We start from the raw sequence: 72,089 nt of genomic DNA on the forward strand, positions 1-72,089 counted from the left end.
GTCCATGATAATGGAGTTCAGGACTCCAAAGCGATGGACGATGTCAAGGAAGAACAACACGGCTTGCTCAAACTTGATTATAAAGATCAGTCGAGCCTCTACCTACTTTGTAAACTTGTCTATGGTGACAAGCAAGTGCGTATAGCCCCCGAGCGCCCTCTTGAGAGGTCCGACCAGATCGATCCCCCAGGCCATGAACGACCACATGATGGGGATTGTCTAGAGTGCTTGGGCTGACAGGTGGGTCTATCGAGCGTAGTATTGACACCCTTCGTAGGTGCACACAATATGTTCAGCGTCGGCTACCACGGTCAGCCAGTAGAAGCCTTGTCGGAATGCATTTCTGACCAGGGTTCTAGGCATGGTATGATGACCGTAGACCCCACTATGGATATCGCTCAGCAACCGCTTCCCTTATTCTATGGGGATGCAGCGCTGTAGGACCCTAGTGTGGCTTTGCCTGTAGAACTTGCCATCAATAATGACAAAGGACTTGGCGCGATGTGTGAGCCGCTGAGGCTCTATTTTGTCCATCAGTAGTGCCTCACGGAGGAGGTAGTCGAGGTAAGGTGCCCTCCAGTCAGCTAGAGGGTCAGGCTCTGTTGCTGGATCCTCATCAAGCTCCATGACTTCAGGGTTGGATTGAGCTGACGATTGGTTAGCCCCCGAGCCTAGGGCAGGCGGCCCATCACTAGCTTGTTTTGGCTCCTCATAGCAGATCGAGGGTTTGTACTGATCGATGGCGAAGATGCCTGTTGGCACTAGCTTGTGGCTAGACACCGCTTTTGCTAGTGCATCGGCCGCCTCATTGAGACGCCTCGGGATGTGATTGAGCTCGAGACCATCGAACTTGTCCTCCAGCTGGTAGATTTCTCAGCAATACGTAGCCATCTTGGTGCTGTGGTAGCTTGATTCCTTCATGACTTAGTCGATGACCAGCTGGGAGTAGCCCCGGATGGAAAGCCATTGAATACTCAACTCCATGGCGATGCGCAGGCCGTTGATGAACGCCTCATATTCGGCCACATTATTGGAGGAGGGGAAATGGATATGAACCATGTACCTCTTGCATACATTGAGGGGCAAAACAAAGACTAGCCCCGCACCGGTGCCTTTCTTCATCAGCGATTCATCGAAGTACATCATCTAGTACTTCTGGTCGACGACTGCTGGCGGCATTTGGACCTTGGTCCACTCTGCAACAAAATTAGACAACACTTGGGACTTGATGGCCGTCTGGGGGGCATATGATATGCCTTGACCCATTAGCTCGAGTGCCCACTTGGCAATTCTTCTTGTGGCATCACTATTTTAGATGACCTCGCCAAGAGGGAAGGACATCACGATCGTCACTGGATGTGACTCAAAGTAGTGACACAACTTCCTATTGGCGATGAGGATGGCATACATGAGCTTCTAGATTTGGGGGTAGTGGGTCTTGGAATCAGACAAGACCTCGCTAATGTAGTATACGGGATGCTACACTTTGAGGGCGTGTCCCTCTTCTCCTCGCTCTACCACCAGGGCGGCGCTAACCACTTGTGTGGTGGCTGTGATGTAGAGCAGAAGTGTTTCCCCATCGATCGGGGGGACTAGGATCGAGGCCTTCGTCAGAAGATGCTTAACCATGTCAAGTGCCTCCTGGACCTCAGGCGTCCATTCGAAATGGTCGACCTTCTTCAGGAGCCAATAGAGGGGGAGACCTTGTTTGCCAAGGCATGAGATAAAGCAGCTAAGCATGGTGAGGCACCCTATAACTCGTTGTACCCCCTTTATGTTCTGAATCGGGCCTATCCTCATGATGGCCGAGATCTTCTCTAGGTTGGCTTCAGTGCCACGCTCAGAAACGATAAAACCTAGCAGCATACCGCTTTGGACCCCAAAAACACACTTCTTGGGGTTGAGCTTGATACCATTTGCTTGGAGTTTCATGAAGGTTTGTTCTAGGCCGGCTATGACCTAGTCAGCCCATTTGGATTTGACCATGATGTTATCCACGTAGGCCTCAACGGTTCGCCCGATGAGGTCTCCAAAACACTTGAGCATGCAACACTGGTACGTAGCCCCCGCATTTTTTAGACCAAACTGTATTATGACATAGCAGAACGATCCAAATGGGGTGATGAAAGATCTCATGAGCTAGTCAAACTCTTTCATTGTGATTTGATGGTACCCAGAGTATGCATCAAGGAAGCAAAGGGTTTCGTACCCTGAGGTTGAGTCGACTACTTGTTCTATGCATGGCAAAGGAAATGGATCCTTTAGACATGCTTTGTTGAGACCCATGTAGTCAACACACATTCTCCATTTCTCACTCTTTTTTCATACAAGAATGGGATTGGCTAACCACTCATGGTGGTATACTTCCTTGATGAACCCGGCCACCAAAAGCTTCATAATCTTCTCATCGATCGCCCTGCGTTTCTCCTCGTCAAAGCGATGTAGGCACTGCTTCACTGGCTTGGTGCCTGGCCTAATCTTCAAGGCATCCTTGGCAACTTCTCTCAGAATGTCTGGCATGTCTGAGGGTTTCCATACAAAGATGTCTCTGTTGGCATGGAGGAAGTCAATGAGCGTGCTTTCCTGTTCGGAGGAAAGCGTGGTGCCAATACGCACCACTTTGCCCTTGGTGCCACTAGGGTCTACGAGGACCTCCTTGGCACCCTCTATAGGTTCAAAAGACCCAGCCGACCGCTTGGGGTTGGGTGCTTCTTCGGCAACCTCCTTCCTGATGGTCGCGAGCTCTTTAGAGGCAACAATTGCCATGGCGTGCTCTCAGCACTTGACCTCGCACTCATAGGCATGCTGGAAGGAGGTGCCGATGGTGATGACCCCATATGGACCCAACATCTTTAGCTTTAGATAGGTGTAGTTGGGGATGCCATGAACTTCACGTAGCATGGATGTCCTAGGATGGCATGGTAGGTTCCATGGAACTCGACCACCTCGAAGGTAAGGGTCTCTGTCCTATAATTGGATGAATCCCCGAAGGTGATGGGTAGATTGATTTGCCCAAGTGGCATGGCCTGCTTTCTAGGCACGATACCATGGAAAGGTGCCCTGGTTGGCCAGACGCACGCTCGATTGATGCCTATGGTGTCGAGCGTTTTAGCATACATGATGTTGAGGCCGCTACCTCCATCCATCAGTACCTTGGTGAGCCACTTTGTGTTGATGATCGAGTTAACCATGAGAAAGATATTGTCCTAGCTGTGGGATGCTTTTTAGGTGGTCAGTTTGATCAAAGGTTATGGCGGACTCTGACCATCGGAGGAAGGGAGGTGCGGCTGGCTCAGCCATATAGACCTCGCGGTGCGTAAGCTTCTGGCGACACTTGGAGTCATAGGCCACTAACCCTCCAAAGATCATGAGGCAGCCATCCAGTGTTGGAAAGCCGCTGTCCTTCCCCTCAGCATCATCTGTGACTAGCTTAGGGTACCCCCTATGCTCCCCCTTGTTGGAGCCTCCGGACAAGAACCGCTTCATGAGGCCACATTCCTTGTATAGATGCTTGATGGGGAAGGCATAGTTCGGGCATGGCCCTTTGAGCAGCTTCTCGAAGTGGTTTGGGGTACCCTCGATGGGCTTCTAACCCCCCTTGCGGTCGATGGTGGCCACGAGCGAGCCCTCATGCTGCTGCTTGTTCTTCTCGCTAGGACAGTTGGAGGCACCTTCGCTGGCATCCTCGTCCCGCTTTGCCTTGCCCTTGAGGCGGTCAAAGATCGCTCTGACTGCCTCCTTGCCCGAAGCATGGCTGGTGGCGATATCGAGAAGCTCCTTGGTGGTTCGTGGGCCCTTACATCCTAGCTTATGGACTAGGGACTCGCAGGTGGTCCCAAACAGGAAAGCTCCTATGACATCGATGTCGGCGTTGTTGGGCAACTCATTGCACTGCCTGGAGAAGCACCGAATGTACCCATGAAGGGTTTCTCCGATCTTCTATCGACAGTTTTTGAGATCCCATGGGTTCCTAGGACACATGTATGTGCCCTAGAAGTTTTCCACAAAGATCTCTTTTAGGTCCGCCTAACTTTGGATTCTATAGGACAAAAGGTGTTCCTACCATGTTTGCGTCGAATCGGTCAGGAATAATGGAAGGTTGCGGATAATGAAATCGTCATTATCTGCTTCAACGGCTTGGCAAGCAAGCCGATAATCCTTGAGCCATAGTCTAGGGTTCATTTCCCTAGAGTATTTTGGGATGTTGGTCGGTGGTCGGTATCGTGGTGGGAAGACGACGTTGAGGATATGTTGACTGAAGGCCTGAGGTCCCAACAAGTTGGGGCTTGGGCTTCAGTCCTCGCTGTTGTTGTAGCGTCCGCCACAATGAGGGTGGTAGCCACGGCTAGCCCCTCCGCCGCATCACCACGGGCACGCCTATGAGCATCGAGAGTGTCACATGCATCATGGTGGCGGTCAAGACGCTCATGCGCTAGGACCGCGGTGCACGGCCTATCGTCTTGTGGTGCCTAGTGGACTGACGTGTCCTTGTTGGGTCGTTCTGAGAGCATGCACTGGCTGGCGTCGAGCTCGCATCATTAGGACAACAAGCTCTCAACCTGCTGTGCCGCCGCACGCTTGAGTAGCGTGTGAATCTCATGATGGGCCCAACAATCCTCGGGTGTCGTGGGCCTCAGAAGCCCTCGAAGCAAGGCTGCCATAGTAGCAATGTTCTAGCTCGCCCAGGTAAAGTGTGGTAGGGCTTCATCATCCTCGATGATCCTCCGGTTCACATTGCGGGCCATGGCGCACGCACGCCAACCATCTCCATAGTGCTTGATCTCTCGCTCGAGCTCCACATGTTCCTAGAGCTCTTGGTGCTAGGTCGTCAGCTGCTCTACCCGCAGGCGAGGTGGGGCCCCTACATCCCACTCGACCTCATTGTTGAAGTTGTTCATTGGGGTAACCTCTCCCTCGTGGATGCTTTTGACATGTCCTACGGGGGTACCTGCCATGAAACATTCATGAGAGGGATGATGGCTCCCCCTTCTAGAGTTAGAGCTGGAGGGCGACTCCAATTCTCCTACGAGGAGGTCATGGAAAGATTCCATGATATATTCGGTCATCCCCACAAACTTGTCATTCACGGGGGATGGAGGAGTGTGTTGCGCCACAAGGTGGCCAATGGTCTCTGCGGTGATGCGAAGACCGGACAGGAGCGCTATTGGGGTGCTCCGGATGAGGTATTCCGGAGAGAGCGGATCTCCTCCAACAAGTTGTGCCATGACGTTGGTGAATGAGAAGGTGAGGTAGTATAGGTCCTCTTAGGATGGTCAGGGTCCTAGGAAGGCGCTGAGCTGGCGCTCTAACCTCCCATAGTCGAAGTCAAGGAGCTGGTTGCTCCCAGGGGCGCAGGCCTCCGGTGCGTGCAGCTGTAGCTCCTCAAGCGCCTCGGTGATCACATCAAGGCCAGTGGAGTGGAGAGGTTGGATGGTAGCAGGAGCCTGCACCAACTCTCCCTCTATTGTGACAATGAAGTCCCGGTCCCTGAAGCGCATGTGTGTGCCTGAGACCTAGCTGATGCTGTGACTGGCCATTCGAGACCTGAAGTGGACGTCGAGACGCGTAAAAGGCCCCTACCTGGCGCACTAACTATTGGTGTTTCGAGTTACCACCAATGAGTAAATTTTTAATATTGTGCGTCTAGCTTGGATAGTGTGCTTAGAGGACACAAGATTTATACTGGTTCGTGCAGAAAGTCCCTATGTCTAGTTCATTGCTGCTACTCATGTTACTAGCACTGCAAGTTTGTAGTAGGGGGTACATACGGGTGAGAGATAGAAAGGATCCCAAGTCTCTGGTGGAAAGAGTGAACGGGTGCTAAGAGCTCAATCGCTGCTCAGCCATGTGTTCGTGTCATGTTCTTATGTGTTTATCTCATGTTCTGATCGGTTCAGGGTGATTCGATCAGTCCTTGATGGGTCGATCCCCTCTATGGGACACCCTACTTTCCCTTTTATAGGCCAAGGGAAAGCATAGGTTACAGCAAAGGAAAAGAGAAGAACGAGAGGGAGAAGAAGTCCTTCAGGATCATCGGGTCCTTCTTCTCCTTCATACGGGTCCCGTCGACCCTGTAGAAGTCAACAGGGGTAGCTCCACGTCACGGCCCTATCCGTCACTAGCGCCACACGCAAGGCGTTGTCTACCGGTGTCATGGCGTTCCATTCCGTCTTGGCGGACGTCGTGATGAACTGACGCCCCTATCAGCGTTCGTACGATGGTTAGGCAGAACAGCACCGGCACGCCCGATGTTGTTCTTGATATGAACCCTCAGGTATGGCCCATCATGGCCACATATTACATCGGGGCATGCTAGTCTCTTCCTTGGTGTCAGAGTTTTGACCTAGGCCCATACGCCTGGACCTCAAGTGGTTGGTGGCGATATGGGACCCCATCGGGCGTGGCGGAGCCCTCCCCCAGAGGTCGGGCAAAGCGGAGCCCACCCTCGGAGGTCAAGCAGGGCAGAGCCTGGCCTGGGGTCGAGCGAGGCAGAGCCTACCCCTAGAGATCGGGCGAGGCAGAGCCCGTGGCCTCGGGGTCGGGCGAGGTGGAGCCCACGGCCTCGGGGTTAGGCGAGGCGGAGCCTACCCCCAAAGGTCGGGCGAGGCAGAGCCCGCGTACTTGGGGGTCGGTTAGAGCTATAGCCACGCTCTTGACTACGTGGATGAATCGATGTTGATGGTCATTAGCTCCTCCTCTTTGGGTATCCTAGTATTGGTCCCCGACAGTTTATCTAAAGCATCCCGCTTGATCATGTGGTATTTTTTTGTTGCCAACTCCCTCCCAAAAGAATTTCCCTCTACTAGTATGAAACCTTTGATGAGTCCTTTCATATAATGAATAAAAGCCCATTATGTACATAGGAATGTTAGTTAGGCCAAAATTGATCAGGATAGATTTACCCCCATATGATAAATGCCAAATTTCCATGTCTGTAATCTCTTCTCTATCTTCACAGCTCAGTCACTCAGTTCAGCCTTACTTAATCTTATCTATACCTAATACTAAAGAGGTAAAATTTCTGCCACCAAATTTTGTTTCGCCCAGCCCTGTCCACCCGCATCTATTTCTACATTGGTCCATCAGTTGCAAACAGAGATTATGAGGGATTAGGAGTGGGGAAGAGAATAGAAAGAAATACAGGATTCCAGATGTAAAAATACCAGACATAAACAAAAAGTGGGAGGGCCTTAATAGTTTTTGAAATAGATCAGGGTTCCTGATGCAAATGTCCAAATCTGGGTGTACTTCTTTTTTTTACTTGGGCTGAATCCTTGCAGTTAGGCTGGCTTCGTTGTGGGCTAGACCAAGCCCATGCAAGCCTTTTCCCTTTTCTTTTGTTTTTCTATTTTTTAAATAAAAAACAGAGATCTTGCAGAGTTCACAAAAATCATAGAAAAATCAAAAAATTCCAAACTAGTTTTGTTAGCTTCATAAAAATATGATCTATCCATATATGTTATGAATCTTGTTAGATTGTGCTTTGTCTATAGGTGTATTAAATCATCCTTGCATACGTTACGTGCATATAGATTCGGTGATGACTAAGAACGTGCCAGAGGCAAATCTAGAATATGCGGAGGTGGCCGGGGAGTACGAGGAGGATGTCCTCATTGTCGGTGTTCGTAAAGCCTTCACTAACTTTCAACTGTTTGGTTCCCGTCTAAGGCAAGTCTCGGTGCATAACCCCTACTTTTCAGCACTTATTATGTTTGTTTGTGCATTAAGTTTTGAGGAGAAAGATTTACACCATCTATGTAGTTTTGATAAGAAACAAAACTTATTTTTATTAAAATATGGATTAGTCAATGGTACAACTAATTATTTCTTGAACCAGAATCTTATGCAGATTATTGACTAATGAAATCTAAACAAATGTATTTATGTAATTCATGACAAGGGCTACCATTTGAAAATCAAGAGCCATCATAATCATTAGCGCACAGACCAATTCTGACACATAGACAAAAAGTTATGGAGGTTGATATGATGCTTCAAAAAAACTACAAAGATCGATATTGAGTCATAGAAATACATGTGTAGTATGAAAAAGCTACAAAGTTATGATATATTTATATCGAAATAATTATGTACTTTGCAACGGAAGGGAAAATATATTAAGGTGTATATTTTAATTCAATACAGGCTTAATAGGATATTGTTATTTATTGTTAGCATTAATTTGTATTATGGATGTGACGGTCATCATGAAATAAATTAAAAAAGCAAAAAAAAACATAAGTAGATATGTACCATTCACGTTATCATTTTGCATGAATGTTTAGTAGTTTTTTTTTCTCCCGTTACAATGCATGGGCATATTTGCTAGTGTCACTTATAGGCAAACCCAAGTACTTTATAGGAAACGTGCCCACTTGTAGTTGAAAAAATAGCGTATTACGATTCTCTCTTTAGTGGCGACAAGCTTCTGGCGTTCTTTATGACAAGAGGATAATACAAAAGCTAAAAGGCAAGTTTTATAGAATGACAATTAGACTGGCTATGTTGTATAGAGCAGAATGTTAGCCTACAATGATTCGTCATGTTCAACAACTGAGTGTTGCAGAAATGTGTATGTTGTGATAGATTTGTGGTCACACAAGAATGGACTGAGTTAGGAACTGTCGACGAAATATGGTCGACAGTCCATCTAGGGGTATGCCCATGATGGTAGATTGTCGGTAGACGGTGCGTGTAATCAGGAACTAGATGGTTACAGAGGCACAAGACATAAGATTTATATAGGTTCGGCCACCGTGTTGGCGTAATACCTACGTCCTGTGTCTCATTATTCTATATTGATTGAGGTGTCCTCTGAGGGGGACCCCTGCCTCTCCATATATAGTCTGGAGGAGGAGGGTTACAAGTAAAGTATCCTATTTGGTACTATTACAATATCTAGTACAACTTGTAATCTTACCATGCACGCCTCGATCTTATGGGCCGGGCCACCTCTGATGGTGCGGCCCATGTCTTGTCTTGAGGATACTGGGGGCCATACCCCACAGCTAGTCCCCAAGCTTGACAATAGGTGACGTAGTCACATGGTGCCAGGGTCAGAAAGTAGAAGACCAGCCGAGCAGGGAGCCAGTCCCCGGGCGTAGCCTCGAGATGAGAACAAGCACATTCACCGCAAGGTGAAGTATGCCCACTTAGTCCTCGAGCCTACTAGAAGATGAAGAATGAATCTTGTAGCAAGGTCAAAGAAGTCTAAAAGCTTGCCAACATCGTCTGACATGGGCGTATCAAGACTCCAGACGTGCTGCCCAAGATCAGCACCCTGATCCGAACAACATGGAGCAGCTTGATAGCACACCGACGAGACGTAGCAAGATCCGAGCAGCAAGGGAGTCCCCAGCGTAGGCGGCGATGTCCGAGCACTGAGGAGTGAGGAGTCCCCGGCATCACTGGCGATGACCGAGCACCGAGGAGCGAGGAGTCCCCGGTGTCGCTGGCGATGACCGAGCACCGAGGAGAGAGGAGTCCCCGACGTCGCTGGCGATGACCGAGCACCGAGGAGCGAGGAGTCCCCAGCGTCGCTGGCAATGACCGAGCACTGAGGAGCGAGGAGTCCCCGGAGTCACTGGCGATGTCCGAGCACCGAAGAGCGTGGAGTCCCCGGCGTCGCTGGCGATGACCAAGCACCGAGGAGTGAGGAGTCCCCGGCGTCGCTAGCGATGACCGAGCACCAAGGAGCGAGGAGTCCCCGGCGTCGCTGGCGTTGACCGAGCACCGAGGAGCGAGGAGTCTCCGACGTTGCTGGCGATGTCCGAGCACCGAGGAGCATGGAGTCCCCGGCGTCGCTAGCGATGACCGAGCACCGAGGAGCGAGCAGTCCCCGGCGTCGCTGGCGATGATCGAGCACCGAGGAGCGAGGAGTCCCCGGCGTCGCTGGCGATGATCGAGCACCGAGGAGCGAGGAGTCCTCGGCGTCGCTGGCGATGACCGAGCACCGAGGAGCGATGAGTCCCCGGTGTCGCTGGCGATGTCCGAGCACCGAGGAGCGTGGAGTCCCCGGCGTCGCTGGCGATGACCCAGCACCGAGGAGCGAGGAGTCCTCGGCGTCGCTGGCGATGACCGAGCACCGAGGATCGAGGAGTCCCTGGCGTCGCTGGCGATGTCCGAGCACCGAGGAGTCCCCGACGTAAGCTGGCGATGTTCGAGCACCGAGGAGTCCTCGGCGTAGGCGGCAAGGTCCGAGCACCAAGGAGTCCCCGGCGTAGGCGGCGAGGTCCGAGCACCGACGTAGCTGACGATGTCCGTGCAGTGAAGTGTGCTCACTTAGGCCTCGAGCACGAAGTATCCGTGCGCCGAGGAGTAACCGGCGTAGCTGGCGATGAAGCATGAGCAACGAACAGTCTGGTCAACTGGTCGGCGGCAAAGTGACTAGACTGTTCGTCGCTCATGCTTCATCGCCAGCTACACCGGTTACTCCTCGGCTCACGAATACTTCGTGCTCAAGGCCTAAGTGGGCACACTTCACTGCACGGACGTCGTCAGCTACGTCGGTGCTCGGACCTCGCCGCCTACGCCGGGGAATCCTTAGTGCTCGGACCTTGCCGCCTATGCTGAGGACTCCTCGGTGCTCGGACATCGCCAGCTTACGCTGGGGACTCCTCGATGCTCGGACATCGCCAGCGACGCTGGGGACTCCTCGATCCTCGGTGCTCGGTCATCGCCAGCGACGCCAGGGACTCCTCGCTCCTCGGTGCTTGGTCATCGCCAGCGACGCCGGGGACTCCACGCTCCTCAGTGCTTGGACATCGCCAACGACGTCGGGGACTCCTCGCTCCTCGGTGCTCGGTCATCGCCAGCGACGCCGGGGACTCCTCGCTCCTCGGTGCTCGGTCATCGCCAGCGACGTCGGGGACTCCTCGCTCCTCGGTGCTCGGTCATCGCCAGCGACGCCTGGGACTCCTCGCTCCTCGGTGCTCGGTCATCGTCAGCGACGCCGGGGACTCCACGCTCCTCGGTGCTCGGTCATCGCCAGCGATGCCGGGGACTCCTCGCTCCTCGGTGCTTGGTCATCGCCAGCGACGCCGGGGACTCCTCGCTCCTCAGTGCTCGGACATCGCCAGCGACGTCGAGGACTCCTCGCTCCTCGGTGCTCGGACATCGCCAGCGACGTCGAGGACTCCTCGGTGCTCAGACATCGCCGCCTACGCCGGGGACTCCCTTGCTGCTCGGATCTTGCTATGTCTCGTCGGTGTGCTATCAAGCTGCTCCATGCTGTTCGGATCAGGGTGCTGATCTTGGACAGCACGTCTGGGGTCTTAATACGCGCATGTCAGACGACGACGGCAAGCTTTCAGACTTCTTCGACCCTGCTACAAGATTCATTCTTCATCTTCCAACAGGCTCGGGGACTAAGTGGGCACACTTTACCTTGCGGTGAATGTGCTTGGTCTCATCTCGAGGCTACGCCCGGGGACTGGCTGCCTGCTCGGCTGGTCTTCTACTTTTTGACCCTAGCACCACGTGACTACGTCACCTACTGTCAGGCTCGGGGACTAGCTGTGGGAGTATGCCTCCCGGTATCCTCAAGACAAGACATGGGCCGCACCATCAGAGGTGGTCCGACCCATAAGATTGAGGCGTGTACGGCAAGATTACAAGTTGTACTAGATATTGTAATAGTACCAAATATGATACTTTACTTATAACCCTCCTTCTCTAGACTATATAAGAAGAGGCAGGGGTCCCCCTCAGAGGACACCTCAATCAATACAGAATAATAAGACACAGGACGTAGGTATTACGCTAACACGGTGGCCGAACCTGTATAAATCTTGTGTCTTGTGCCTCTGTAACCATTTGGTTCCTGATTACACGCACGTCTAGGGGTAACACCAATTGAAGAAAAGTTTATCCAACATCGATTGAGGTGGTTTTGCCATGTCCAAAGGAGACCATTAGAGACACCAGTGTATTGTGGAGTCCTAAGCCAAGCTAATAATGTGAAGAGAGGTAGAGGAATACTAAAATTGACATAGGAGAGGTAATAAAACGAGATTTGAAAGCTTATGATATATCTAGAGATCTATGTTTGAATATGAGTGTCAGCTATGCATGTGCTTGAACTATGACTTAAGGCTCTTCGTGGGTTTTAACTCTGGCTTATCCAATTTGTTACTTTTATTGTTGTTGTTGTAGTATTACAATCCTCTCGTTGCAACCCACAAGTATAGTTATTAAGAAAAAAAACTGAAGAATCTTGCCCCAATGCAAGAACAGATCGGGTGATGGACCCTGCTCAATGCAAGAACAGATGGGCAGGGCCGCAGGGACCCTGCCGAGCCGGCGGCATCCAGCCTACGCAGACGCGGATACTCCGCGCTTCCGTTCTCCGCCATCTCCGTCCCAATCGCCACCAAATGCCACCGCGCGCATCGCTCCTCCTCCTCCGCCGCCTCTCCACCCGCCCGCCTCACCACGATCACCCCAAAGTCGCCGCGCTGCTAGGGGTCCTCAACTCGGCGCCGCCGTCCTCCACGTCGCTCTCACACGCGCTCTCCCGCGCCTTCCCGTCACCCTCCGACGCCTTCCCTCTCCGCAGGCTGCCTCACCTCCTCCCGCAGCTCCCCTCCCCGCTTCTCTCCCTCCGCTTTCTCCTATGGCGCCTGACCTCGTCCTCCCCGCTACCCTCCCAGCACACTCTCTCCTCACTCGCCGCCTCGCTCCCCGACCTCTCATCCTCCGTGCCGCTCCTCCTCTCGTCCTCCCCACGGCCCCTCCCGCTCCCGCACTATTCCCTCCTCCTCAACATATCCGCTCACGCCGGTCTCTTCCCTGCCTCCCTCGCCGTCCTGCGCCATATGCGGTCCTTCGGCCTCGTGCCCGGCGCCGCCTGCTTCCACCACGCCCTTCGCGCGGCGGGCTCCACCGGCGATGTCTCGGCGGTGCTTGAGATCATGTCTGGGTCCGGCGTCTGTCCTACCGTGCCCGTGATCGTGGTCGCGGTGCATAAACTGGCGTCGGCTGGGGACTTCGAAGTCGCCTACCGGCTGATCGATAAAATGCCGGAGTTTGGGTGTGTGCCCAATGCTGTGGTTTACACGGCAGTGCTCGACGGGATGTGCAGTTCTGGGAACGTGGATGGTGCGTTGAGGCTGGTGGAGGCGATGGAGGGCAGTGAGTTTGGTGCAAACTGTGCACCCACCGTAGTGACCTATACGTGTTTGGTGAAATGCCTCTGTGGGAAGGGGAGGGCGGCCGAGGCTCTTGCTGTGCTGGATAGGATGGCAGAGAGAGGAGTGATGCCAAACCGTGTTTTTATGCGGACGCTGGTCGAAGGGTTTTGCACTGAGCAGAGGGTTGTCGAAGCGTATGATGTGGTGGAGCGTGTAGTTGGTGATGGTAGTGTTTCGAGTACACAGTGCTACAATGTTCTACTCATTTCCTTGTGGAAAGTTGGCATGGAAGAAGAAGCTGAAGGACTGGCACAGAGGATGATGATGAAAGGGGTGCAGCTGACCCCACTCGCTGGCAGTTCCATGGCGAGGGAGCTGTGCGGAAGGAAGAGGTCGTTGGATGCTTGCTACTGGCTGGAATTGATGGAGGAGAACGGGGTGTTGTGTGACTCTGATGTGTATGGTAGCTTGTTGCTTGGGCTGTGTGAGGAAGGCCACATTCATGAGGCATCAACATTGGGAAGGAAGGTTGTCGACAGGGGGATCCTCATAGAGTTATCTTGTGCTGACCGTTTAGTGGAGTTGCTGAATCAATATGGTGATGAGGAGCTTGCGTCACATATATTGGGATTGAGAAGGCGCCCTGAAGGGTTGTCATTTTAAGCAATTTGTGATGCTGCTCCATCCTTGTGGATGAAGAACATCTTGATTAGTCATGGGATGTGCCAAGAATAGTGTTTCACCGACTTGTTGCGAATTTGCTCGTGAACAGATTCAGCAAAATGGCTTACTGATACATATCATTATAGAATTTTTTTTCTAAAAAATATCAGTCTAGACCACTGTTGAATACAGCATGGAACAAAATCCAACCAAAGTCCCTCTCAACTACTTGCTTCTTTTGGATGACTTTGCTGAAGAACATGATGCAGATCCGGATGGCACTTGACATCATGTAAACTTCCATTTTCATTTCTGAGGTACATCACCTTGTGTCCGAGGCTGATGATATGCTCCGAGAAGTGCTGTGCCTGTCAGTCGAACATAGCCTGTTCGTTTCGGCTGGATTGCTCGTATCTGGCTTATAATCCATGGCTTGAACAATATTTTTCTCTCACACCAAACCAGCCAGCAGTACTTTCAGCCATGGCTTATAAGCCAATCCAGCCGAAACGAACAGGCTTTGTACACTGTCTACAAAAAGTCATTTACTACATTCCCATAAGCACCTAGCCTGGTGTGCATGACGTTTTCTAATTATCCTCAGGTTTTGTTGTCCCCTTTTCTGAAGGAATAGAAAAGAGATTAATTTCTCGATTTCATGTAATATTTTCATATCGTTGAGCGCAGCCTGCACTTAAATTTTGAGAACATTTAGGCCCTGTTCGGCTGGTCGAAAATTTGGCTTGTTCGGCTTCTTTTTCAGCCGAAACCGTGTTTTTCTCTCATAACATTTCAGCCAGACCAGTGTTTTTTCAGTCAATTTCAGTAAGTTTCAGACCAGCGAACGAGGCCTAGCTGGAAATTTGATTGTCCATAAAATCTGACGTTCTGCAATTTTTTGTGTGAAAGAAGTATCGCTAGGCGGGCCAGCTGATGCCGGCGGAAGCAAGGATGGAGCTGATTGAGTAGGCGCAGCCGCTTGTTGCGTTTGCAGGTGGCTGCGGCGCTTGAGGCAGTGAACATGGGCGGTGTATCAATCTGTGTGACCAGCACCGGCAGTGTGATTGCTTTCACATAACCGTAGTGCAGGCTGCAGATGCTAGCAATCTTCAATTTCAGGACCACTCTGACTTGCAACCGGAATATGACTTGTTGCTGTGATTTTGCTGACGGGAACACAATGGGCCATTAAAATCTGAAGAAAATTGTCGCCTCAAGGGAACTTCGCCAGCAGCAGAGATGAAAGTCACCTTCCCTTCCCTCTTGCCACTCCGAATCAAGCAGAAAACTGCAAAGTGAATCACGGCATGACAATGGCGTTTCCTCAGTTCCGCAGCTGCTGCGGACATTCTCTACGGAGGCTGACAGTGAATCTACTCTTGCTGCAGGTGGGATCAGAGAAGCTGACCCGTGGCGTCGCCATCACGGTTTACGGTTGGTTCAGGATTTAAATTCGAAGAGCTTCTCGGGCTAGGCCTTCATCGTTTTGATGATCACCACTCCCTTCCCCTTCCCCTTCCCCTTCCCCTTCCCCAAGTCGTAGCGGCCAGCTGCCAGCACCGTAGCAAGCAGGAGCTATATAATCAAAGGCAAACAACCAAACACGCAATCACATTACAGTACCTAGCCGTAGCATTGTAGCAACACGCGCACGCCGCAGCCCGCAGGCACTCGCCGCTGCCGCACGGATCACACAATGCCTCCCACCATGCTCGCGCCGGTGCCCACCAGGCCGCGCTCCAACCCCTTCCGCCGGCGCAGAGGACCTGCTCCGCTGCTCCTCGATCAGACTGCGGCGGCTGCGGCGAAGCGGCCCGCTGAGTCGTCCACCTCAGCCTCCTCCTGCTTCTACAGCGAGGTGATCTCCAACTCCTCCACATCCCTCGCCCCGTATCAGCACCCGGAGAAGAGGCATCGGCGCCAGGACGCGGACGCGGGCGAGGCGCGGCCAGCCGGCTCCGAGTGCTCGGAGGTGATCGGCGGCGCGAGGGTGCTCCCCGCCGAGGTCGAGGCCTCCGAGTCGTCGTGCCTTGGCTCCGTGCTCGAGTCCGACCTCGCCTGCCCGGAGCAGCTCGCCGACGACGCTGAGGCGACTGACTACTCCTCCGCGTGCGATGAGCTGACCCCGTCGGAGCCCGATGAGGAGGAGGTGCTCAGCGGTCCCAGCCGCTCCGCGCTCTACTCCCTTAGCCCCCTGATCAGCTCCCCATTGACCGAAGATGACAACGACAACGCGCCCTCCGCGACCTTCTCCCTCTTCCTCGACTTCGCCAAGCAGTTCGTCCCCTGCGTGCACCCAAAAGCGTGTGCCGTCACCAGTACCGCTCTCGATCTCCTGACGGTGAGCGGTTTCTAAGCGATTTTTTTCTTCAATTTGTTGGGAGGGGTTCGATTGCATTGATCAGCGCGGTGTTTCATCTGGTAAATTGATAATGTTTTGGTGGGAATGCTTGTGTCAGGGGAGGCGATTTGAGGACTTGGATGACGAGGAGAGCTACGAGCGGTTCCGGCGGCGCGAGCGGCGCGAGGCTGTTGCGCGCGACTACACTGAGGTGTACAGCTCCATACCCGACAGCTACGGCCCTCTCGTCGTGGAGCAACGTGTTGTCATGGTGAACTGGATCATTGAGGTCAGTGCATACTAATTCTGCCCGTCATTCTGATCAACAGTTTACCTCAGTTTATGCATCCGATGTGACCGAATTTATACGGTATTAAGGGCTGTACAAGCATATGCGAGTGAGTTCAGACTTGCATTGTGCCGGCGTTGCACCGGTAGCATACGAATCTAGCACCATAGCTGCATGATTGCAGTAAGAGCTGTTGTCTCATGTGAATACCTTCGTGCTGAGGCAGCAGATTAGTTAGTTCTCTTTCTTATTTTGCACTGGGGTAGTTATCTGCTACTGAACTTGTTGTTAACACTAGTTGACGAGTAGATTTCACAATAGCTATGTTATGCAGATGGATGTGAGGATGTCGTAGTGTACCTTTTTTTCTGGCAGTATTCATGCTAGTTCTTATTCTATATCACTGGTTCTGGCAACCAACAGAGCTATGTTTGAATAGTAGGTACTCATGTTTACATGGTCTGTTTGATAAGCAAGGGAGAAGCATCTGGTTCAGTTACACAACAATGTTTCTCCGAATTTCTCTCGCATCTGAACCCTTATCTCATCGGCACACTGCTTGCATGTCTGGAATCATATCTTGGAGCAATCAGGATGCTTGGATCTTCAGTATCTAAATATGCAATTTTCTATCTGTAACTCTGTATATACCCTTTATTTCATATCGATCCCCAATTTAAGCTTTCTGATGTGCTTGGTATTTTTATGAGATTTCAGAGAATCCCTGAAAATACTGTCATCACTGTTTTTACAACTGAAGGTTTGAATTGCCATTAAGCATTACAGTTATATTTCCCTTGTACTCTGCTACAATGATCTCACGACTCAAAATCACGTGATGCAAATTTATGTTTATTCATTTCTAAATTTGTTCCAAAATTAGAGTTTGGTTGCAAGGAGTGACTCTTTGTTATGCAATGCAGCATTCACGTCTGATGAACCTCCACCCAGTTACAATGTTTATGGGGATTGGATTGATGGACCGCTTCTTGACACAAGGGTATATGAAGGGTTTGAGCAACCTTCAGTTGCTGGGCATTGCCTGCATCACCCTGGCTACCCGCATTGAAGAGAACCAGCCATACAATTGGTAATGTTCTCCCTTGTATTACATGTTTCAACTTTTATGTCTATTTTTAAGAGATTCTGTTTCTTCATATTTGGTGAGTTATAGCTAGGCCATCTAGTTCCCTTCTATGCTTAATTTCAGTAAAACTACTGATATTAGTTGGTGGTTCCATGGTGTCAGATTGCCTAATTAGATACAACAACAACAACAACAACAAAGCCTTTAAGTCCCAAACAAGTTGGGGTAGGCTTAGAGTTGAAACCCAGCAGAAGCAATCAAGGTTCATGCACGTGAATAGTTGTCTTCCAAGCACTCCTATCTAAGGCTAAGTCTTTGGGATATATTCCATCCTTTCAAGTCTCCTTTTATTGCCTCTACCCAAGTCAACTTTCAGGTCTTTCCTCTGCCTCTCTTCACGTTACTATCCTGGCTTAGGATTCCACTACGCACCGGTGTCCTCTGGAGGTCTCCGTTGGACATGTCCAAACCATCTTAACCGGTGTTGGACAAGCTTTTCTTCAATTGATGCTACCCCTAATCTATCACGTATATTATCGTTCCGAACTCGATCCCTTCTTGTATGATCCGTAAATCCAACGCAACATATGCATTTCTACGACACTTATTTGTTGAACATGTCAGTCTTTTCGTAGGCCAACATTCTAGCACTATACAATATAGCAGGTCTAATCGTCGTCCTATAAAACTTGCCTTTTAGATTCTGTGGTACCCTTTTGTCACATAGGACACCAGATGCTTGCCGCCACTTCATCCACCATGCTTTGATTCTATGGCTAACATCTTCATCAATATCCCCGTCTCTCTGTAGCATTGATACTAAATATCGAAAGGTATCCTTCCTAGGCACTACTTGACCTTCAAACTAATATCTTCCTCCTCCCGAGTAGTAGTGCCGAAGTCACATCTCATATACTCAGTTTTAGTTCTACTGAGTCTAAAACCTTTGGATTCCAAAGTCTCCCGCCATAACTCCAGTTTCTGATTCACTCCTGTCCGGCTTTTATCAATTAGCACTACATCGGTACCAATATACTTCTCCTCCACTCATCAGACATCTTGTTCGATCGAAAACTACAGTTGAACAGCTTGGTTAGCCATACTATAGCTATGTCCCCGAGGCATCTCCACACATCGATTAGGATACCATCCGGTCACATCGCCTTACCTCCTTTCATCCTTTTCAACGCCTCTCTGACCTCAGATTCTTAGATTCTCCGCACAAAGCGCATATTGGTGTCATCAAAAGAGTCATCCAACTGAAATGTTGTACCCGTATTCTCACCATTGAACAATTTGTCAAAATACTCTTGTCATCGATGTCGGATCTGATCCACCTTCACCAAGAGATGCTCTCTTTCATCCTTAATGCACTTAACTTGGTTGAAGTCCCTTGTCTTTCTCTCACGAACCCTAGCCATCCTATAAATGTCCTTCTCTTCTTCCTTTGTACTCAAACGTTGGTAAAGATATTCGTACGTTCTACTCTTTGCCACACTTACAGCTCGCTTTGCAGTCTTCTTTGCTCCTTGTACTTCTCTATGTTGTCCACACTCCTGTCATGGTACAAGCGTCTATAGCACTATTTCTTCTCCTTAATAGCCCTTTGGACTTCCTCGTTCCACCACCAAGTATCTTTAGCCTCGCCTCCACTTCCTTTGGTTACTCCACACACCTCTAAGGCCACCTTCCGAATGTTGGTTGCCATCTTCTCCCACATGTTGTTTATGTCTCCTTCTTCCTTCCAAGAGCTCTCTTTGATAACCTTTTCCCTGAATACGTCTGACGTCTTCCCTTTTAGTTTCCACCACTTTGTTCTTTTAATCTTAGCTTGTTTATCTCTATGGGCATGCACCTGAAAACGAAAGTTTGCCACCAAAAGCTTATGTTGAGAAACAACACACTCCCCTGGTATCACCTTGCAAGCCAAGCATGCTCGTTTGTCCTTTCTTCTTATGAGGATAAAGTCAATCTGGCTAGAGTGTTGTCCGCTACTGAAGGTCACTAGATGAGATTCTCTCTTTCTAAAGAAAGTGTTGGCTATCATCAGGTCAAAAGCTACCGCGAAGTTCAGAACTTCCTCCCCCTCTTGATTCCTAGTACCATACCAAAAACCTCCATGAACTGCCTTGAAACCTGTGCTTGTAGTACCTACATGTCCATTAAGATCTCCTCCTATAAAAAGCTTCTTACTACTAGGTACAACTCTAATCAGGCCATCTAAGTCTTCCCAGAACTGTCTCTTACCACTCTCGTCGAGGCCTACTTGGGGGGCATACGCACTAATTATGTTCAAGACCATATCACCAATGACAAGCTTGACTAAGATAATCCTATCTCCTTGCATTCTCACTCCCACCACACTATTTTTGAGGCTCTTATCAATCAAAACTCCTACTCCATTTCTATTCGCAACTGTCCTTGTGTACCAAAGCTTGAAACCTGTATTATCTACCTCCTTCGTCTTCTGACCCTTTCATTTAGTCTCTTGAATGCATAATATATTTACACGCCTCCTAGTTGCGGTATCAACTAATTCTCTTAACTTACCTGTAAGCGACCCTACATTCCAACTACCTAAACGGATACTAGTTGGTTCGACTAGCTTCCTTACCCTTCGCACCCGTTGACTCAGATGTGAAGCCCCTTGCTCATTTTTCACTACACCCGGGCGCCGATGTAGCGCGCCACTAAGGATGCGACGACCTGATCCTTGCTCAATTGACACCGTGCCCAGATCACGACACGGCGAGTCACGGGGGTGACGACCCGGCCCTTGCTCATTTAACACCATACCTAGGTTCCGATATGGCGCATCGCTAAGAGGGTTACGCCCCAACGGTTTTCTTTCGGGTTTCATCTCCATTAGAATGGCTAGATTTAACATTGGCTCACCACATCTATCACAACCCTCCTCCTTTACCAGGGCTTGGGACCTGCTATGTTGAGACAACATAGGTGGAGTTAGATTGTCTAAAAAAAAGGGCGTACCCAGTGCAGAGAGTTCCCGCTCTGTGCGGGGTCTGGGGAAGGGTGTAAGTGGCAAGCCTTACCCTCGCCTGTGCAATGCGAGGAGACCGCGACTCGAACCCGAGACCTTCCAGTCACAGGCGGTAAGACTCTACCGCTTGCACCAGGCCCGCCCTTCTAGATTGCCTAATTAGATATCGACAGAATTAATGTTTAGCAGCAACTGATGTGTAACCAGTAGCACTCTGAGTGAGTGAGCTCCTCCTTTAATTTGTGTTGGTTCTAACATTGCCTCATAGGATATATGCTGATCATAAGCTATGTTTTTATCTATTTGCATCACTACCGCTGAAATGTGCCTTGGGTCTTTGACAGGCTTTAGCAGGGCCGATGAGATGGTTTGATTTAGTAGAACTATTTTACCGTTGAATCATATCATGAATCTGAACCATATCTGCATGTGGCAATGGTTTCCATGCATTTCCATCTGTCATTTGTTTTTGTTTTTTTAAGCAAAACCATCTGTCATTTGTTCCTTCCGATACTTGGTATCTGTGCAGCTTGCGTTTAGAAGTGTTCATAAGGTGAATATTTCAGAAGTTTCTTTTTTCCAGGACATAAATTTGGGTTTCCTGATTGTGCTGTTATCTATGATAAAGGCATTGAGCATACTAGTTAGCATTTTTTTAGTTGACTTGATGTTTTTATATATTTGATTTGATATGTATTACAATAATTCGCATTTGGAAGACATATCAGAGAAGTATATTTAGCTTAAATTGCACTTGAGCATGTCCTTTGTTCTCCAGATCATTTTTTCTTTTCCTATTCCTTTTCCTTGTTCCTGTTAATCTCAATGCGCAGCATTAATTTCACTGCTTGATCCCTTTCAGCGTCCTTCAAAAGACTTTTACAGTTGGGATCAATACCTACAGCCAGAGTGAGGTTGTTGCCATGGAGTGGCTGATTCAGGAGGTCCTCAACTTCAAGTGTTTTGTCACAACAACTCACCATTTTCTATGGTACCACCAACTTCCTGCTTTCTTGTCTATTCAGTCGAAAAAAAGTAACGAGAGACTAACACCATTCTGTTCTAATGTACCATTCTGTTCCAATGTTGCAGGTTCTATCTGAAGGCTGCAAATGCTGATGACAAGGTAGCGGACCTGGCAAACTACCTGGCCTTCCTCTCAGTTCGGAACCATAAGCAGCTCTCCTTCTGGCCCTCGACTGTGGCAGCTGCAGTGGTAGCCCTTGCTTGCCTTGCCACAGGCAAGGAGTCCTCATGCCATTTGGTGATGGAGGTGAACACCCAAGTCCTCCATTTCTAGCTATAAGTTTCATGTTACATCTGTTACCAGAAGCTCAAGTCAGTTAGCTTCAAAACAGATACCAGACTCCAAATTTACATGCTCAGATTCTAGTTAGACTGGAAATGCCTAATGAGTAGCTCTTTACATATATGCAGACTCACATGAGGACGCAGGACGATGACCTGCCAGAATGCCTAATGGTACGCTTCCCCTTTTTCCTCTTTTGTTTTTGGAAAGACACTGGGTGCCATGAATCATGATTCATGCATGCTACAGTTTGTAGGGCTGCTAACCTTACATTCATTATCCTATGCAATCTGTTTCATGCAGTGCCTCGAGTGGCTGCTCAACTACGTCTCGTGATACCCAGAACTCCCAGGTGATAGCAGTGTTTCACATTTTTTCTGTATGGGGACATGAATTGACAAATTGCTCTGTACATGGCATTAGTCTGCCCTGTAGAGTGTAGATAAGATAATAGCCAAGGCAGCACGAAACGTAGCTTGTGGATTTTGATTATGCAGCTTTCTGATTCGGAGCACGACAAGGACGAGATTTTTGGTCTTGAGCTATCGGCCTTTAGGGACTACTGAACTGTTGTATTCGGGCATGTCTATCTTTACATCGTTTATTCGCTCTTTAGGACAGCTAAGGCTGGGCGTTGTTGTACTCGTTGATCTATTTGTTTAACCAATGTATGGCTGATGGATGATATACCACTGAAATCTATTGTTCTGGTGTGACATGGAGGCATGATCTTGTGATCCTGGAAGATGCTCACGTATCAGGTTTCTGTGGTTTCTGGTGAACAGAATACTATCCTCAGACCTGTCAGGTTGCCTGCCAAAGTTTCGTTTCAGTTAACTGCAGATCAGAAAAGGGGATCGAACACCGTTACTTGGATCCACCAGGACTTCAGTCTTCCGACTCTGATCATCTTTGTTCTTTGGCCAAGTGGTGCCACCACCACCTGCAAGCAGACTTGGTCTCTATCCGGGGGATTTCTCTAGCCGGAGTCGGATGACTTGGCTGGAAGGAGGCGATCGATTTCACTTTCAGGTGTGGGGAGTGGGCTGGATATCGAGGCCAGCTCGGCTTGGCTCGATCCAAACTGAGCTGGCTCGTTAGGCTACGAGCCAGCTCGGCTCGGCTCGTTAATATTACGAGCTAGAGGGACAGCTCGCCTCGGCTCGTTATCGAGCTCGAGCTGGCTCGTTTAGCTCGCGAGCTGCTAAAAAAATAGGACACATATGTTTATAATGTTTATGCTACATTAATTTCAAAAGGTGACGTCTACCGTTATGCAGCCATACATGATTAATACATATAAAGTTCATCAAAAGTATCAACCACGCAACATAGCTGGTCCATCCATGATTATGCAGTTCCAGCATTCTAACTAGTTGCTTGCCACCACAAACTTAGGAAAGTCCACAGATTCAATGTCAGCATCATAATCTCCTTCCTAGATACAATACATAAAATCAACATTTAAGTACCACAACAATTATAAAATTAAAATTCATATGAAACAGCTGAAAATAAGGATTACATATCAATATAATAAGTGCACACTTCTAGGTCAGCATCATCATTTTCTAGATTCATGACCGTGGGCTGATAGGCCTCAGCTCGTGAGCTGGCTCGTTAAAATAGCGAGCTAGAATTACAACTCAACTCGTGAAAAAATTAAAACGAGCCGAGTCGAGCCGAGCTGAGCCGGCCACAAGTCGAGTGAGTTGATGAGTCGTAAGTATTTTGTCTTAGCCCTAGTGGAGAGTGGGGACTGGGGAGGGGACCCGTGGCTGCGGCTACCTTTTTATTAGGATAGGGGCCGTGGGAGCTGGATCTTGCACGCCTTAAATGAGGAAAACGAAAGGCAAGGCATGCCATTTGCAACCATTATTCTGTTCCGTGCATCAACTTGTGCGTTCATGCATGTTACCCGAATGGTTTGGAGGCGCCTGCAGAAGCGTGCATCTCCCCATTCACCCCACTTGCGCCTTGCGATTTCAGGAATCTGTCTGCCTTTCTGTGCTGAGGATCGAGGAATGATATAGATGGCCAACGGGTCGGCCTGGCACGGCATGGCACGGGCCTATGAAAGCATGGCCCGATAGGGGTCGGGCCGGCACGGCACGCCGGGCCTCCCGGGCCATGCCTGTTAGGCGGGCCTAGCCAGTCGGGCTGGCACGGCACGCCGGGCCTCTCGGGCCGTGACTGTTAGGCGGGCCTAGCCTTCGGCCTAGGCACGACACTGTGGGCCGTTTTTGTGTCGTGCCGGCCCGCGAAGCACGACCAGAATTACTGGCCGTGCTAGCCCATGGCCCGTTACCCTTGCATTCAAAGGATCAAACATAATCAATGTTGAAATGTTTAATACATTCATAGATCACAGTTTCATACATTCACATAATCAAAGTCCAATTGTCCGATACATTCACAGTCCAACAGAGATATCAAACTCCAAACTCCAAAGCCAACAGATAACAGAAATATCCAAAATGAGTTGTTTAGTGTAATGCTGCCTCATTAAAAATCTTTCTAGATAAAACTCACCCTTATGAGAAAAACCCTATAAAGAAAAGAAAGAGTGCAGCCAACTCTTAATTAAGTCTTACAAACCATTGTTCAAATGATAGACAAATCTTTCACAGTCACACTCACACTTTCACAGTCACAGATCACACACACTCTCAAGAGTCAAGTCTCAACCTCACTAAGTACCAGGAGCACTACCAGCAGCTTCATCTTCATCAAGGTACAAGTTCTGGAATGAGTCTTCCAGCTCTTTGTTGTCAACAGCATGTTGTTCCCTTTTTCTCCTAACTCTTAGTCCTTTATGCAGGTCAGCATCTCCACAGTCTCTGGTGACAAGCACCGCTGCCGTTCCTCAATTATCCTACCTGTCAAACTGAAATAAGACTCCGAAGAGACAGTAGATACAAAAACTGTTATGATATCTCTAGCCATTATAGACAGGATTGGAAATATTAGCTTGTGGTCACGCCACCACAGAAGTAGGTCAAAATCATCCTCATAAGAAGTGACATTATCACTATCTAAGTAAGCTGAGAGCTCACAAACAGCAGAAGTAGATGAAGATGAAGTGACAGGGAGAGGGGAAGGACCAACAACACCTGATCCATGGCCAAAGACTCTTCTCCATGCCTGCTTTTTCTTACCTGTATGTTGCAATGGTTGTGCAACCCTTTGAGACCTAGCTGTACCAAACTTGCTCTCATATTTGTTAAACAGTTTATACAATTCAGTTTTGACATCAGCATAGTATGAATTGTACTCAGAATCAGTGTATTCACCAAGTAATTGCAGCACATTAAAGAAACCTCTCATCTTAGCTCTAGGATCAAGAATAAATACATATGAATATAACAGAGGTATGTCCTGCCAATATTTAAGGAATTTAAGCTTCATAGGATATACGGTAACTCTCAGATTTTGATCTTTTTCACATGCATGCAAATGAGAAGCGATCTCTAGGATATGGTGCAGAACAAGCGGACTTATAGGATAATAGACACCAGACAGAACAACAGTGGAGTCATAGAAGAGTTCTAGGAACTCCAATAACTTCTCAGCAAAATACTAATGATTTATAGTCAATAATTGTGAACCATAATGGGAATTAATGAACATAGAAAAGACATTCTTATATGGAAGCAAGTGTTTAAGCATCGGGTAAGTAGAATTCCATCTAACATCTATATCCAAGCCAAACTTTCTAGGTCTAACACCCTTAGCATTACAGTATTCCTTGAACAATGCAATTCTTTGATTAGAGGAATTTAAGTAGTTAATTGCAGTTCTAAAATCTTCTATGTAAGGTTTCAACCTCTTTAATTCAGATTTTACAATGAGATTAATGATATGACAAGCACAACGTTGATGTACAAGACTGTACTTACGGTTACTAGGATCCAAAGGATCAGGACCCAAGTAACCGAGCAAATAGAGGTATCAAAGTGTTCATAGCCTTAGCATTAGAAGAAGCATTGTCTAGAGTGATAGAGAAAATCTTGTCAATCAGACAATACTCCTCAACCACAGCAGCAATTCTTTCAGCAATATTTTCACCAGAATGTTTAACCTCAATCAGCCTAAGACCAATAACCCTTTTCTATAACTCCTCAATCAGCATTCACATAGTGAGCAACAACACTAATATAGTCCTCCTTAGCATTACCAGACCAAATATCTGAAGTTAAAGCAACAGAAGAAGCAGCAGGCAACACAAAATTCTTAAGCATATCATGGCGTTCAGTAAACAGCTTACCAAGATCTCTAGTGGTGGTCTGTCTAGAAACCTTGGCAAACCTAGGGTTATGAGCAAGAACAAATGTAATCATCCCAGGCCTGTGTCTCACTTATACCTAATGGAAGGTCAAGCCTAGCAATCAACCGACACAACTCAGATCGAGCAACAGCGGGATTGTAGTCATAATTATGCACAGATCCATCAGGATTGAAAGAAAGCCTAGACTGAACCCTAGTAGCGTGATCAGTCTTTTTTCTACAAGATTTCTGGTGCCTAATCAAATGGCCAGTGCCAGCAGAAGATCTAGCAGACAATTTACTCTTACACATTTTACATATAGCAGTAGTTCAAATCTTTGAACCATTCACGGTCTCATAGATCTCATCAAAATCAATCCAGACACCAGATTTACGCTTACCAAGAGATGAGATACCATCTGTGTTGTTGGAGCCAATCGGCGTCCCTGTCGCCATCGCCGCCGGCGCCGGCGCCGCCCCCTTCACCACCGTCGCCACCGTCCAGATCGATCGGAGCAGAGCCGCTACCGACATCGATACCCAACAACGCAGCAGCGTCGTCACGGATGTCGTCGTCGTCCTCGGGGACTACCCCTGCCACGATCAGGTCATCGTTGTCGGTGAGTGGATAGACGACGTCGTCGTCATCCGCTATGGCGACCTTGACCATGGACGACTGATCTCCAGCACCGTTCCTCAACGGTGCGCGCGGCCGTCGTGCCCGGTCTATGCCATAGGAAGAGAACGAGGCATCGGCAACCGACTTGCGCGGAGGAGAAAAACAGAGAGTCAGAGAGATAGAGATCCAGATCCAGGGTCAGTCGCTCAGTCTCAGAAACACAAGAAAACAGATCTAGGGTTAGGGTTAGGGTTCGTGGACTACCTGCGCAACCGGAGCTCGGTGCCGGAGATGACGAGGGCCACCTAGAGGAGAGACATCGATTAGAAACGACGACGAACGGCGGAGGAGGGACGGATGGGAACACGGTCACAAACTCACATAGTTCACCGAGAGCGAGAGGTCGAGAGGAGAGAGGGAGAAGGGAGGGGAGTGGAGACAAGGTCAGATAGGCAGATCGAGGTCACCGGAGTTGGGGACGACGGACGAGATCACGAGAGAGAGCTCAGATTCGCCAGATCATGGATGCGGCCGAGAGAGAGAGAGCAGAGATTGCGCCGCGCCGCGGCGGCAAGCGAGTGGGGATTAGGGTTAGGGTTGGGAGCGGACTGCGGAGCGGGCGAGGCGACTGGGCGAGCGGGGGCGGCTCAAGCCGATGCTCCCCGCTTATATATGCGGGGGCGCGGGGAGGGGGCAGGCCGAGCCGTTAGCGGGCCTCCGGTTGAGGAGCGGGTTGTGCCGTGCTGGCCCACGTGCCTAGGGTAAGGCCCAGGCACGGCCTGCTCCTTCGGGCCGGGCCGAGCTGGGGCCGAGCCCAAAAAACGGCCTTGAGCCGGGCCGACAGGCTCGAGCTGCATGGCCATATACGAGGAATGACTACGGAGCGCACTATAGATTAGACAGGGTTGGCTGTTGTCGCGTCGGGGGAAAATGACGAGAGGAGATGGTGAATGAGTGGCGCTGCCACCACCACTAACAACTTCAATCCGTGTGTACACACACTACAGCACACTGTATTGAGACCAGTGTGGTGTGGATCGAGCTCGGTCAGATTCCACAACGAGGCTAGGGCATTGCTCAGGCCTATCTCCGTACCGTACGTGTGAAAGCCGATATATAATCAGTAACGACGCATTGGGGATTCAATTAGTACTTGACAATCCGGCGGTTCCCATAAAAAAAATCGCAACAGTGTAGTCGGCATCCTATAATTTTTGAATTGCAACAAGACAACCATGAGTACGAATGAATCTAACCACCCGCCATTGTGGCAACATCTTCCATAGAGATAACAACGTTTGCGAATTATTTGATATATGATTTACTCAATGGCCACGTCTTTATATTAACTAAAAGGACAAAAATCGCTCTCTTGGCATGATGATCATGACAACTAAAGCACCAAGTTGTTCCATAAATACTAGTGACAAGTCACCTTTAAATCATTGTCAGTACTAGTACATGTCACCTGAGTTCTCATGAGGTAGTAACAGTAGTATCCATTCGTACCAAAATAAACTGACTTTTGGATTTAATTATTTGGAATCAAATTATTTTAAATGTGACCAAATTCCTAGAGAAACAGTTAACATCTATGGTATCAAATAAGTACACTGTGAAAAAAAATATTTCATAGTAATTTGGTGTCCTAAAATGTCGATGTTTCTGCTATAACTTTGATCGAATCTGAAACCACTTGCAACAATAATTGGATTGTTTGGAGCGGCTAAAAAGAGAAATGGAATACGGACGAATTGTACTATGTATATTATTTTTTAAGAAAAAAAGGATGGGCACTTAAAAACGGTTATGGTTGTGTGTTAGTTCATTCAGAAATGAAACGATAAAGGCGGCAGACGTGCAAAGCCCAACGATTCCTGGAGTAGGAACTCCGCAACCTGACAAATGCAGACTCCTTTTCCTACGTCGTTTAGTTCTGCGGTTTGTTAATCATTTCTTGGACGATGTGGATTTGGTAATCATATTTGTACATGTACCTAATCTATCCATCCCTTCAACAAAATGAGCGCACAGTTTGTAACTGGACCTGGATCTCCTTTGCAGGCGGCTGCTGAGAATTCAAGTAACCTCCAAAATTATTAATGGGCCCAAATCTAATGATACAAATGGTAGTGACGTTCGCTTTGCTAACATCATGGGTGACGGCCTAATCCCTGATTGATGGGTCCGTAGCCCTGAAAATTAATACCAGTTGTGATTACGAAACACTGTGCTTGTAAATACTACTAGTACTACCGTTCTGGGAAACATTTCGGTTTGCTCAGTGGCACGAGACATTTCGGTACCGGTGTACTGTTCGCAGTATAAATAAATTAATTAATACTATCAGTAATTTGATGTGTTTAGCAGGTACTTAGCATCACACCCTAAGGTCTCGTTTGGTAAAGCTTTAAGCAACTCTAATTCTGTTTCTTCATACACTCTAGGAAGGATCTATTGTTCTCTCTCGTTTAAAAATGAACTATGATTTTAATTTTACCGGTCCGCCATGCATTGTGGGCGTGTTTGGTTCTAATCCTGAGAACCACGCCTGGGCCACGCATCAACGCCCAGGTTAGATGTTGGTGCCTGGCGGAGGTCCGTAGGCCAGGGTCCGCTCCAAACACGTCCACAAGGTCTACCAAGGAGTCTGAGGAGCCACGCCAAACACCCCCTAAATCACAAGCACGATGCAAATTTTTTTCCTTTTTTTTTTGTTGTTGGTAAATGCCGTCTGACGTACTCCCACCAACCAGCACATTAGTGGCCACAGGCACACTGAGCAGTGAGCAGTGACTCCAGTCTCCAGTGAGCACTGACGCAAACGGCCGGCCGGCGCACAGGATTGCAGAGAGGCCCAGACAACGCAATTGGGCGCGCCGCCGCGCGCGCACGAGGAAGGTTGCGGTTGCAGTTGCAACTTGCAAGGCCGGCAAGCCGAGCCGAAGGCGGCAGGAACCGGCGGTTGCGGAAAATGGAGTAGCGGAGCGGGGTCGGGAAGGATCCGCGCTGCCGCCGCCTGCGTTGTCTCGTGCGGGCGGGCGTGGGCGTATTCCGTTCCATCACGTGGTACCTCACACATCTGGCTCAGATCAGGATTCAGGCTCGGTTGCTTGCCAAGGTATCAGTTTTATATTCCTCCGCAAAAGGCTGAGCGAGACGGCGAAAGGTGAGAGGTGTCTTCTATAAATTAAAACCAGGACGGACAGGGACGTGTACTATCTTATCACGAACAAGTCGTGCGTCATGGGGTTTTGTTTATGGCAACCGCTGGCAATGGAAAATAATGAGAGATGATGAGCAGGACAGTGAATTAGAAAAAGGATTGGCCTCGCTGATAGGAGATGAGTGTGGAGCGATTCTGCGATTGCTTTGCAGCGCGGGGTTGGACAATATTTTAGTTATATCCTTTTTGTGTTTTTCTATACTATACCTGGAAAATTTCGGGTGGAAGATCTCGGGAAAGGCTCATCGAGTCTTTAAGTCCAATAACAGTAGAAAACATCATCCTTCTAGATCGTTTCGTAAAGGAGAGGAAAATCCAGAATCGATCAAATGTCACTTTCTTGGTGGCGAATGAGCCAAATGACAATGTGCGATTTGATAATATCCGGGTGTTTTATTTAATTTGCATATGTCACTTCCTTCATGACGAATGATCCTAATCAGATAGTTTTCTTGAAAGTAGAGAGAGGAACTTTTTTTATAGGATTACTGGATTTTTCCTTCAATAGGATGGTCCTGACAGCTTTCTGAAAAGTTTTTGCTTTTTAGTAATCTAGATCACTCTTCCCATTAACGGTATTATTTAGAGCATCTCTAAGAATCAATTATCAAATCTTTGATTATTTTAGGTCATCAAAAAGAACATGGAGCTAATTTGTTGTCTTTATTCAACTAATTCTAACTATTTACTCTTTTTTTTAAAAAAACATGGTCCACCATATAATTTTCTTAGTCTTTTGTTTTTTTTCTATTCATGCACCGTCATTCACTACCCCTAAGCCGACGTCCATCATCCTCTAGCCACCCGCAATGGTATAAGCAAGTTACTTTTGTTAGATTAACAGGATCATCTAGCCATAGATCTAGCATACATACAGACATCTAATTGAATAGCAAATCTAAGAGCATGCTAGTGCGAGAAACAAAGAGAGAGGTTACGGAGGTGCAAACCATCGGCAGCCTTCGTAGAAGACGAGCTTGTCATGGGGTGCTTGTCGGTGACGTGGTGAGGTCCGGCGGTGAAGTCGCGGACGCAATGGCGGTGGTGCAGAGGCGGCGGTGGCCGGTGACGGTCTTTCCGTCGCTGGCAACGCCCCCTCACTAGATCAGCTTAGGATTTATGGACTGTAGGTGGGGCGTCTGGCGGCTCAGGTGATTCTCGTGCCTTGTGCCCTGGCCCCCACCTTCCTTTTTATAGCACTGTGCGACGGGGGGCCACCAACCATAGAGTGGTTGGACGCCCCCATCAGGGCACGGATCCACGGGCCTAATTGGCCGTTGGGTCAATTGGTGGAGATCAATCTAACATTTTCCCCCTTGATCTTATCTTATGACTTAAACTTAACTTACTTACGTTATCTTGTTCCCATTCCATCACAGATCAGTGCATAGAGCGTGCCTCATCATTACGGTCAGTTGCCATTAGATTAAATAGCTATAATGCACCTCTCTATTTTGAAACAGATTCTCAACTAGGATCTTATTGTCTAAGAATCATAGGTTTTCCCTTAAACCCATGCCGACTAAGTGTTCTCTGAACACGCTGGGTGGTAAGCCTTTTGTAAGCGGATCCACGAGCATCTTTTCTGTTCTTATATGCTCAAGACTAATTATATGATCCCGGACTTTATCTTTTACAACATAATACTTTATGTCAATGTGTTTGGTAGCACCACTTGACTTATTGTTGTGAGCATAACATACTGCTGGATTATTATCGCAGTATAACTTGAGTGGCTTATGTATGTCGTCTACCACTTTTAACCCGGGCATTAATTTCTTTAGCCAATTCACTTGCCCGGTGGCCTCATAACATGCTACAAACTCGACATACATTGTGGACGATGTAGTGACTGTTTGCTTTGAGCTTTATCACAATATAGCTCCTCCTGCGAGAGTAAATATGTATCCTAACGTGGATTTTCTGTCATCTCCCGCAAAATCAGAATCTGTATACCCCTCGATGTACAGGGAATCAGATCTTCTATACGTTAGCATGAGACCCTTCGTACCTTGCAGGTAACGTAAAACTTTTTTTACTAATTTCCAATGTTCTATTCCTGGATTACTCTAATATCTACCAAGTAACCTGGTAACAAATACTAAGTCAGGGCGAGTACACATTTGAGCATACTGTAAACTTCCGATAGCTAAACTATATGGAACCGCTTTCATTTGATCGATCTCATATTGGTTCCTAGGATATTGAAATTTCCCATATCTATCGCCCTTGACTATGGGAGTAGGTGAAGACTTACAATTTTGCATACTATATTTCTTTAGAACTTTTTCTAAGTATATCTTTTGTGATAATCCTAAAACCCCCTTTTCTCTATCTCGGTGAATCTCTATTCCTAGGACGAACGAAGTTTCACTGAGATCCTTCATATCAAACTTCGAGGATAAGAACTTCTTTGTTTCCAGTAGTAGATTAACATCACTGCTAGTGAGCAAGATGTCATCCACATACAAGACTAGAAAAATGTATTTTCCATTTTAAAACTTTACATAAACGCAATTGTCCTCTATATTTTTTTGAAACCTAAACTTTCTTATTGTACTATCAAACTTCAAATACCAGTGTCTTGAAGCTTGTTTTAATCCATAAATGGATTTCTTCAGACAGTATCCCATGCGTTCTTTTCCTTCCACAACAAACCTTTTGGTTGTGCCATGTAAACATTTTCCTCTAGATCCCCATTTAGGAACGTCGTCTTTATATCCATCTGATGTAATTCTAAATCATAATGTGCTACAAGCGTCATTATGATTCTAAAAGAATCCTTACATGAGACTAAAGAAAATATCTCATTATAATCTATGCCTTCTCTTTGCGTGAAACCTTTTGCCACAAGTCACGCTTTAAACCTTTCTATATTCACTTTGGAGTCATGTTTAGTTTTGTAGACCTATTTATAGCCTACTGTCTTGGCTCCTTTAGGAATTATTTCTAAGTCCCAAACACTGTTGATTTTTATTGATTTCATTTCATCTTCCATGGCTTCAAGCCACTTTGATGAGTGAGCGCTTCTCATAGCTTCTTCAAATAAGGTGGGATCACCCTCTATTTGAAATTCCTCACATTCATAAACTTCGTAATCTTCAGGAATGACTGATCTCCTTACTCTTTGAGACCTTCTAGAGGCCTCGTGAAAGCTCTAGTTTAGTTTTGGTGAATTGATAAAACCCTAAGTGCTAACCTAATTTATCAAGTGATCATGAGATAGGTAGCACATTCCAAGTGGTGAAGGAAATGAAGATCATGACATGATGATGGTAATGCCATGTTGATGATCAAGTGCTTGGACTTGAAAAGAAGAAAGATAAAAACAAAAGGCTTAAGGCAAAGGTATAAATGATAGGAGCCATTTTGTTTTGGTGATCAAGACACTTAGAGAGTGTGATCACATTTAGGTTCGATAGCCATACTTTTAAGAGGGATGAAACTCGTATCGGAATACGGTTATCAAAGTGCTACTAGATGCTCTAACTCATTGCATATGCATTTAGGATCTAGTGGAGTGCTAACACCCTTGAAAATGTTTGTGAAAATATGCTAACACACATGTGCACAAGGTGATACACTTGGTGGTTGGCACATTTGAGCAAGGGTTAGAAACTTCACTAGTGGAGTGTCCACCCATAGAGTGCGGACAGTCCGACGGTGCCTCCGGCGCCCTAGAAAGAAAAGACGAAGGTCACTGTAAGTGACCGAACGCTGGTCTCGGTAGGACTGGTGTGTCCGGTCAGTAGAAGCTGTGAAGTTGCTGGCGTCGGTCTCTGACCAGACGCTAGGACACTGAGTGACCGGACGCTAAAGGGGTGCGTCCGGTCCTGCTGACGTGGTAGCACACAGGGAATCACCATATGACTGGATGCTGGGTGAGTCCGGTCGAGCATGACCGAACACGTCCGATCGTGAAAAGTCATCTCTGGATGCTTATTGGAAATGACCGGACACAGAGGTCCAGCGTTCGGTCACTTTGAGCTGTTGTGTCCGGTCATCACTTGACCGTTGAGATCAAGCGATCGACATTTGAAGAGAGGGGACACGTGTCACGCATCGCGTGACCGAACACTGAGGTCCAGCGTCCGGTCAATATGACCGGAGCGTCTGGTCACCCCGTGTTGTGCCCAGAGAAGGGGTACAATGGCTCTATTTCATGGGGGCCTCTATTTAAGCTCCATGGCCGGCTCAAGCTCATACTCTTGGCCATTTGCATTGACATAGCAATCTTGTGAGCTTAGCCAAAGCCCTCCCACTCATCTCCATCATTGATTCATCATCTTTGTGAGATTAGAAGAGAATCCAAGTGCATTGCTTGAGTGTTTGCATCTAGAGGCACTTGGTGTTCGTGTTTTGCTACGGGATTCGCTTGTTACTCTTAGTGGTTGCCACCACCTAGATGGCTTGGAGCAGCAAGGATCGTCGAGCGGAGGTTGGTGATTGTCTCCAGCTTCGATCGTCATGATTGTGAGGGGTTCTTGACCTTTCTCCGGCGGAGAGCCAAAAGGTACTCTAGTGGATTACTCGTGGCTTGTGTGATCCTCATCTTGTGTTGGTTGTGTGGCACCCTATTGAGGGTTTGGTGTGTGATGCCAATTAGCGCGTGAACCTCCAAGTGAGTGAATCGCCACAATGAGGAGTAGCTTGCCGGCAAGCAAGTGAACCTCGGTAAAAAATCATTGTGTTCATCATTTAATTCCAAGGTGTTTGGTCTTCATTGATATTGATTCTTGTGATTGATTGGTTCACTCCTCTATATGGCGGTATAACTATCTTGCTCTCTCTCTTTATAATACCGCAAACTAGTTGTCAAGCTCTTTAGTGTAGCTAGTTGTGAGAGCTTGTTAGTTTGGTTAGTGTGGCTCTTTAGTTATCGTTTGAGGGCGCACTAACTTAGTGTAGTGACATAGCTATTATATGGATAGAAATCATATAAACTAGAATTATGGTAGGTGGTTTGCATTTTTAGTAGGCTAGTGCAACACTTGCTTTGCCTCATAATTGTCTAACCAGTTTGTTAAGTGTTGTTGTAGAAATTTTTATTAGGCTATTCACCCCCCCTCTAGCCATTAGGACCTTTCACCTCGTTAGATGACACTTGTTCTATATGAGACTGTTGTTGCTCTTCCTCATGTGTGACAACAGGTTCTATGGGATCCTGAACGACATGTTCCTCATGTTCATTCATTATTGCCATAGGAGAACTAACAACAGGTGCTATTACTATAGTGTCTTGCACTGTTGGTACAGTAACAACAGGTAGCGTGAAGAATGGTTCCTAAACCACTGGAGTGGGCACGTATACCCGCTTCTCTTCAAAATTAATTTCTCGCGCTACCATGCTCTCCCTTATCATATCATCCTCTAAGAACATAGCATGTCTTATTTCTATAAACTTCGTTTGTCTATTAGGACAATAGAAGCGGTAACCTTTTGACTTTTCTAGATAGCCAATGAAATGGCAACTGACTGTCTTGGAGTCTAGCTTCCCTATGTTTGGGTTAAAGACTTTTGCCTCAGCTGGACAACCCCACACACATAAATAGTTAAGTGAGAGTTTCTTTCCTGTCCATAACTCATATAGTGTTTTGGGCACTGACTTACTTGACACTTGATTAAGAATATGAATGACGGTTTTTAATGCCTCCATCCATAAACTTATTGGTAAAGAAGAGTAACTTATTATGCTTCTCACCATATCCATTAAGGTACGGTTGCGTCTTTCAGCTACTCTATTCTGCTAAGGCTCGCCCGATGTAGAATACTAGGCTACTATGCCATTTTTCTGTAAGAACCTTGCAAAAGGTCTGGGAACTTGGCCATATGGGGTGTGTCGACCGTAGTACTCTCCCCCACGGTCGGATCTTACTACCTTAATCTTTAAGTTGTGCTGATTTTCTACTTTAGCCTTAAATATCTTAAATTTATCTAATGCTTCTGATCTTTCCTTAATTGGATAAATATAGTCAAAACAAGAATAATCATCTGTGAATGTTATAAATGAATCATAACCATCCACACTTTTCATAAGGAAAGGACCACAAATGTCTGTGTGAACTATTTCTAAAATTCCTACGCTTTGTTTGGTATCTTTCTTTATTTTTTAACGTACTTTCCTTTTATGCAATCTATGCATTGTTCTAAATCTAAAAATTCTAAAGGTGGAAGAATTAATTTCTTAATCAATCGCTCTATTCTCCTCCTCAAAATATGGCCTGAACGATAGTGCCATAATTTCAATGATGTATCATGAACTCTCTTTCGCTTATTACTTGCATTCATAGACAAGGAGACATTCTCATACTCAGTGCTCACATCATTCACATTATCAAAAAGTGATAATAAATAAAGCTTGTCTTGTCGGAAGGCAAGACAAACACATTTATTATTAATCACAATCCGACATTTGCCATTACCAAAATGGCAATCATAACCATCATCGTCAAGTCGTGAGACACTTATCAAGTTTCTTCGCAAAGAGGGTACATAAAGAATATCTGAAAGCTATAGTCTAAAATCATCATCTAATTCTAGAGAGAGATCTCCAATATCTTCAACTTTAGCTTCAACTCCATTTGCAACTTTAATTCTTCTTTCTCCTCTTTGTAGGGTCCTCCTTGTATGGAATCTTTGTAATGAATTTGCAACATAAACAGTTGCACCTGAATCAATCCACCAAGTAAATTTTGCATAACTTAAATACAAGGATTCATCTATGAATATAATGAAATCCTCACCTCTTTTTAGAAGGCTATTCAGAAAGTCTGGACAGTCCCTCTAGTAATGTCCATGCTTCTTACACCATTTACACTGATCCTTCTCAACTTGAGCATTGTTGTTCTTTTGATGGTGGTCATTCTGAGAGGCTTTCCCTTGAGGTTTGGTATTCTTATTGAAATTCTTCTTTTTGTTGTCATTCACAAGGTTAGCTGAGTCACCCTATGAGCTTTTCAGTCTCTCCTCTTCTTGAACACACATTGCGATGAGCTTCTCTATATCCCACTTATCGGGTTGTATATTGTAGTTCACAACAAAAGTTTCATATTCTTTGGGCAAGGATGCAAAAACCAAATGAATAAGGAACTCATCCTTGAGCCCCAAATTCATTGGCTTTAGCTTTGAAGCCATGTTGCTCATCTTTAGTATGTACTCTATGATACCACCACTAGTGTATTTCTCATTGAACAATTTCTTAATCAAAGTACTGACATAAGCCTTTGAAGAGCCAATGAACTGACTCTCCACTTTCTTAAGATACTCTATGGCGATATCACAATCTAGGATAGACCCTCTTATCGTATCTAAAATAGTAGACTTAGCCACCATCAAGCACTTGCGATTTAAAATGTTCCATTTCTTGCGTTTGAGATCATATTTCATCCGCACTTCTGCATGATCTCGCTACTGAGCAGCGAGATCATGCATCAGACTCATTTTTCTTCCCTCACTGGGTCCACTAGCTCAGTAGAACATGGGGAGGTAAGTGTTAGGTCATTTTCAGACAGCGCAAGTGCTAGTTCATACTTCTCTCGCCATACCCTATAGTTGCCCCCTTCAAGAGGCGGTATGTGTGAGATAAACACCATTGGGTTGAGTCCTAAAAACCACCATCAGAGATAGTGAGAAAATGTCATAATAATTGCATGCCTTAATTTAACGTTGGTCAAAATTAAAACATACAACTTTCTTATACACTAATTCTACATCACCGTTGTGCAGAAATAGAATTAATGCATGGAAAAACTTATGAATAATCATTATAATATTGCTATTATCAACATTGGTCAGAAAAACAATAATATTATAATTTACTGAATAAAATTCAATTGCTCTTCAAATTAAATTCTCCCGTTGGTTTGAATTTAATTAGAAGATAATAAACTTTATGGACAATTGTCTATTGGACATCCATAGTGATGGTCCTTTGCTGGCAGACACCTACTTTTTTGTATTTTGCTAGAAGACACTCTGGTTCAGTGAAATTAGGCCACATGACATCGCGGACCGGTTGTAGCCGGTTGAGGAGAGAGAAAATTTTGTTTTGACATCCGGTGCCCCTAAGCCATTGTTGGGTCCGCCCCTCCCCCTCTCACTAACACGCGGGCCCCACCTACCATCTTCTTCTTCCTCCTTTTCTGCTCTTCTCTTCTTCCATTGCTGAGCAGCATCCATCGCCGTCGACCAGCGAGAGGCAAGGTGGTGGCGGGCAATTGCTACTAGCTTCTGCTTTCTTCCCTTTCGTGTGGTCAACAGAGAGAATAGAGGGAGAGCGATAGAGAGAAGGCAAGGCAAGGAGGGAGAGCAGAGGGGTAGGGCACCAATGGGAGCTAGGCTCTGGGTGGTGGCGCTTCTTGGTGGAGCACCCCCCTCCATCTCTACCTCTACCTCTGCTACTTCTCCCTGTCTTCTCCTTCTCTGACCAGTGCACGCCGCCCGCCACCTCACTAGAGCCAAGGTCGCCATTGCTCGGAGTCGCTCTACCCTCTCCCTACTTCCTCCATCCTTCTCTTTCCTCTCCGCCATACCTTCCCTCTCCCTCTCTCGCTTAGTTGGAGACGGACGTAGAGCGCCGTCGCCGGCACCTGTGCCCCTATCGCCAGCACCCTACTCCCCAGCTCCTTTCCCCCCCCCCCCCTCTCTCTCTCTCTCCCTCTCTCCCTTCTCTCTCTCTCCCTCTTGCTTCCCCTCTATCTCGCTTCTCTCTATGCCATGGTGGCTAAGGCCGAGGACGGGAAGGGCTATAGCACGTCGGCGAGCGCGCTAAAGAAGGGAGCGATGGAGAGCCACTCGTGGTGGCACGCGAGCGGGTTGGCTGAGTGGATGTCAACATCACAGGTAGAGCAGAGCGTGGCGATGTTGACACGGCAGGTGTGGTAGAATTCCCAAAATAACACAACTTCGGAGGCGCTCGTCTTCCACCAGACACTAAGCACCTCGAAAGCAAGTTATATTGAACGGATTCCGTCGGGCACACCCCAAGGGAGAACTTGAATAATCCATGTTTTTTTCTCTAGGATCCAATAATGAGAACGAGTTTATAATACTTAGTCCATTTCATACAACTAGAGTTCTTAGAAATATATTATTACAGTACCAAGTTTAGAGTGCGGAATTTAAATAGCAGAATTACAATAAACATCTAATGATAGAATACAAGGATCTGTCTATGCCCACCAGAAGAATCCTCCACACAACAGCTACTCTTCAAGCTGCACCTATACGATTTTATATTAATTATACAATCTCAGCTTAGGAATTAAAAGGAAAACCATTAGCCAATTCCTAGAAAAAGGGAAAACGAAAACAGCAGAGCATGGCCCATGGCCAACAGACTGGCCTAGCAAATGCGGCCCACGCTGGGAGGCCACGCACACACTGGCAACCTTGCAAAAAGGACCTTGCGCTAATAGCAAATTAACCAGCGGTCCTCACCACTATTTCCCTTTCACTCTGCCCTTTCACCTAGCACCCTGGATTTCTTCTAATTCCTATTACGAAGCCCCTAGTGGCGGTGCATGACGACGCGACCTCCGCTAGCATTTCACACTCACACCGGGCAACTAAGACCCGCCCTAGCTTTTTCTGAGGGGTCGATCGCCATCGCTAGCTCAAACAATGACCCTAGAATGCGATAGGGAGCTATGGGATGCACTAGCGCACGTGGCACTGACGCACAGTGGTTCACTATGGTGGTATGACCATTTCGGCAAACTAGGGCAGCTAGGCGATCAACTAGCTAGTGTATGAGCTTCAATGACTCACCAGAAACCTAGCCGAGGTGACTATTTAGTTAGGTATAGCCTGAGCAGCACTGGCCATGAGTGACCGAGCAGCTTGGCAGCACTCTACGGTGGACACGGCCACAGCGACACTCCAGGGATGGTGGTAGTGGTTCAGCTGAGTTGTGTAGGGTGCATAGGGGATCAAGGTGAAGCTATTGGTGCCATGGAATTGGATTCTAGGGTCCTAAGCAGTTGGTGCCTTAGGCACGACGTTATTGGGGCTTCTACTAACCGAAGATGAGGTAAACTATCCAGCTATCACCGCTTCATTCTGTAAAATTTCCTCGGCCTCAGTGAAATTAACTTGCCCAGAGTGGCTTACGGGCACCTTCTTCTTGATAGCTGGTATGTTTACCATTGATTCCCACCCAGCATGTGTGTTGTTTGATTCTAGTGCATCACATTCATTCATGAGCATGGGGTTTGCACACAGACACAATATATCTCTTATGGCTATACCTATTGCCTATAGAATCAGTACTCCGGGTGCACAGTTGTGCGTTAATACTCAGATGGACATAGTTGAATTAGTGCTAGCCACTCACACTTACCACCTTTAGTTCATGGTGCTGCCTGGGCAAGGCATAGATGCAATTCTGGGCATGAACTGGTTGCGAGTATATGGGGTAGTCTTGGATCTGAAGTAGAGAGTTGTTGAGTTACGACTTTCTTCTTCTGAGGATAGGATGTCTCTTCTTATGTCCTCAGATCTAGCCTTACCTGTTGTTGTTCATGTTGAAGCTTCTCCTGATCTTGTCTCTATTCCTATGGTCTGTGAGTTCCCAGATGCCTTTCCTGAAGATCTACCGAGGTTGCCACTGGATAGGGATGTGGAGTTTTCTGTTGAGTTAGAACCTAGCACTGCTCCTATTTCCCAACGCCCGTACCGCATGGCCCCGAAGGAATTGGCTGAAATGAAGAATTAGTTAGAGGAGTTGTTAGAAAAGGGATTTATCCATTCTAGTTCTTCACCATGGGGTTGTCCAACTATTTTTGTGAAGAAGAAGGATGGTACCTCACGGATGTGTGTGGATTACCACCCTCTCAATGTGGTAACCATTAAGAACAAGTATCCTTTACCTTGTATTGATACTTTGTTAGATTAGTTAGCTAGTGCAAAGTGGGGTTTCAAGATTGATCTCCGTTCAGGCTATCATCAAATCAAGATCAGACCCCAAGATATCCCAAAGACAACCTTCTCTACTAGGTATGGGCTGTATGAAAACCTAGTCATGTCCTTTGGTCTCACCAATGTTCCTGCATTCTTCATGCATCTCATGAATTCAGTCTTTATGCTGGAGTTGGACAAGTTTATAGTGGTGTTCATTGATGATATTTTGATATACTCCAAGAACCAAGAAGAACATGCACTGCATCTTCGAATAGTACTGACTCGATTAAGGGAACACAAGTTGTATGCCAAATTCAACAAGTATGAGTTTTGGTTAGATCGAGTGTAGTTTTTGGGACATGTTCTGACACCTGAAGGTATCTCTATAGACCCAAGCAAGGTGCTGGAGTTGTTGAATTAGAAAGCTCCCAAGTCAGTGCATTAGATTCGTTAGTTTCTTGGTCTTGCTGGTTATTATCGGCATTTCATTCCTGACTTCTCTAAAATAGCTCAGTCGATGATCAAGCTGCTCTAGAAAGATGTCAAGTTTATATGGAGTCTGGCTTATGAAGAAACTTTCTAAGCTCTAAAGAAGTTGCTTACCTCAACTCCTGTTCTTGTCCAACCAAATATTGATAGATCTTTTGATGTATATTGTGACACCTCGAAGACAGGGTTGGGAGGTGTGCTTATGCAAGATGAGCGTGTGATAGCTTATGCTTCACGTCAGCTGAAAAAGCATGAGGTAAATTATCCCACCCATGATTTAGAGCTGGCTATTGTGGTGCACGCTCTAAAAATTTAGAGGTATTATTTGTTGGGAAATAAACTACACATTTTTACGGATCACAAGAGCGTCAAATATATTTTTACTCAGACCGAGCTAAACATGAGGCAACAGAGATGGTTGGAGTTAATCAAGGATTAGGTTCATTATCATCCTAGAAAAGCTAATATGGTAGCTGATGCTTTGAGCCAGAAGTCTCATCAAGTTGAAGAAGCACCTTTGTCTCTCAACCATGCTGAGGTGCTAGCTCACATTGCTCTAGTCTCAAATTTAATTGAGCAAATTATGATAGAGCAAAGGCAAGACACTTAAGAAATTCCTCACATCAAGAAGTTAATTGCCGAAGGGCATGGTCCTCATTTTAGTATTGATGATCATGGTGTAGTGAGGTTCAAGAATAGATTGGTGGTTTCGTCAAATGAGGAGCTTAGAAGAAAGATTTTGGATGAAGCTCATAATTCTAAGTTGTCCATCAATTCTGGCAGTAACAAGATGTACCATGATTTGTGCCACTTGTATCGATGGTCTAATATGAAGCAGGATATCACCAAGTACGTCGCGGAGTGCAACACTTGTGGGAGAGTTAAGGCAGACCATATGCGTACCCGGGATTTTTGCAGCCCTTGCCTATCCCTGTTTAGAAATGGGAAGATGTTTCCATGGACTTTATTATGGCTTTACCCCACACGTCCAAGGGGTATGACTCTATTTGAGTCATTGTGGATCGCCTTACTAAGTCCGCTCATTTTCTCCTGGTGGATGCTAGATATTCAGCCAAGAAATAAGCTAAGTTGTATTTTGACCGGATTGTGACCCTGCATAGAGTTCCTCTTACTATCGTCTCTGATAGAGGGTCAGTCTTTGTCTCTCATTTCTGGGAGCAACTTTAGCAATGTCTTGGTACTAGTCTCCTTAGAAGTTCAACTTATCATTCATAAACTGATGGCCAAACAGAAAGGGTAAATCAGGTACTTCAAGATATGTTGAGAGCTTGTGCCATTTCTTTTCCTGAGAAGTGGGATGAATGCTTGAACTTAGCTGAGATTTCTTACAACAATAGCTATCAAGAAAGCATTCATATGGCACCCTTTGAAGCTCTATATGGAAAGAAATGTAGGACACCACTTAACTGGGTTGAAGTGGGAGACCATGGATATTTTGGACCTGGTTTTATCAAGGAAGCTCGAGAGCAAGTCAGTATTATTCAGAGTCATTTCAAGGTAGCTCAAAGCCGACAAAAAACTTATGCTGACAAACGAAGAAGGCCTTTGCAGTTTGCAATCGGGGATCATGTGTACCTCATGGTGTCTCCTATGAGAGGGGTGCATCAGTTTGTTGTTTGTGGCAAGCTAGTCCCTCAATATGTGGGCCCTTATAAGGTTTTGGGGCAGTGTGGCCCGGTTGCTTATTGTCTTCAACTTCCAGATATTTTATCAGCAGTACACAATGTGTTTCACGTATCTCAATTGAAGAAATGTTTGCGGGTTCCTGATGAAGCTGTCGAAATTGAAGGACTTCCCCTCCTTCCTGACTTATCGTATATTGAGCATCCTGTCAAGATCTTGGACGAAAAAGAAAGAGTGACTAGAAACAGTGTGGTGAAGTTCTACAAAGTTCAGTGGCAAAATCACTCAGAGGATGAAGCGACATGGGAGCAAGAAAGTTATATCTTGAAGCATTATCCCCACCTTCTTTCTAGTTCACCGAGGTAGTGGTTTACATTGAAATGTATTTCTTATCTCTTTTTCTCACACTAGGCACTTGAAATCTCGGGACAAGATTTTGTTTTAGGGGGGTAGATTTGTAACACCTCGGTGTTACACTGTAAACCACTCACTAAAACACTACATGAGCATCATGTTATGTGTTAATGCATGTGTTGGAATGCTTTGGTGAAGTCTCGTAATGCAAAATAATTAACAAAATGTAAATCGGAAGGTTATTCCATGATTCACGTAATTATCAAGTAGAGTTGTAAACTAATTCTTATTGAACAAAAATGATATAAAACACCTATGTGACACTTAAATAAAGTTGAAGGTACAAACTTTGTAGATGGCAATGAAATACTTGTTGTTGAAAAATATTATTGTTAGATAGTATTTCTAAAAGCTTAGAGATGGAACTTGGATTAAAATTCAGCCCAAGACTTAAGCAAATTTTCAAAGTTGAAAATGGTGTGACAACGCTATATTGGCGAATTAATTCTAGAAAATTTAGGTAAAGGCGTGTGCTATATTTTTGCTTGGTGGGTTGCATCCAAGTAAGTACTTGTCAATGGTTTAGGGGTTGGTTTAGTTAGTATGTGCTTTGATCATCAAGCTAGGGCTTCGAGCTAGCGATGGCGATCGACCCCTTACAAAAAGCTAGGGCGGGTCCCAGTTGCCCGGCGTGAGCGTGGAATGCTGGCAGAGGTCGCTTCGTCGCGTGCCGCCGCCAAGGGCTTTGCGATAGGAATTAGAAGAAATCTAGGGGCTAGGTGAAAGGGCAGAGAGAAAGGGAAATAGTGGTGAGGAACACTGGTTAATTCGCCATTAGTGTAAGGTCCTTTTTGCAAGGTTGCCAGCGCGTGCGCGGCCTCCCCGCGTGGGCTGCATTTGCTGGGCCCATCTGTTGGCCGTGGGCCATGCTTTGCTGATTTTGTTTTCCCTTTTTCTAGGAATTGGCTAATGGTTTTCCTTTTAATTCCTGAGATGAGATTGTATAATTAATATAAAATCGTATAGGTGTCCAAAAATTATGAAATAAATTTTGTTAGATTCCTAAATTCGTGAGCTATCTATTAGAATATTTAGTTCATACAGTTCTATGATGTCTTTAGGGTTACTTTATTTATTTTAGAATGTTTGTTATTATTATGATTATTTAGAGAATGAATTTTTGTGATGAAATGGTAGAAGTGCTAGCTTTGAAAAATTTACAGTAGGCTCATGATGATATAAACCCTCTCTGTAAATTTTGTAACCCTTGAATAGCTATTTTATTAAGGTGGCTAACATACCTTAATTGAAAACATATAAAATCATTTAAGAATTTAGTTGTAAGGCTATTATTGTTGATGCAATGATGTCTTGTTTAATAAAAAATATAGTTAGTTGGTATGTAATCGGTAGAGCTAGCTTAAGAGCATAATAAGTGTGTTCGTATTTTAAGAGTTGCTGTTGTCTAAATATTAATTGTTGCATCATTATCATTTCATGCATGTAGAGAACGAGGTGGTGGAGTTTGTGACCACGGACGAGCAGGAGTACGAGGAGGTGATTAAAGAGTACGAGGAGGAGATTCTCGTATGGGAGAGAGCCCTAGAGCTACCAGCGATTGACTTTACTGACACCCTGCCTGCCTAAGGCAAGCCCCGGTGCATAACCGTTATTTTGAATGATCACTGGATATATATATGTGTGTGATGTGCATTTACGTTATAGATATTTTATGGAAACTACATGCCTAGATATACCTACCTATGAGTCCTACTAGCATAGGTCGAGTAGTTGCTATGCTTAGGATTTTCGGTAGCATGAGTAACCTGCCGTTACTCACAATAGGTAATTATTATTATCACTCTTATGATAAAATGGTGAAAGAAAAAAATGGAGACCAGGCAGGGATATGGTATGGGTATTGGTGGGTGTAAGGGGTTGTGTTCCGTGGCCAACGGGGCATAGCTTGGTTACACTATTTTTCCTGTCCGTGTCGGTTAAGGACTGGCCATTGCATTGAATTCTAGTCAGGTCACAGACTTATTATCCTGAGCACATACTTGTTTATGGGAGCAGAGAAGGCTCGTTGCTGTCTTGTCGTGGGTTCTGACTCTTTTTAGACCGACTGATTGGAGGCGGGGATGGTGGAGGTCTAAGCACCACACTGAGTTCGGGACTCAGGTGTGGGGGCTTGGAGTCCAAGTTTGGACGGGGACCTAGACCCCTTAATAGGAGAGCGATGGGTTGGTCCTGCTTGTGCCTAGGGTACAAGCGGGGCGTGTGTTTTGGGGTACCTAGCTAGGCACATTGATTCGTGAATCGCCGGGTAATCCGGTACGACTTGTTTACAATCTAGCACCATAGTAAGAACTAGAAAATGAAAGGTGGTGAAATAGATCTATTTGCTCAACTCTTGCTTGAAACTAGAACATGTGCTTACCTAAAATGGTTAGATGATGAACTAATCATGACTGCTAATAAGAAATATACATAAGGATTCACTACTAGTATTGCTTTCCGCAAAAAGGAAACCCAGCAAACCAATAAGCCTATCATATCATTTGGAGTCGGAAAATTATTCCCGCTAGTCGAAAAAGTCTTACGAGTACATTGTGTACTCAGGGTTTATTTACTCTGTTGCAGGTGTAGCTTGAAGTGTAGCTGTTGTGTGGAGGATTCTTCTGGTGGGCACATACGGATCCTTGTATTCTACCATTAGATGTTTATTGTAATTTCGCTGTTTGAATTCTGTACTCTGAACTTTGTAATGTAATAATGTATTTCTAAGAACTCTGGTTGTATAAAATGGACTAAGTATTGTAAACTCATTCTCATTATTGGATTTTGGAGTAAAAACGTGGATTATTCGAGTACTTCCTTGGGGTGTGCTCGACGGAATCCGTCCGATGTAGCTTGCTTTTGGGGTGCTTAGTGTCTGGTGGAAGACGAGCACCTCTGAAGGTGTGTTATTTCAGGCGGTTCTACCACAGAAACCCTAGCTCATTTTCATCTGCTTCCCTCTCCTCTCCTCAGTGCTCAGCACAGCAGCGATGATGACCCAAGGCTACCGGAGAAGAGAAGGCTGGTGCCACCATAGGACCCCTTGCCAGGGCGCGCATTTGCCCGAGGGTGAGCATGCCACCGTTGAGCGGGCTTGTAGTGGTGCCCTTGGCCGGGGCTCGCGCTCACGGTGACGAGCATGGCTTGGACGTCTTCCCGCGTGCCGGTGAGGCGGCGACGGGTCCTTCTTCCTGCACGTGGCGGTGTCAACGGTGGTGAAGAAACCAGGTAGATTCCTCCACCTCTCCATCCATTTCCCTTCTACAGTTAGGGTTTTGGGTTGGGGTCTGATCCGTTTCTTCAAATCGAATCCCCTCCTACTCTTCTACTCGGTTTTCTACCCCGATGAGCTAGATCTATGCCTAGTTAGGTGACTGATACCATTAAGAGATTAATAGGATCATCTAGCCATAGATCTAGCATACATACTGACATCTAATTGAATAGAAAACTCTAGAACATGCTAGTGCGAGAAACAGAGAGAGAGGTTGCAGAGGTGCAAACCATCAGCTGCCTTCATAGAAGACGAACTTGCCATGGGGTGCTTGTCGGTGGTGCGGTGAGGTCCGACGGTGAAGTCGCGGATGCAGTGGCAGCGGTGCAGAGGCGGCGGTGGCCGATGACGGTCTTCCCGTCGCTAGCAACGCCCCCTCACTAGATTGGCTTAGGGTGTAGAGACTGTAGGTGGGGCGTCTGGCGGCTCAGGTGATTCTCGTGCCTTGTGCGCCAGCTCCACCTCCCTTTTTATAGCGCTGTACGACGTGGGCCCATCAACCATGGAGCGGTTGAATGCCCCCGATCAGGGCACGGATCCAAGGACCCAATTGGTTGGCCCAATTGGTTGGGCATGGATCAGGGGACGGATCTAACAACTTTTTCAATAGTACGAACTTTTAGCATATGCTCCCTCCATCCCTAAATAATTGTCGCTTTTTTTATGCCATAAGTTTGACTGAATTTATAGAAAATACGTGTAACATTTATATATCCAAATAAATTTATTATGGAAATAAATTAAACGATCTATCTAATGATATTAATTTTGTACCATAAATATTGATATTATTTTATATATATTTAGTCAAAGTTGTTTCTCGGTAAACAAAAATGACAATTATTTAGGGACGGGGGAGTACTCCATAGCTCATAACATGGATGGCCACACATAACACTCTAACATGATCTTTAAATGTATGTATGAGCTAGTTCTGGATTAAGAGCTAGCTTTTCTCGCTTCCATTAAAATATGAAAAAAAAGTCTAGAGCTAGCTTATGAGTCACCTATTGTGGGTGACCTTATGTGTTGCATTTCTACCCTAAGAGAACGAGTTGAAGACCATATTATAAGTTGCAAAATAGAAACATAACACGATAAGCGTTTCATAGGGTGATTAGGCCCTGATCGCTTGAACTACTTCAGTAATACTTTTCAGCGAACCAATAGTGTTTTCATCTCACAATAAATAAGCATAAGCATCAGAATAAGCCAAATTTCAACGATGAATTCGAGATAGCCTTATATGTGAACCATGAAAAGTTATGGAACATCAAATTCCAAGTCAAATAGTATAATCTATTAAGTAGATTATAGTTCCTCTAAAATAAAAGGTTCCAAATAGCTTTTAAAGGGCATATCCAAGAGTACCATGTTTCCCTTCCTAATCCTTGGTTTTTAGCAAGATGAGAAAAAATCCCTCTCCAATAACTCCTCACCCTTCCTCCTAAAATTTACGCACTTAGGAAATCATCTCCCGTTGGGCGTAACTTTGCGCGGAGTCGCGGTCACACGGATACACGCGTATTCATCGCCAATTAAAGGTGGAAGGGCGGAAAAAAGAATAAATAGTATGAAAGGGTTCCATATGCAAATATACAAGAGAGAAAGAATATATAAAATTGGTTAAAATAATTTAGAAATAGTATAGGATTTCTGATGTAAAATTGTCTTCTATATTTTAGGAGTAAATTATTGAAAACTATTGGAGATGACCTTCTTTTTTTCTCTTAATATTTTTTTAGAAATTGGAAAACATTGGCTTTTTGGATGAAAAATTTAGGATACTTTTGGAGATGCTCACCTTTATTTTTGTATGCGCGAATTCAATCAAATTTCAAACGAACGAAAATCTGTCGACGCATTCCCAAAAAAAAAATCAGTTGACGCATCCATTTGCGACAGCCAACTTGGCGAATTGCCGATTCGAGAGACCAGAGCGAAAAAAAAAACACTCGGCGCTCCCTGTGGTGTGGGGGTGACGGACACACAGCGCCACGCGACCAACGGGAGGAACAAACTTCCGCGTGCCGCGTGCGCCGCTCGCCAGATCCAAAACGAGCCCGATCGAGCAAGTCACCCGCCCGGCCCGCGCCGTCGCTGTCGCGGAGCCACTAGGCTCCCGCGCGGGTCCCTCCGCCCCGACCTCGACCCCAGATCCCCACCCAAATCCCAATCGGGGGCGTGGCGTTTGGAAAGTTCCCCCCGTCTTCAGTTTCACCGTACGCCTTCGCTTCACCTCACCCGCTTCCCCACGTTTTCCCGATCTCGCCGTCTCCCTCATTTTATGGGTCCGCTCACCGCCGGAGTCGGCTGTGCCGCGCAGATCCGCTCGTGACCGCCGCCTGGAATGGAACGTACCGGACAGAACCAGGAAGATGGAAAGAAACGGAAGGCACCGGCGGACTGTAGCCGCCCGGGCCGGCGGGAGCGGCCTAATTTTGGTTGGCACGATAGATCACGAAAGGAGATCGTTACTCCTTGTTCTTGGTCCGTGCTAATGTGGCACGTGATTTGGAGCGAACTGTGGCTAATGGACAAAATTCCAAACCTTAATCTATATCTATCTATCTATATTACAAAAGAGCCAAGGAATTAAAAAATAGCTGTCACCGCCCGTCGCCCTAAAGCCTCGGTTCATCATGTGCTTGTCTCTGATCTAAGATTGGCTTTTGTGCCCCGGCTTTCTTCTGTTGCCACTGAAGAGCTCGCCCAACTGACCGCTGTACTTGCAGAAATTAATCTCACCAATGCTCAGGATGTTCGCCGCTGCCCATGGGAGGACAAAGCACATCGTCTCAGTTCATCCATGATATAGAAGTCTATCATTGCAGTAGGTGGCAGCTGTGACTATTATAAGTTCATTTGGGAGAACCGCGCCCCTCCCAAAGTTAAGTTTTTTTGGCTGGCTACTCGTCCAAGACAGAATTCAAACACGAGAGAATTTACTCAAGAAGAACTGCATTGACTCAGACCTATGTGAGTTGTGCGGTGCTCAGGTTGAAAGCACAGCTCATCTTATTGCCGGTTGTGCCTTTGCAGTTGGCTTTTGGCACTGGATTGGTGTGCAAATTGATGAAGAAGATGTTGCTGCTCTTTGGCGTGTTCGACCACCGTCCACCATCCCTGCTGCCCACTTCAATGCCTTTCTTCTACTTTGTTGTTGGCGTCTCTGGAAGCACAGGCACGATGTTGTGTTCCGTTCTCTGCCTCCTTGCTACACCCGCCTCTTCGCGGGGTGCCGTGAAGATGCCGAGCTTTGGGCATGTAGGTTGCCGCCATCAGATAGACATGTTGCCCATGCTTGGGCTTTGTTGTTCTCCTCCCCACCCCATGCTAATTTCTCCATAAACGACATGTAACAAAACTGCTCATGTATGCTCCTTTTTATCAAATGAAAAGGTGGGGATGCTCCCCCCCCCCCCCCGAACTTCTAAAAAAACAGTTGTCGCCCAAAATTTTATACCCACCTTATATTAGAACCGTTGGATAATGAATTGTCTTTAGATCTAACGGTACACGTTAATCTAAATGTGGGTTATGTCCATCTTACACCTTACCTTACGTGTTCCTGCCATGGATCTTACATCGGCATATGTTTTTTCCGCCGAAACTTTCTTTACCCTCCAACGCCTACCCGCGCAACCATATACTCTCCTCCCCGATTTCTTTGCCACCGCCGCCGCCGCTGCCAGGGACTCTGTCAAGCAGTCGAGTTCCAATCTGGTTAGAACTAAATCCCGCACTATCTCCTCCCTGAACCCTGGCCTCGATCTCCTACAGTCCCCTCAAGTTCCGCCACTGCTTCGAGAGGGATCTCGAGGCGCGCGAGGCCTTCGAATGCCAGGTGTGCGAGGAGAAGGAGCGCCGCTGCAATGAACGAGAGGTTGGTGCATGATCCTAATCCATCCATCCGTTCCTTCCCTACCGATGTTCCGTTTTATGGGCATGGGGCGCCAGCACCCTCGCTCCAAATGCATTCATGTTGTCCAACTGCTGCTGCTAGGATAGGCACGGGTGATCCCGGACACGAACGCCGACCTGCTCGAGTTCTTCCTCGACACCGATGCGCGCGAGATCGAAATCAAGATCGGTAGACTCAACCAGGACTTCTTCGGCCATATCTCGTGTGAAATAGCACAGATCAAATTTGTGGTCACCAGAACTACAGTAAGTTCCCTACATTGTATATCGCAGATTAAAATAAACGACCTGAACTCTACTAAAATCCATTTTTTGTAAATAATGCAGGAGATGGAAGACAGGTGGTGCTCCGGTAGATTATGCATACGCATTCTCTGGCCTATGCTATCAGGTTGCCATTTATTCAACAAAATTTGAGATGTAATATATGGTGTCATTGCACCATCTCTCGATGTTTCTTACTGTCGGGGACCTAATACCAGGGTACCCCAGAAGGTGGAACCGATAACCACCGAACGTGAAAAACTTCTGGACGCATAAGGGCTCCATGTCATCCCGTGTTCGAGTGACAGGAGTTCGGTTCCGCCTCGCCCAACACCTTTGGGACGGGCTCGGTCTCGCCCGAGGGCCGAGAGATAAACTCCGTCTCGCCCGACGCCTTGAGGGCGGGCTCGGTCTCGCCCGAGGGCTGAGGGATGAATTCCGTCTCGCCCGACCCCGGAGGGGCGGGGTCAGCCTCACCCGACGCCTTTGTGGGATAACCCTGCCTTGCCCCAAAAGCTCAAGGCTAATCTCCGTCTCGCCCGACGCCTATAGGGCGGGCTCGGTCTTGCCCGAAGGCAAAGGGATGGATTTCGCCTCGCCCGATCCCGGAGGGATAGGGTTAGTCTCGCCCAAGAGATAGGGATTGGTCTTTGCCTCACCCGACGGCCCAGAACGAGCCTCGCCCTGATCGATATCTATCCCTCATAATGATGGGTACAGGACGAGACAAGACGTTCGGGTCAACCATGGCTCCAACGACCATACCCTGCGCCCTGGCAAGAAAAGGACTGCCAGGGAACGACATGACTGATGCTTTAGACCCTTCCGGGTGCCGCAGAGCCCAAAAGGTATTACAGGTGCGTGCATCTCACCCCGTAGAGTTATAGGCGCCATCTTCAGCTCTGGGACACGGAACCCAACGAAGATATACGACAACCGCTATGCTCCAAGAACGGATTTGCTATCTCCACGAACGACGGATATTCCGTCACCACGCTGTGGACCCGAGGGAGCGGCGCCCTATTCTCGATCCCTCAGGTCCTCCCAGTCAGAAGGCCTTGGCCATGGCGCTACACCGGACCCCGACCCCGAATTCTCCCAACAAGGAATCATGGGAACCAGAAGGCGTGCAGAGCAAGGCTGGAGGGAGGCTCATAAGTCAAAACCACTGTACTACAGCCCATACCCTGCGGGCAGTATTCTGTGATTAATCTGACATCCTACAGAGACATCGACAACATGGTAAGCACTTATCTTCCTTCGCACTCATCAGAATGGAGGACCTGACCAGGTAAACGTGAGCCACATGACTAAGTAGAGTACACATCCTGGAGCCCTCACCCTTGTAAAGCCAGCCCCTTCATCTATAAAAGGGGATGCGCTTTCTCCATCAGGAAAGACGGAAAAAATGGGACCGAACAATAGAACGCACTCACACACACATTCAAACAGCTACGAAGCTCTTGATCACCTTTCAATCCTTCGATCAGAGACTTGGGACCAGTCCCTCTCTCGCCAGTTTGTATCCCTTACTACAGACCGTTCACGGTGCTAATAACACAAGCAACAACAAACTGGACGTAGGGACGTTCCGCCCGAACCAATATAAATCATGTGTCCTTTAGCGCACCATCCGAGCCTAACGCGCATTACTATAAATTTACTTGCCCGTGCTTGTACGAAACACCGACAGTTGGCGCGCCAGGTAGGGGCTTTGCGCGTTCCAAATCAGGTCTCGGATGGCCACCCATGCAATCACCTGGGCCCCGGGCGCACACGTGCGTTTCGGCGACCTGGATTTCATCATCACATTAGGAGGAGAGCTGGCGCTGACTCGCTCAGCCGCCCCATCTCCCCCTTCCATCAACCTCAGCCGTCTCAGGCTTGAGGGCCCACCGGGCAACTCCCAGGAAGTCCCGTCACCCAAGGAGGCCTCTCACAACACCACCATGTGTCCGGAAGGGTCCGTATGGAGCGCCCCGACAGCGTTTCCGTTCGGTCTCCGCAACGTTGCGGCAACCGCTGGCCGCCTTCTGGCGCTACGAGTGGTTCAACCACCCACGGACATCGAGTTCGTGGGGGCGATTGAGCGGGATACGGAGACCCTCTACGAGCTCCTCAACGAGGAGCCTGTATCACTCTCCAGCTCAGATTCCAGTAGGGGGAGCCACCACCCTTCCCGGGAATGCTACATGACGCAGACCCCCGAGGGTCACGTCGAAAGCGCCTCCAGGGAAGAGGCCACCCCTACAAACAATCCTGACAGCAGATTCGAGGAAGAGGGGACAGCCCCATCTCACCTGAGGATGGAGCAGCTAAGGGCTCGTCAGCAAGAGATCGATGAGGCCGGGCAAGGGCTCGCACGGGAATACGCGGACATCAATCGCGAGATTGAACGCCGCAAAGACGGGGGGCACGCGCGCGCCATAGCCCGCACCGTACATCAAAGGATCCTCACCGACGATGGGGCCTTTCCTCACTTTGCCCGAGCCAGCCGGAACATCGCCGCAGCAACCGCCTTGCTGCATGGCCTTCCGGAGGCCACGACGTCCGAGGATCGACGCGCTTATCGGGAGATTCGCACGTTGCTCGAGCGTGCAGCAGCGCAGCAGGCAGAAAGTTCGTTGTCTCGACGACGCGAACCCGACACCAGCCAGCGCGCGCCCTCAGTGCGCCCCACCAAGGACGCATCCGTACACCAAACACCGCCAGCCGGAGGGCAGCCCTCCGTCGTCCCTGTACATCAATGCCTTGGCCATGGCCGCGACGTACGCAGCATCATCGACGCCCGGAAACGTGCCCACGGCAACAAGGGAGAAGCAGCGTGTCACGGCTATCATCCCCGACGTGGTGGGCGCTACGACAGCAACGAGGACCGAAGCCCGAGCCCCATCCTGCCAGGCCCTCAGGCCTTTGGCCGGCACATCCTCAACGCTGCGTTCCCCCTAAGGTATCGACCGCCTACGAACATTCCTAAATATTCTGGCGAAACAAATCCTGGGCTTTGGCTCGAAGACTATCGGCTTGCATGTCAGGCCGGTGGTGCGAGTGATGATAATTTTATTATTCGCAATCTCCCGCTGTTCTTGGCTGACTCGGCGCGAGCATGGCTGGAGCACCTACCGTCCAATGCTATTCAGAGTTGGGCGGATCTGACTGAGATCTTCGTGGGTAATTTCCAGGGCACGTACAAATGCCCTGGAAACCCATGGGACCTCAAGAACTGCCGTCAGAAGGCCGATGAAACCCTCCGCGGGTACATCCGGCGCTTCTCCCGACAGTGCAACGAGCTCCCGAACATCGCCGATGCCGACGTAATAGGAGCCTTTCTGTCCGGAACAACCTACGAATCCTTGGTCCACAAGCTAGGACGCAGGGGCCCATGAACCACCAAGGAACTTCTGGACATCGCCACCAGTCATGCCTCTGGAGAGGAGGCGGTCGGAGCCATCTTTGATCGCTCCGATGGAAAGACAAGGCGGGACGAGGACGCCAGCGAAGGCGCCTCCAACCGCCCCGCCAAAGGGAAAAATAAGAAGCAACGGCGCGACAACTCGCTAGTGGCCGCTGCCGACCGCAAAGGTGGCCGGAAGCCCACGGAGGGCACTCCGAACCACTTCAAGAAAATGCTCGAGGGGCCATGCCCAAACCACGCCTTCCCGGCCAAGCACCTATACAAGGAATGCGGCCTTATGCGCAAATACTTGGTCGGGGGCCTGAACAAGGGGGAGCAGGGGAAGGAGCCTGTTCCCACCACTGACGACACGGAGGAGAAGGATAACGCCTTCCCAACGCCGACCGGTGCCCTCATGATCTTCGGAGGATCAGCGGCCTACGACTCCAGGCGCCGCCAGAAGGTCGCACGTCGAGAAGTCTATACCGCTGGACCGGTCACGCCAGCTTTTCTCCGGTGGTCGGAATCCGCCATAACCTTCGACCGGACCGACCATACGGATGCCATCCCACACCCAGGAAGGTATCCGCTTGTCGTCGACCCGATCGTCGGTCCAAAGCGGCTCACCAAGGTACTGATGGATGGGGGCAGCGGCCTCAACATCATGTACGCCAAGACGCTCGATGAGATGGGCGTCGACCGAACGCACCTCCGTCCCATCCGAGCACCTTTCCATGGCGTCGTACCTGGAAGGCAAGTCGTGCCACTAGGGCAGATTGACCTGCCCGTCACTTTTGGGGATCGATCCAATTACCAGACTGAGACCCTCACCTTCGATGTAGTGGGGTTCCCAGGGACTTTCCACGCCATTCTGGGGCGACCATGTTACGCGAAGTTCATGGCCGTACCCAATTACACATACCTGAAGCTGAAGATGCCGGGCCCCCATGGGATCATCACCATCGGCACCTCCTTCCAGCGTGCTTACGAGTGCGAGGTCGAATGCTACGGACACGCATCCGCGGTCATCGCATCCGAAGAGCTCGCCACTCTCAGGGAGGAGGTCATCGAAGGGACACCCGACGCAAAGAAGTCGTCTAGATCGTTCGAATCGGCAGAGGGCTCTAGGGACGTCCTCTTGGATCCCAGTAGCTCCGAGGGCAAAAAAGTCCGAATCGGGACCGCGCTCTCCTCCACATAGGAAAGCGCGCTCGTCGACTTCCTCCGCACCAACAAGGACATCTTTGCGTGGAAACCCTCAGATATGCCGGGCATCCCGAGGGAGGTCGCCGAGCATACCCTCTAGATCCTCCCGGGCTCCAAGCCAGTGAAACAACGCCTGCGCCGCTTCGACAAGGAGAAACGTAGGGCCATCGGCGAGGAGATAGCCAAACTACTGGCCGCAGGATTCATTAAGGAAGTATACCACCCAGAGTGGTTAGCAAATCCTGTTCTTGTCTGGAAAAAGAGCGGGAAATGGAGAATGTGTGTTGATTATACTGGCCTCAACAAAGCGTGTCCAAAGGATCCATTTCCTTTGCCACGAATAGACCAAATAGTCGATTCCACCTCGGGGTGCGAAACCCTCTGTTTCCTGGACGCATACTCAGGCTACCATCAAATCACGATGAAAGAGTCCGACCAGCTCGCGACATCTTTTATCACGCCCTTCGGATCATTTTGCTACATTTCAATGCCGTTTGGTCTGAAGAACGCTGGGGCAACGTACCAGCGCTGTATGCTTAGTTGCTTCGGAGACCTCATCAGACGAACCGTTGAGGCCTATGTCGACGACATCGTAGTCAAATCCAAGCGGGCTGACCACCTTGTCGCCGACCTTGAACGCACCTTTGCGAAACTCCGGGCGAACGGCATCAAGCTCAATCCCGAAAAATGTGTTTTCGGGGTCCCAAGGGGCATGCTGCTCGGCTTCATCGTCTCCGAGCGTGGCATCGAAGCCAACCCAGAGAAGATATCAGCCATCATGAGGATGGGCCTGATCCAAAACATAAAGGGGGTTCAGCGAATCACTTGGTGCCTTGCCACCCTCAGCCGATTCATTTCACGCCTCGGCGAACGAGGACTCCCCCTTTATCGACTCCTGAAGAAAACTGACCGCTTCGAGTGGACAGCCGAGGCTCAGGAGGCACTTGACATGGTTAAACGATTTTTAACTAAGCCACCGGTCCTAGTTCCTCCATGCGATGGAGAATCTCTCCTACTATATATATCGGCCACCACCCAAGTGGTTAGCTCCGCCTTAATAGTAGAGCGAGAGGAAGAAGGGCACGCCTTCAAAGTGCAACGCCCTATATATTTCATCAGCGAGGTGTTATCCGACTCCAAAACCCGCTACTCCCAGATCTAGAAACTCCTCTACTCCGTCCTCAACACCAAAAGGAAGCTACGCCACTACTTCGAGTCACACCCCGTGACAGTAGTGACGTCGTTCCCCCTCGGCGAGGTCGTTCATAGCCATGACGCTATGGGAAGAATCGCAAAGTGGGCACTCAAGCTGATGGATCAGGGCATTTCTTATATCCCCCGAACGGCGATCAAATCTCAGGCACTAGCTGACTTCATCGCGGAGTGGACCAAGGTCCAGATGCCACCAGCAGCCGTCGATCAAGAGTACTGGATAATGTACTTCGACGGATCGCTGATGAAGAAGGGCACCGGAGCAGGACTAGTCTTTGTATCCCCCCTCGGGGTGCACATGAGGTACATGGTTCGGCTTCATTTTCCCTCATCAAACAATACTGCAGAATACGAAGCGCTCATCAATGGCCTGCGAATTGCCATCGAGCTAGGCATCCGATGCCTTGACGTCAAGGGCGACTCTCAGCTGATCGTCAACCAGGTCATGAAAGAATCAGGCTGCCACGATACCAAGATGGAGGCGTACTGTCAAGAGGTCCGACGCCTGGAGGACAAATTCGACGGCCTTGAACTCAATCATATCCCCAGGCGCCTCAACAAAGCGGCCGACACACTCACAAAAGCAGCATCCAGCCGAGAGCCAGTTCCAACAGGCGTCTTCGCCAGTGACCAACACAAACCCTTGGTACGCTACACGGGGTCGGAACAAGCCAACGATGGCCCTTCTAGTCCGACCCCCAAGGCCGATCCGCCAACTGTTCCTCCCGACCCCGAGGTCATGGAGCTTGAAGAAGACCAATCCCTAGAGTCCGATCCTCCCAATGACTGGAGAACGCTTTACCTCGACTATCTCCTCCACGACGTACTACCGACCGACAAGACAGAAGCCCAATGGCTCGCACGACGCGCCAAATCCTTCGTTCTTGTAGAGGGCGAACTCTACAAACGAAGTCACATCGGAATCCTGCAACTTTGTATCCCTGGCGAACAGGGAAAACTCCTACTGAGCGACATCCACGGTGGGGCATGCGGTCACCATGCCGCACCAAGAACCTTGGTTGGGAAGGCATTCCGATAGGGTTTCTATTGGCCTACCGCAGTAGCCGATGCCGAGCAAATTGTACGCACCTGCGAAGGGTGCCAATACTACGCTCGGCAAACACACCTCCCGGCCCAGGCTCTCCAGATGATCCCCATCACGTGGCCCTTCGCGGTATGGGGGCTTGACCTGGTTGGGCCACTTAAAAAGGCGCCCGGGGGCTTTACCCACCTGCTTGTCACCATAGACAAGTTCACAAAATGGATTGAAGCTCGGCCAATATCCACAATCAAATCCGAGCAAGCTGTGCTGTTCTTTCTCGACATCATCCATCGCTTTGGAGTACCGAACTCCATCATCACAGACAACGGCACTCAGTTCACCGGTAGGAAATTCGTTCGTTTCTGTGATGAACAACACATCCGAATCGATTGGGCAGCCGTCGCGCACCCCCGGACGAACGGACAGGTCGAGCGCGCAAACGGCATGCTTCTTCAAGGCCTCAAACCCAGAATTTTCAACCAGTTGAACAAGTTCGGCGCGCGTTGGCTCGCTGAGCTCCCGGCTGTGCTCTGGAGCCTAAGGACGACTCCTAGCCGGGCCACCGGCTACACACCCTTCTTCATGATCTACGGTTCCGAGGCCGTTCTCCCGACGGACCTCGACTATGGAGCACCCAGAATTAGAGCATATGACGAACAGGGAGCCGAGGCATCTCACCAAGACGCCATGGACCAGCTGGATGAAGCCCGCGACATCGCCCTCCTCCGTTCAGCTAAGTACCAACAAGCGTTACGGCGGTACCACAGCCGACGGGTGTGGGGTCAAGCCTTCAACATCGGAGACCTCGTCCTCTGTCTTGTGCAGAGCAACAAGGATCGCCACAAACTCTCCCCGCCCTGGGAAGGGCCCTACATCGTCGCGGAAATACTTCGCCCAGGCACCTACCGGTTGAAAACCATCAAAGGCAAGGTCTTCACCAACGCCTGGAACATTGAGCAGCTACGTCATTTCTATCCTTAAAATAAGCTTACACTTTTCCTTATCAGTTTTTGTCTTAACAGAACCCCGATCCTTAGTGACTTCCGACCCCTGCAAATCGCGAGGGGTCAGACCTCACTCGGGGGCTGGCATGTGATCGTAACATATGTCATGTGTAATACAAGTATTACGCTTGTAAAAAATCCCTGTGTTATACTTACAAACATTCTCTAAGTTTTCCATTCGCCTCGTAAATGAGTCTCGAGGGCTAAGATCTTGGGAACCAATTCTGAATACAACTGGTAGGACTGCGAGACACCCACGCCCCAGCGGCTGCAACCTCTTTGCTCACCAGTTCAATCAGAATTAGTTCGCCCATGTTCCTAGCTTCCTATGACTTAGACCATGAGAAGAGTTGGAAAGCATTAAAATGACTTGCCATAAGCAAAGGATGTAATTTTGTTCATTTTTTGCACAAATTCACCACTTACAAAGCGATGTCATTACAAAAAGGAACAATATACTCTGAGGACTGTTTACTCGGGGGCTTCCCCACAACGTTATTTCATTACAGTCTCGGCTCAGCTCTACCACAAGTACTACTGCGGTCGCCGCGCCATGCTCTCCATCGGTGACGTCCGGGGCATGTACACGGGACAGCTCGTCTGCTGCGGTCGCCGTACCACGCTCTCCATCGGCGACATCTTCGCTGGATCCTCAAAGGCGCCACCATCTACGATGCCTCCACCGGAGCGTCCGGGGACTACGCCATCGTCGTCAGCCGCGACCCCGGCAGCGACGCCACCGCCATGACGTCTGGAGACTACGCCATCATCCCCAGCCATAACCCTGACAACGGCGTATGGGTAGGAAACGCCTCCCGCCAAGGGAGGAGCACAGCGAACGATGACGCAGTCAACGACGTACGACACCCACCGACGCCTCGTTTCCTTCGGCAGCAGCGACTCCTCAGCAAGGGCCGCGCGCACCATCTCATCTACGTTGGATAACCTCCGGCTCGACATCACGCACCAGACTCACGAGCAAGTTTGTAAGTTCTCTATCTCTCTCTGGCATTACTCTTCCTCACTCAGGAACCACCGCGACGCACGGACGCGTTTGGCGGAAAGGAAGAAGAAGGAGAGATAGCGGCTCGGAGGCAGAAGGGGAGGTGGGATGAGAGCTCCTCTCCCCCTCCCTATTTAAAGAGGAAGCGCTGTAACTAAGGAAAGGCGAAAGGTCGGACGAAAAACCCTCTCCCTTCCCTCTTTTTTAATATGCAATCAATGCTGATTGATATCTGAGGGGATGCGCCAGAAGTGACGGGACGAACCCCGGTCTACGAGCCGTCCCTCTTTGGTCAAACTGAACACTGCCTGGGTATGGCCCGCCACTGACCCGCTCCGAACGCGGCGATTAAGGCACCCACATAGGCAGACAACTTTTCGCCTCCCCATGCAGGACCACGGACGACACGACGACGGGACCTTTCAGATCTCCTAGGTCGGCCGTTCGGCCCAGAAGACACGACGAACGAACGACCAAAGAAAGATAAGCCTCTCAGCTTTCTCACTTTATGCGTTAAAATTCGTTCGCAAGATTCCGACCCCGTCAAATAGCAGGGACGCGAACATCACTCGGGGGCTGCCGAGGATGACTACCAGTCTAGGCATCCTCTCCACCCGACCCCTCCGTACGCTTGAAACTAAGGGCGCGACATACAGGCACAAAGCTTTGAGTAAAACTGGACGAACTAGCAAACCCTACGCCCCGATAGCTACGGTGTTTCTATTCACCAGAAAAATCATGCTCAACGCCCCTCGCGTCTCTAGTTTCGACGTCTGCCTTCCCAAAGAAGGGATCGGAGGGGTCCGCCTACAGAATCTCCCCCAAAGGAGAAGCTATCAGGTTGCCCAAGTTAATCAAACAGCTCAGATTGTCACCGAGACACGAAAACAAAGAATAGCAATTCTTACGCAGGTTTTTCCAACCTCGTCACAAACGTCAGGGCCCGAACCCATCTGGTAGGAGCTTTTCCGCCACTTATACCACCAAGGTAACGTCACCGCCTTTACTTTCAATTAAATCTTGCATTCAAAATATTTCATATGCAAAAAATTGCATCCCAACGATTCGTGTCGCACCACGAAACGGCTGTCGCCTCATTTCGATATAGGCAACCACAGGCTAAGGTTCGAAGGTCAGCCCGCAAAGGGCTCGAGGCCGCCTCACGCCGAACAGAGCCAGGGAGAGATAACCGAGACGAGCCCCAGCGGCCCTGCCCGACCCCGCTCAGAAGCGAACCGGGACGTCTCGACCTTCTCTCGTTCGATTCTAACCTCGAGCCAAACCCACAGAATCTCCATCGAGGAGAGGCCATCGGCCCCCCTGAGCTTATCGAACGACTCAGGCATCTACCGGGAGGCGGGTTAAGAAGTTGTGGAGTGCCACCAGAGGGCTCTGCCGACCCCATCAGCAAATGATGGACCCGGATTCCGCACGAACGTACCCATAAGCGAGCTCGTTGAGCGCGGTACTCAAGCCGTCGAGGCAAGTGTCGTTCACTCAGCCCCTCCGATTGCGAAAACCGAGGACAGGGTAACACGCAAATAACGGCCGACCCCTATCAGACCCTAACAAGGCTCGGGGGCTCGAGCCAAACAATGCAGGGACAAAGGCCCCACCTTGCCAAGCCCATAGAGTCCCCAGTTGGGATTTCTGTTGGAAGACAGGGCGGGAATTATTGCGATGACATCTATTGTCACCAAAACCACGATTCCGGTCTCCAGTAACACCCGACCCCAGCAGGTGCGGGGGTCGGACCTTACTCGGGGGCTGTTAAGGTACGGCTACCTCCTCAATCTCCTTGCATTATAATCAGCGGCATAATTCAGGGGAACATATTGGTAAGACCATAAAAAATCAAATCACAAAAAATCAAACAAAACGAAATTAAGACGCAAAAGCACGAAAGGCGTCCAGACTCGAAAAGTACCGACACTTGTCCACATATTACATATAAGCTGTTCTCAAAATTATTCGATTAATTACTCCCGTGGAGGGAGAACCATTTCTTTCAGGCTGTCTGCCAGGTTCTTCGCAAGGGGAGCGACCATCTTCTCCATTTCCTCCAGCTCTTCATCCTCGTAGGTGGACGGAAAGCCTTCGCTCATCACCTTCAGGTTTATTTCCTTCTCATAATGGGCGTGGGCGACGGTGAAGGCCTGGGTAATCCCGGCGTGAAAGGCACTCTCCTCAAGTTGGCCCACCCGAGCCGTGATACCTCCGACGCGAGCCGCGAGCGGATTGGTCTCCACCGGCTCCGTCACATTTAGGGCGTTAAGGACCACCCCGACCGCAGCTTGTAGAAGATCGTGCTCATCGCTCTCAGCCTGAAGGGCCCTTCGCGTATAGGCAGCCTCTTTCTCTAGCTTGGTGGCGACGTTCTCAGCACTCAACCTTCCTTCCACCGCGTCACCAAGCTCCGCCCGGAGAGAGCGGACCACCTCGACGTCCTCGTCCACCTTCTGCTGGAGGGCTGTGGCCCTACTCTCGGCCTTCCGCCGGAGGTCCCGCTCCATCTCCAGCTCCTTCAGGACTTCGCCGGCCTTCTCATTGGCCGTGGCATTCCTCTGCAGCAGCTCGTCTCGCTCTTTTTGGAGTCTGGCAATCTCCTCTCCATCCAGCTTAGACCTCGCCGACAGGTCCTCGAACATCCTGTGCGTCTCCTCCGCATCCTGACGCGCCTGGGCCTCCCGCTCCTGGACGATAGCAAGCTGGGCGGCCATGTTTGCTCGCAGCCGGGCCTCCTCGGAGAGGCGATCCCGCTCCGCCTTCTGCTCACGGAGGAATTGGGATTTTTTCCAGCTACGAGCAACAAGAATCTGAAGAAGAAGAAGACTGATATCAGAAATGCGAGAACACACAAACACACAAAGAAAGAAGAAAGAAAGTCCAGAAAATACCTAAGAGGTAGGGATAACGATCTCACGGAGGGCTCCTCTGGCCTGGTCCAGGGCGTTCAGCATGGTCGAGATCCCGATGTCAAGACCTTCTCGCTCCATACTCTCGGAATGATCATCGAGCGAGAAAAGAGCCGACGTCGGGTCCTGAGCAGCCATCCACTGGAGCGGCGGCTCCCCCCGCGCAGGGGAGCGGCTTCCTCCCGACAAAGGGGCCGGTGGCGGCTCCCTCCTGACCTTGTGCGGCACCACCGCCACACTCAAGGACCCTCCGGCTAGACCCTCCTCCGTCTGGACCGCTTCGGGCGCCACGGGCGGATCCACATGGGCGCCTGGCGGCGCGGATTGCACCACGCCCTCGGGTGCCACCACAATCGCGCCCGGCTAATCCTGGCTTGGCGCAGTCATGGTCACCTTCACCGGCGGTATGCGGTCCTCGGCCGGCTGTTCCACGCCCGCCACGGAAGAAACCACTCGCTCAGTAACCTCCGCGGGCGTGGGAGCCACCATGGACGCCGTCGGTTCGGCCAATGCGGCCCCAATGTCGGCACCACTCCTGCCCGAAACAGGGGCGACTCCAGGCGACGCCGTCTGTCCCACTTGAAGGGCGAGACTCTTCTTGGGCGCCAGCCCCAGGGGGTGACCCGTCCGCAAGAACCTACACAAAGGTAATAACCGTTAAGTCAAAATAAAAATGAAAAAAGGATGAAAATAGAGGAATCAAGAGCTTACGTTGACGTCCTCGGCCGGTGGAAGCGTTTTGGGGACGGATCCCTAGATCCCTGCCCTGACTCGTCCGGACGGGACCGTTTCGTGCCTGCCCCCTGCTCTGGGGCAGGGGGGTTCATCTCGTCGGGCGCGGCGCCGGGGTCGCTCCCCTCCATCATCTCATCGGGCGCGGCACCGAAGCCGTCCCCCTCCATTATCTCGCGGGGCGCAGCACCGGAGCTGCTCCCCTCCATCACCTCGCAGGGCGCGGCATCAGAGCTGGGCGCGGCTCTGGTGCCACCCTCCTCCACGATCGCCTCAGGGCCAGCGGCAGCAAGCTCGGTGTCCCCCGTCCACCGATCCTCGGCCGGCACGCCATGCGAAGCGGCGGACTCGCCGGCCTCCACTGACCTCATTGATTCACTTCCCTCTGCGTGAAAAGCGAAGGGCCCCTGCACGGGTGGGTGGCCACTTGTCAGCGTTTCCTCATCCTCCAGGATGCCCCAATCCACGTCGACGGCTACCTCATCGTCGTCGTCGTCATCATCATCATCATCGTCATCCTCACTGCTCACGTCCTCTCCCCGATCCCATGCCTCCTGCTTCAGTCGTTTCGCCTTCTTCATCTCCTCCTTTGCTTTCTTGTCCCGCTCGGCCGTGAGTCGATTCACCGCCGCCACAACCTTGTCCTTCGGCAGCGGAGCCGGACTATCCTTGAAGACTAGCCCCCCGGCTAGCCCCAACATCACAAAAGCAAGTATTAAAAAAGAGATTCAGGAGAAAGAAAAGAGTGCGGGAGAAGAGGGCTTACAAATTCGAAGAACCCAGGCTCCAGCCACATTGGAGGATGCCTGGGCACCGGATACACGATGTCGAGGACCCTGTCGGCGGAATCCTTCGTCGGCTCCGTCGCCTCCTTGATACGCTGCGCCACTTCCGAATAAGGGAGCGCCTCGTCAACAAGCACCGTCCCCTCGAACGATATCCTGGGCATCATCCGATGCAGGGGAAGCACACGCGCCATCAGTGGTGCCACCCTCCTCGCGTGGTAGGCGCCGATAATGCCCGACCCCTTTACACCCCGACCCTTCAGGGCATGGAGGGCGGAGAGAAGGTCGGAGATATGTTTCTTGTCTTTAGACTGGATGCCCCAGCCCCACGACTCTGGAGCATCCACAATAAGACGTCCGGTGTACTTCGGTAGGGTGGCACTCACATCATCCCTAACATAAAACCACTGCGAATGCCATCCCTTGTTGGATGTAGCCAGACGCATGTATGGGTAACCCTTCGACCGGGTATGGCGCAGATGAATGCTGGCACACCCCATCGGCGCATTCACTTCTTTCCCCCCAATCTTCCTCTTCGACAGACTAATGCTAAAGAAATACCGCCATAGATCAAAATGGGGATCGATCCCCAGGAAACCCTCGCATAGGGCAACGAACGCCGCCATATGCTGAATCCCATTGGGAGTGAGATGCTGCAGCTCTACCTCATAGTAATCTAATAGCCCCCGAAGGAATCTATGCGCGGGTACCCCGAATCCCCGCTCATGGAAGATGGCAAAGGAGACGACATACCCTTCAGGCGGCACCGGCTCACCCTCGTCGCCGGGGAGTAACCACTCCTGGACGACAGATAGTGGGCGGAGAAGGCCACGGCGGACGAGGCCCTCCAGACGCCGGGAAGTGATGCTTGATCTGCCCCACAACTCCATTGAAGCAGTAGGGGGGAAGGGCAGGCGCGAGCTTAACAGCGGCTGGAACACGAACGCAGGCCGGTCGACGGTGGCGATGCGGGCGCGAGAGGCTGGGAAGATTGGCGGTGGATGTTTCAGAACGCAAAGGAAGGGGAGCGAAATACGGGACCCTGGGGGCGAACCCCATGGTTTTATAGGGGGCGACGGACACGAGAAGGGCAACCGTCCGCCTCGATCTCCGGGCCTGCCACGCGCGCCACCGCGTCACGTCGCGGGACACGCGCCCGCAGTCCCTATCCTCTCATCCCAAAAATCTCGGCGGACGGTTTACCTTCCCCAAGCGAATCCGGACTCTCTACCCACCGGGGAAGCGCAAGCCACAAAGGCCTGTTCTTTTCTCTTTGGCCCACCTAGGGCCCAGCAACTCGCCGGCCGGCCCAACTAAGAAGGAATCCACGAACAATCCGCCACCAAGGGCAGAAGCGCCAGTTAGGACGGCCCCGAATCAGTCCCCAGCGAATGGGACGCCACGACCCACTCGGAAAAACACCCAGTTGATGAAAAACTAAGTCCTTCAGCCTTACCCGCGAAGGGGCCGATACAACCCCCCGGGCGACTCTACTCGAGTCACCTGGGGGCTCGAGGGCTACACCCATCGGGTGCGCTCGCGCGCACCCTCTGGCAAATTAGCTTCGACAAAATCAAAAACACCCTCCAGGCGGTTCTACCCGAATCACCTAGAGTCTCAAGGGCTACTGTCGGGGACCTAATACTAGGGTACCCTAGAAGGTGGAACCGATAACCACCGAACGTGAAAAACTTCTGGACGCATAAGGGCTCCATGTCATCCCTTGTTCGAGTGACAGGAGTTCGGTTCCGCCTCGCCCGACACCTTTGGGACGGGCTCGGTCTCGCCCGACGCCTTGAGGGCGGGCTCAGTCTCGCCCGAGGGCTGAGGGATGAATTCCGTCTTGCCTGACCCCGGAGGGGCGGGGTCAGCCTCACCCGACGCCTTTTGTGGGATAACCCTGCCTCGCCCCAAAAGCTCAAGGCTAATCTCCGTCTCGCCCGACGCCTATAGGGCGGGCTCGGTCTCGCCCGAAGGCAAAGGGATGGATTCCGCCTCGCCCGATCCCAGAGGGATAGGGTTAGTCTCGCCCAAGAGATAGGGATTGGTCTCCGCCTCACCCGACAGCCCAGAACGAGCCTCGCCCTGATCGATATCTATCCCTCATAATGATGGGTACAGGACGAGACAAGACGTTCGGGTCAACCATGGCTCCAACGACCATACCCTGCGCCCTAGCAGGAAAAGGACTGCCAGGGAACGATAGGACTGATGCTTTAGACCCTTTCGGGCGCCGCAGAGCCCAAAAGGTATTACAGGTGCGTGCATCTCACCCTGTAGAGTTGTAGGCGCCGTCTTCAGCTCTGGGACACGGAACCCAACGAAGATATACGACAACCGCTACGCTCCAAGAACGGATTTGCTATCTCCACGAATGACGGATATTCCGTCACCACGCTGTGGACCCGAGGGAGCGGCGCCCTATTCCCGATCCCTCAGGTCCTCCCAGTCAGAAGGCCTTGGCCACGGCGCTACACCGGACCCCGACCCCGAATTCTCCCAACAAGGAATCATGGGAACCAGAAGGCGTGCAGAGCAAGGCTGAAGGGAGGCTCATAAGTCAAAACCACTGTACTATAGCCCATACCCTGCGAGCAGCATTCTGTGATTAATCTGACATCCTACAGAGACATTGACAACATGGTAAGCACTTATCTTCCTTCGCACTCATCAGAATGGAGGACCTAACCAGGTAAACGTGAGCCACATGACTAAGTAGAGTACACATCCTGGAGCCCTCATCCTTGTAAAGCCAGCCCCTTCATCTATAAAAGGGGATGCGCTTCCTCCATCAGGAAAGACGAAAAAAATGGGACCGAACAATAGAACACACTCACACACACATTCAAGCAGCTACGAAGCTCTTGATCACCTTTCAATCCTTTGATCAGAGACTTGGGACCAGTCCCTCTCTCGCCAGTTTGTATCCCTTACTACAGACCGTTTATGGTGCTAATAACACAAGCAGCAACAAACTGGACGTAGGGACGTTCCGCCCGAACCAGTATAAATCCTGTGTCCTTTAGCGCACCATCCGAGCCTAACGCGCATTACTATAAATTTACTTGTCGGTGCTTGTACGAAACACCGACACTTACTGCTCATATCGGCTCTTTTGTTGGTCACGATGCCTTTTGATTTCTCTATATTTATCAGCCGATATTTGCATCTCTGGATCAACTGCCTCCAGCTTCTGTTCCCCTGGCTGGTGTTAAAACTTTAGATTTCCCTTTGAACAACTTAGCATCAACCATATTCTGATCCTTTGGGAAAGGATTATCATCAACTTTTATTTTTTGAGCTGTATCAAATTTAAGCTTTCCATATTGAATAGCTCTCTGAATATGCTGCCGAAAAATCATGCAATCATTAGTAGTATGAGTAGTGTTATGGTACTTGCAGAACTTCTTATTCTTCAACTAATCAGGAGGTAATATAACATGATTGGCATACAGTTTAATCTATCCCTTCTCAAGCAAGAAATCAAAAAGTTTGTCTGCTTTTTAACATCAAAATCATAACTCTCTTCAACTTCTTTGCCCCAAGGATTTGGAACTATTACTATCTTTTTACCCCAATTCCATTCAGTTGCGGTAATTTCCTCTTCTTCTTCATCATCGTCGACTAAATATGGATTATAAGCTTCAGCGATTGCAGCATTCTTCTAGAATCGAGTATCTCTGCGCATATTCTGGAATTGGCTATTAAGTGCTGCCATCCGTTGAGCTAATTGACCTAAATTGTCAAATTCTTGCCCAAGCAACTTTTCTCTCTATGTTGACAACATTCCTTAAAATTTGTGATCTTTCAACGAGAAGCATAAGTTTCTTGTTTCTCTGAATCTCTGAAGGAACTCAGCACCCAATTCATTGGTCCTTTGCTTTATAGTTGTCAAATTAATGATCTTTCTTTCCCATGTCCCAGTGTAGAAATATGTATAAAATTTCTTTTCAAGATCACTCCAATTAGCAATAGAATTAACAGCTAGTGATGAAAACTAAGTGAAAGCTAGTTTGGATAGGGAAAAAAACAAACTCGATGTGCTTCCTCAATAGAGGCTTCACCCAACTGAGTAAGATATCGACTGACATGTTCTATTGTACTTGTGCTATCTTGACCAGTGAACTTAGCAAATTCTAGAAGCCTATAATTCGTAGAAAGGGCCACTAAATCATACAACTCTGGATATGGATGTTTGTACAAAAAGGTCTGCCCTTTTGGTTTTAAACCAAACAGATTTTTCATCATTTCGGTTACTCTGAGCAATAATTCATCAGCATTTGAGTTTGAATTTCTTGGCAACTGCTGACCCATCTGCAGATTAAAATTCTGAGTACCTTGATATCCTGAATTTAGAATCATATTGAGGGTATTATAATCTGAACCATAATGATATCCTTAGGGAATATCTATCTGTCGAGTCCCTTGCTGATTTGTTGTTTGAAATTTCTGATTGAAAATATTATGATCTATATCTCTATGAATCCTTTGAACCGATGGTGCTATTTTTTAAGCCGACGGTGGTATTTGGCCTGATGTACCAAAATTAACCATCTGATTCTGAACTTGCCCTGTCGGCTGTTGCACATGCTGCACTGATGATCCAGGATTATATTGCATTTGATTAATAGTAGCACCCTGAATTTGCTCAGATGAATTCTGAATTACCTAGGCATCATCACTCTTAGCTAGTGCTGCTTGTTGATGACTAGTAGCAGCTTGATTAGTCCCCTGAGTCGACGGATATGAAATATTGTAATAAATCGGTCCATCCTGATCAAGTGAAAATTCATGAAACACCTCCTTCATGGTATTGTGGAATGTATTCAAGAAACTGTATTGTGATTCAACATTGCATCATGAATAGATTTATTGACAACTTCTACAAAGAAACGCCTATCATTAGCTTCATCTGTATCTAACTGTCCATGCATCAAAACTCTCGGTAGTGGATATTTCTGAATAACCTTATTATCATGTGTTTTGGTGTATGACAACAAACATTTGTTCTGAAACTCCTCTATGGCTTTGCCAATGACATCTTTATCCTCAGCAGATAAGTTTTCATAAGGTACCATAAGAATGTCTTTATGTTGTGAACTGCCATGACGATTGTTGTCCCACTGGACGTGCCAAAAAGTGTGTTGACACAAAAATATGGCGATGTGATCAACACACAGTAAGCCGGAAGATTTGAGTGGAACGAGACCAGAGATCTGCTTGGCTTACACTGAACCAGTCGATTCTGAAAACCCAGCGGTGTGTCAGTCAATTTGACCCGTAATTGACAAGAAGAGAAAATCTTATCAGTAATTTAAGGTGAAACATATCGGTGTTACACCAAACAGTTCCAAATGTGCGGCTAGATAGCCGATTTAATGAAGCTATCGACTAAATAGTCGATATCTGGCGTATCCATAAGAAGCGATATAAGAAAGCATCATCGACTAAATAGAACATGATCGATATAAAGCGTCGAGCCGATAAGTTTGATAAAAAGAGTATAACATGCGAACAAATCGTCTGTCTAATATAAATAAATCTACAAATAGTTTTGAGTCTAATCTATTATCTTCAACAGTGAGATTCGATCGGATTGATGCAGCTATGATAATGATAATAAACTAAAGACAAAGAATTTATAAAACTATCTATATGTTGACAGATTCATGAAAACATGCTATATGGTAAGAGTATAGGCAAATCGGCTAAAATAGCCGATGCAGTCATAGCAAACAAACAAAGTACATATCTTGATCATGAACAAGACCACTAATTGATAATTGTTAATCTAAAGTCTTACCGGTGAGGTTCGACCGGATCGATGCAGCTATTGTAGTGTCATTAGATTAGATCTCATCAACTAATGAGTTTATTTAAGATTAAAACATGTTTTTGGATGCATACTATATTTGATTGGAAAAAAATAGAATAGCCGATCTAACAGAATAAGCCATCAATCATAATATTTAAAGCGTGACCAGACTAGAAGACGACCAATTAAGATGATATGATGCTGATCTATCTCTATCTCAATCAGGTGATTTGTTATAATTAATAAAATATTAATTATAACAAGATCGATAACTGTAGAATCAACCAAAGACATCAAGGAAAATATTACTAATCTTAGCAGATTCGATAACTGGTGATATTGTATTAAATAAGTTATTTAACACAAAATTGATAACTTTGATCTATATTATAATTCGTAAGAGATCAATCAGCTGATGCAGCCTTACAAATTACGATACAGATCAATAACTAACTTATATTATGGCTCGTAAAAGATCAATCAACTAATGCAGCTTTACAAGCACAATACAAATCGTGACGGTACTCATAAGCAAGCTAGAGGTCGATCAGTCGATGCAGCCCTGTTTGTTGAAGAACTCGCCAAGATCTATAGTACTACTACTCCTAATGCGATGGCGAAAGCCAAAAAGATTGTATTGATTGAATGTTCGTGTCTTTTTATAATAACCAGGGTCTAATATTTATACCCGAAACCTAAACATGAATCCTACTCAAATACGACTCATTATAATTCTTGCAATAATAGAAAACTTCCTATCTTAATAATAACTTAGACTCTAATTTTTCTTATTCGTAGAGTCTGACACATCTCCTTGGCGTCACTCAAATATAGCTCATTGACGCTGTTTGCTGACGTCATCCATAAAATAGTCGATTCTGACATTACATCTAAATCAGCTGATACCGATTCTCATCTAATCGATTCCTTGATGACATAATCCTAGAAGCTTCGAGTTTCCGTGTTCTTCTTCCTAAATTTTGGTGTAAACAGTAAGATATCTTGTACTCACAGTTCATTTTAGCACTTGTAGTGAAATTCTCGTAGGTGCCGAAACTCCCGGCTATTTGCGTCGGAACTTCCGTCGGAAGTTCCGACCCAAACTGTCAGGACTTCCGACTGTCACTGACATTTAACTTTGAGATTACGTAGAAATTTTTAGATACGCCTATTCACCCCCCCTCTAGGCATTGTTTAGATCCTTTTAGCCGTGGTCGTCGTCGCCGACACACGAGGCGTCGAAGACAGCTAGAGGAAGGCACCAACGACCCCTCCACTGACACTGTAGCCGACCTCGACCTCGACGTGCCGGGCAGCGGGACGTGCCTTCGTGGGGTCGACCCATTGACGCTGTCTGTGTGGCCTCACGACATGCTCCCTAGTCGCGACGCCACAGATGACCCGATGTTGGAGGAGTTTGCAGCTTCTCTCGCCGCCAGTCGGATCGACACGCGCCCTCCAGCTGACCACCTGGCTTCATCTCTGGTGGCCACCCATCTTGAGGTTGCGGCCAAGGCAGTGGTCACCTACATCTGCACCTGTGGGCATCAGACGCTGTCCCAGCTTGCCGACTCGAAGTTGCGAACGCCGCCTCTGCAACCTACTCAGTGGGTTGTGGCGTCGCCACCTCAGCCTCGCCGCTCGCCATCATCGTCTGACTTGGCCCCGCGTCACTCCCCCTAGGGTAGGAAGCGGCCGCGAACGCCTATGCCGAATTTGGAGGCTATGAAGCTTGAGTTGTTGAGGCCCAGCCGCAGGCCATCGACTGACGACGAAGGCCACAACGCTCAACCTCCACCGGCTGATGCATATGCATCCCTGTTGACACAATTGAAGGCGCGGGTATGCATCCCGCTCGAGACCCCATTGATTCGCAAGCCGAGGCTAGGAGGTCTAGGACACCTTCAACGGTGATGTCGGTGCGTCGGAGTGGGAGGCTTGCTGCTAAGACCAAGGCCTCCAATCCGACTGGCCAGGCACAAAATGTGTTGAAGCAAAAGCTAGGGATCGCAAACAAGACGCAAAATCCGGAGCCTGCGGCTTTGATAGTATCAAGGCATTCTTCACTGCACCGTTGTAGCCCTCCAAATAGGCGCTCTTCGCTCCAGATTTTGATCCGGTGGCCTGGGAGCTGAACCTCAC

The 72,089-nt window shown here is 48.5% G+C and overlaps 2 protein-coding genes across 2 annotated transcripts; both read left to right on the plus strand.

Annotated features, from left to right (window-relative positions):
• Window positions 1-12,287: 12,287 nt before the first annotated feature.
• On the plus strand, window positions 12,288-14,405 carry LOC136503809 (pentatricopeptide repeat-containing protein At5g47360-like). The gene has a single exon (XM_066498770.1). The coding sequence runs from the start codon at window positions 12,375-12,377 to the stop codon at window positions 13,791-13,793; it is 1,419 nt and encodes a 472-aa protein (XP_066354867.1). The 5' UTR covers window positions 12,288-12,374; the 3' UTR covers window positions 13,794-14,405.
• A 494-nt stretch (window positions 14,406-14,899) lies between these two features.
• LOC136503819 (cyclin-SDS-like) lies at window positions 14,900-22,498 on the plus strand. Its single transcript, XM_066498778.1, has 7 exons — window positions 14,900-16,134; window positions 16,253-16,423; window positions 17,347-17,513; window positions 21,374-21,502; window positions 21,604-21,784; window positions 21,949-21,993; window positions 22,124-22,498. The coding sequence occupies exons 1-7, from the start codon at window positions 15,490-15,492 to the stop codon at window positions 22,154-22,156; spliced, it is 1,371 nt and encodes a 456-aa protein (XP_066354875.1). The 5' UTR covers window positions 14,900-15,489; the 3' UTR covers window positions 22,157-22,498.
• The last annotated feature ends 49,591 nt before the right edge of the window (window positions 22,499-72,089 follow it).

Source organism: Miscanthus floridulus, chromosome 1 (assembly GCF_019320115.1).
Source record: "Miscanthus floridulus cultivar M001 chromosome 1, ASM1932011v1, whole genome shotgun sequence".
Taxonomy (NCBI): Eukaryota; Viridiplantae; Streptophyta; class Magnoliopsida; order Poales; family Poaceae; genus Miscanthus; species Miscanthus floridulus.

Coding starts and splice junctions, on each gene's coding strand:
- LOC136503809 (XM_066498770.1), top strand. CDS start 12,375: ATGCCACCGCGCGCATCGCTCCTCCTCCTCCGCCGCCTCTCCACCCGC.
- LOC136503819 (XM_066498778.1), top strand. CDS start 15,490: ATGCCTCCCACCATGCTCGCGCCGGTGCCCACCAGGCCGCGCTCCAAC. Junction 16,135..16,252: donor CCGCTCTCGATCTCCTGACG/GTGAGCGGTTTC, acceptor TGCTTGTGTCAG/GGGAGGCGATTTGAGGACTT. Junction 16,424..17,346: donor TGGTGAACTGGATCATTGAG/GTCAGTGCATAC, acceptor TATGCAATGCAG/CATTCACGTCTGATGAACCT.